We start from the raw sequence: 72,089 nt of genomic DNA on the forward strand, positions 1-72,089 counted from the left end.
AAATGATTTATTATCATATATGCTGCTTGAGAGAACTACTTGAAAGATTTATGTGGCAATTCTAGGTGATTTGACTTAGTATTATAGTATGCCGATTCAACAATTTTTTAAATTTAAATATAATTAGGTCTATTTAATTTTATGTCATAATTATGGGCTTATCAGCTATTATAGATAAGTTATTTAACTAATTCTGATTATTTAAAACTTAGAAATTCGAAGTATTGAAAACTAGTAGCTGAGGTGTTAAATATTTCAGAATTGTATCATTTGCTTTTTGCGCACTTTTTATGAAATTTAGCAAGTAGAACATCTTGTCAGGATTCTGATTTCCTTTCAAAACAATATAATTGATGGCAAAATTTCATATTTTTGTTTGGATTTTTATTATCTATTTATGTAGTATCAAAGATATTAGTATATAGTATTAGTAGTATTTAGTAAGTTATTTTAAAATATTTATTTTTTTAGAGGTTTCTATTTTCCAAATTGGAATATCAAGCACAGTTTGGTTGTGAAATTGTAACAGAACATGATTTAATGAATGAATGGTTAACTCTTCTCACTCATCCCAAAAGTGCTGGATTAAGAGGTATAATATAGATTCTTGTGAATAATTTATATTAAAATGTAATTGTGATTTGTAAAGTTTTTATATAACAATAAATATTAAATTGTTTAGTTAGAACTGATGTTGCAACATCAAATGTTCTATTAACTGAAGAATTAACTTTGGAAAAATTGCAGCGTTTGACAGAAAAATTTCAGTAAGTATAAAATTTATAAATTTTATTTATGAAATATTTGATTACTTATATTTGGAAAAACCATTCATATTGTTTTGATTTATATTAGTAGGCAGATAAAATACCAGTATTAATTTTTTGATTTATATCATTCTTGCCTCTAAATTTTTAAGGAAATCAAGGCAATCATTTCCTCCTCCTTGATGATGCAATAAATGTGTTAAGCTTATTAATAATTACATAGATTGATAATCAGATGTCAGTTGATGTGGCACTCTTCTGCATGATGGCACATGCTAAATCAAACAAAATGTTCAATGTTTTGGCAACACTGCTTACCAAAATTTGATGGGTTTCCCTTATCAGTTCATTCATCCTTGCAATGTTCTGGATAGTCATTACTATGATAGGTTATCACTTCCACATGCATAAGTTACTGATTCTTTCAGAAAAGTGTCTTTACCATTTTAGTGAAGTGGTGAAGACATTTTGCTACATATTTCTCTAGGCTGTAGATTTTTGTCCAATGAAACCTAATAGTCAAACCTATTCTTGCATCCAGTCTTTCAATTTGTGCATTGCCATATTTAGCAAAAATTGTCAAAATATGAGAAAGCTCACTTTTCACAGGAATGGTCATAACTCTCAACCAGTTCCATTTTACTGTAAGTGTGGTTGGAAGGGTTAGTGCGTGAGACAGCTATGAGAAGGATTATATAACTAGATTTTGGCATAACTGGTGTCAATATTTGCATTATGATAGCCAGGAAAAAAATAGTTGATTTTTTTTGGTTTGATTAAAACCAAACACTGTAAATTGCAATCTATTTAAGTTTACTTTTAAAAGATGAAAAATCTCTGATGTATGATCAATAGAAATGCTACACCATGTTCATATTTTAGTTCTTGTTTACTGTATGTTTGGGAGTGGGTGACTTCATATGCCCAAACCAGAATTCTTAAGTAAATCTTGAGATCACTTTATTTGCAAAATTGTAGCTTATAAGTCAATTTGTTATATAAACATATGCACACATGCTGAAAATGTGATATAAAAGTTCACAAGACTTTGTACCATGTTGATGAATATTATATATTTTTGCAGATAAGATGATAGTTGAATCATAAAAAAAGGCCCCAAAATTTGGGGTCCTCTTATAGGACAGATACAAAAAAAATTAGATTGAAATTTATATAAATTAAAACCATTATAAGAAAAAACGGACAAACCATAATTATTTACTAGTAGAGAGTAGGGTATGTCCACAAAATAGAATAGCCTATACAACGTTTTTGTGAATAGTCAAGATCATTACCCAAATGCCAAATCACTGCCAATGTTTGCAACAATTGCAAGGCAGTGCCACTAGATGCAAGAAAATAAAATTTGTTTATTCGAAAAATTACGAACAGGACATAATTCCATATACACTATACAGTATTATTATCCAGATGATGATCACTGATCTAAACTAAATTCATAGGCTGTTGATAGTTTGGGGTCATCTTATAGGACAGATATATGCTAAAACTATAAAATTTTGATGAAAATTTATACCTCGTCTTATATGAAGGTCATCTTATCTGCTAAAATATACGGTAGTTAAATAAACCAAATAACTGTTAGTTTATATAGCAACAGTTTTAATAAAAAGTATTTTTAATTAAATATTATCGGTTTAGAGAGAGAATATTGCTTTACTGGAGCTTAAACAATAATTGTAATTTAAGCACTTTTGGATCAGACTCTCTCATTTTTACAATTCAGTGTATCTAAAGATAGGGATCTTTAGATACACTGAATTGTAAAAGTGAGAAAAAGAATACAAACTGTAAAATCACATGGCAATTTGAAAAATGGAGGTGTTTAAAAAAAATTAATTTTGTAACAACAGTTTTGTTAAAAAATGAAATTAACAAATTAATGAAGTCAAAGCAATACTTTAACTTCTAAAGATATTAGTTTATTAAAAGTTTTTTCAAGATTATGAATTAATAAATTTTAATGAATCAATAAACTTTATGGAAGCAGTTTTATACAAGGATTGTTCTTTTTTTAAGCTTCAGTAAAGCAGGGTTTTTTTCCTCTCTATGTATTTTTTTGGACTTTTCATTTTATTCTCAGCTTACAGTTCAGTTAACACTAACTTATTCATAATTTCAAGTTTGTTTTGCATCATTTTAATATGTTAACTGATTTCTTATAAGCTGAGAATGATCAAATGATTGAAACAAAATATTTTTTAATTTATTTTCCTTATTAACAAGAATATTTTAAATCATTAAATGGAATCATTAAATCATTAAATTTTACCTCTGCTGATATGTCAATGTTCAGGATTCAAAATTTGATTAGAATTGAATCAAATAACATCTGGGAATGTTAATCGAATATCTGTCTAGGAACGGTTAAGAACCTGATGCAGAGCCCAGAAGGGGTTCGAAAATGTTCGTTTTTTCTAATATTTTTTCAATGTTTCATTATCACACCATAACTGGTTCCATCTACTTAGTTTTTTTAAGTAATTTCGGTGTGGTGAGTAGTTATTTGATTGGAATCATTAAAATTATATTTTTGTTAGATATGATCTCTCTCAAAAGTAATAAATGCCAATTAAAAATTGAAAAAACTTTTCAGAACCAAATTCTTAAATTCAATGGAATTATTTAATAGAGCAAGCATCTTCAATTTCTTAAATCATTTTCAGATTACAAAACTAAAAGTAAATAGACAAATTAAAAATATGTTGGGTTTTTTTTTTTTTAATATTGTTTGGTGTGTATTTTTTTGGTGATAATATTGACTTTTTTGGTTTAAATTGACTTTTAAAAGTCAATATTAAACAAAAAAAGGCCAAAAATGTGCATTGTGTTAACCAAACTTTTAAATCTATAGAATTATTTTTCTCTCTACTTTAACTGAATTTTAGTTTATTAAATTTTAAGACTTACAATTTTTATTATTTTAGAAATTATTGCAACTTTTTATTGTAACAGTCTTCTTAGAAATACTGGAGTGAGAAATAAACAATCACAAACAAAACCTTTTTAACCAGTAATTGAACTTAAACGTAACTTCCAAATGTTTTTGGCCTTCACCAAGGCCTGCTTCAGGTAATGAACTAAACTGACTTCCAAATTGGATTGTTAGAACAATGATGTTCGACTTTAAACTTTGTATATATCATTTGTAATAAAGAAAGTTATTTCTTTAGTAGACAATACATACAAGATGTGTTTTTTATACAATTTGTCCTTTCTTATGCAGATGAGGGATAAGACAATTCCACAGAGGAATTGACCTTTTATTTGAGGCTTCTCGTCCGCTAGGGGGAAATATTGGACTGTTTTGCATTTAGAGATGGATGAGAAGCGTCAAATAAAAGGTTGACTCTACTGTGGAATTGTCTTATCTCTCATCTGCGTGAGAAAGGACAAATTGTATAAAAGACACATCTTGTATGTATTGTCTACTAAAGAAATAACTTTCTTTATTACAAATTAAATTGTCCTGTCTTAATTTTAAAAATTTGTATATATCAAATTCACGTGGCTGATTGACTCCGTTCGAATTTCTCGAACAGGTATTTCCATGAATGTGCCACAGTCTTGTCGTCTTTAAAGTTAATACAGTTGCCTTTCAAGTTGGCTTTATAAATTTTCAAGGCCTACAGGTGACAAATGTGATCTATTTGAAAAGCCTGCCTAATTCATCACCTGGAGGCCTTGGAAATTTATAAAGCCAACTTGAAAGGCAACTGTATTAAATTTAAAGACAGCGAGACTGCATGGAAATACCTGTTTGAGAAATTCAAAAGAAGTCAATCGGCTGCATGAATTTGATATATACAAAGTTTAAAGTCGAATACCATCATTCTAACGGTCAGTTTAGTTCATTACCTGAAGCAAGCCTTGGTGAAGGCTGAAAACATTCAGAAGTTATGTTTAAGTTCAATTACTCGTTAAAAACGTTTTGTTTGCAATTGTTTAACTTTTTATTGCTTAAAATTTATTATAACTTACATAATATTGTGAAATAAACTTATCATTTACATGAATTAAAATATAATGTTTTAAAATTTAATTATATGTGATAGTTAATAAATATTTGTATTTATTTTTTTAATAGTCCAGAAAGATATTTATGCTGGCTGAAAAATTTATTTAATACTTTAAAAGAGTAAGTAACATTCATAACATTCATAAATTTATATTTTTTAAATCTTGAGCAATTAATTTATGATGATTTTACTTGCTTTATTATATTTTGCTTCTTTTGCTCTATCCTCATTACTTACACTTTATTATTGAATTTTTCTATAGTATAATGCTTGACTTTTATTCTTGTTTACAATTATATATTAGAATCACAGTGGAAACTCAATTATTTGAACTTGATTGCACCAAAGGGTCTTTCAGATAAATAAAATTTTGGATAATCCGAAAACTTGTTGTTGTGTTTTGGATACAACATTCGACACTGTGCATTTAAAGTTTTATGAATAAGTAGCTTGTTACACCTGGTAATGCCAGGTTTATAAAAGTAAATGTTGCAGTAATTGTTACACCTGGTGTTATTAATCATAAATTTCAAAAGTGTATGTGGTAAAACCCATTTAAAGAACATTATTAGAATGCCTATGAACTATATGGGAAGTATGTCCTTGTAAATAGTGAGTTTTATAGAAAAATTAACGGAATAAATTCAGAAACTGTTCAGAAATGAAAAATCAGAATTGCTAGATGTTGGAAATCCAAACACTTATATAATTTTTACAGTGTAACTTTTTTGACTGGACACACATGACTGCTGTGTGCTACCTGTTGCAGTAACAATATAGTGCATCTATTTTGTGCTATATTATTATTACAGTTATCAAGTGAATATAATTTTTGTTTTATAAATTATATTCATTTTTGTCTGAATTATATTTATTTATTTATTTTTTAAATTTGCCAATAGATGGCGCTACATATAAGTCAGCAAGTTGGATTTATGTAGACATTTATCAATATATAGAAATTAAATCAATATTTAGATTTGGTATGTATAATGACATATAAGTTAGAAGTATGTTAACATAACTGTCAAGTTTCATGGCAATTGGTCTGATGGCCTAGGAGTGCATAGCAAACAAACAAACATTCCCAACTTATAATATAATTGAGATGGTTTGATAATGATGATAATAATAAGTGCAGAGCCCAAACGGTTAGGAGTTGAAAGTTGAAATTGACAGTTAGGGTAGACTAAAAAGGAATTTTTCGAAATTCCTTTTTGTGGGGAGAGGAAGAGAATTGAGGCTTATCCTGAATAACTCAGCTTCTACTGTACTATTTTAGATGCAGTTTTTTGCGTTATTGACTGTGTTTTGGTAGGGTACATCATGAGAATGCACACTAAGAAGGGATTTTTTTGTAAATTCCATCCCATGAGGAAAGAAAAGAGTTTGTTTTAGTCAGTATAAAGTGTAAATAATAAAGAAGAAAAATAAATAGTGGTACATATAGTATACATTTTGACAATTAATAAATATTTTAATCATTTCCCTCTTTCAGATAACCCAAAAACAATAAATCCAAAATAAACGAATTTGTTTTAAAGTTGAAAAATTCTAAATATTGAAATATAATGTTCCAAACAAATTTTTTTAGATTTTAGAATTTAAAATTAATCATTTAATTCAAGTAAGGTTATCATCAAGTAAGTTAATTCTCCATTATTATGAAAAATTTTCTGATTTTATTTTAATAAATAAATAAGCAGTTACCTATATGTGATGATTATACTGATTTTTTTTTATTTTATAGGTTATTTAATTTTTTATTTTTTAAGTTACTTAAATAAAAAATCTTTTAAAATACTAAATATTTATTCAATAATGATTTTAATCATTTTTTTCTAACCGATATCCTATAAATAAAATAGTGAAAATGAGATTTTTCATAAATTTGATCCTAATCTTATAATATAATTGAGATGGGTGGATAATAATAGTAATAATAATATTAAGTGTAGAGCCTAAATGGAAGTTGAAAGCTGAAATTTGGTACACAGTTAGAGTACATTAAAATGTACACTAGAAAGGGATTTTCTGAAATTTCCCTCCACAGGGAGAGGGAGAAGATTAAGGATTACCTTAAACTTGGATTTTTCTGTACAGGTAGCCCTCGGTTTATGCCGGCTCAATTTACGCTGATTCACAATAACGCCGCTATGCAATTTGCCATTTCGCGGTGTAATTCTCCGATTTTCCCTATGCCAGACTGATTTTCATTTCGGTGTTGATGTATTTACCGAGCCGTGACATTGTACATTTGTTAAAACAAAGATTTTTATTGAATATATTTATTTTTTATGTTTAATATTATTGGGTATGTATACATTTGCATTAAATTAATATTCAAATACTAAACGTTTAGGTACTCATGAGTCAAGTTATTAAACTTAATAGTCCAATAAATGGCATCCGAATCCATAGCTGCCAATGAATGTATCTCATATCAGTTTGTTCAGGAAAACATCTTACGACGCAGTAGAACTTCTGGCGATCACAAACTATCATTAGTGAGACAAATTTACTTCTCGGTGGCTAGACGATATCTACTTCTTGTCAGTCAGACGATATCTATCTCTCCTTAGCCACCTTCAATTTTCTCGCTCAAACTGATCTTATATATGTGCTATGGCAACCAATGGTCAACCAATCATTGTCTCCGCTTGTCTGTAGCTCTATGTTGAGTTAATGTATCCTTTCAACTATGGAATGTTTGACAGATGAATTTTGTGAGTTAGACAATGATTGGGAGCAAAGTGCAAATGTAAAAAGGAGCATCATATTTGACCATATTTCAAAATTCTCAATGAAAGAATACAAAAATGTAAACAATTAAAAATGGATCCTTTTTTCTGAAAAATGTACGAGATCCAAAACTAAAATTTTTTAATAAAACCATTTCATTTTATTTTATGATAAAATATATAAATTTAATTTTTAAAATGTATTTTGTATTATATTGTATTAATTAATGAACAAAATTATTTGCTTATTTTTCACTTATGTAGAACCTAACCCTATACTGTAAATATGGGTTCATTTTACGCCGATTCAATTTGCGCTGGCTTTTGTAGGAATGGAACTGCGCATAAACCGAGGGCTACCTGTATATTTGTCATTCTAAATTCAAATCCATAGATAAAATAGGATATTTTTACTGGGTCTGTTTGTAAAGCTAACTTTAATTTATAGCAATCTTTAAAAGTATTAATGATGATGATACCAGTAGTATGAATATTTTTATTTATAATTGAATATATTTTTTTTATTTTATTTTTATAAAGAAATTTTATTAGGGTAAATTTATTTTAAAATAATATAAACACTTTTCAAATAGGAGAAAACAAGAAAAGAACAATCTCGATTGTGATAAAATATATTTAAAAAAGTTTAGCTTTTAAATAAAGTATACTTTTTTGGAATATAAAGTTTTAATCAATTTATATTGTTAATTATTTTCTAGTGATTTAACAATGCCTAAATTACCACCTCATGGCTATCCACNAAAGACTTGATAAAGAAATTTGAAGAGACAGGATCCTTAGCAGTTCGGCCTGGTAGAGGGCAAAAACCGGTGTCTGCACAGACAGTTAGTGATGTTGCGATTGCACTCGGTGAAGGTTCTAACCCTTGGATCTAACCCCATGTGACTTTTTTCTGTGGGGTTATTTAAAGTCCAAGGTCTATCTTGGTGGTGTCCCCAACTTGATGACCTTGAAGGACAACATTTCTCGAACTGTGATGAACATTCCAGTGGACATGTTACGTTCGGCTGTAGAGAACACGGTGTTCAGGATGCAATGTGTTGTCCAGCAGGACGGTGGTCACATTGAAGGAGGGAGAAGGTTATTTGCTGATTAATTAAACTTTCATTATTGCACTGAAACCTTTTGTCTGATTATTCATTCGTGTGTTTGTTAATTGCAACTGGGTTTTATGCAAATTCTTATGTGTTTTATTACAACAGCACCAAATCCACCCCTACTGGCAAATTTAGATACTACTTTTTTCTTTGTGGAATCTCTTTCCCATGTCATCCTTAGTCATTCTCCCAAATTTGGCAACAGTCCAGCTGTTAGATTGCTCTACAGATGTCTCTGAGTACCATCTGTTTTAAAAAAACAACCTGTACAATGTTCCATTTCACTGAAGACTTTAGCTTGTCTATGACAATATTGTGTATGATCTACAGTTATATTAAATAGAAAGAGGAGATTACTTTTTTATAATCTGGTGATGAGCCAATTTCCTGCATTTTACTCTCAGATTCATTGATTATTCTTTTATGCCAGTACAAGTAGATAGCTGTACTAATGTTGTGTATTTTTCATTTTTCTTTTTTCCATCCTTAATTTCTCTTGTATATTTATTTCTTTGAAATAGTTCATTATTTAACTTTAATTCATTGTATATAGGATGGATATAGAATTTCATATATACAGGATATTTTTCATAATGGAATCTTCTTATTCAATATCATTCTGTTTGTATTTAATGCAAATTTAGTGACAAACTCTGGCAAATGTAGAGATTCTGCAGTGAATGTCAGCATTCACACAGTTGTTTCTTGTATGTACAGAAATATTTGCTAAATATCATTATATCTCACTTACACTGGCAAATGTCGACATTCAGCATTTATTACGTTAAGACAAAAATGCAACTTTTTAATATGTCGAAATAAGAGAAAGCTTAAGTAACAGCACATGTAAATAAACTGTTGAACCTAAAACAAACAGTACATTTTAAATCAGAAAAGAAAAATAATATGCAATAGTAAATTTACACATATATTATGTGATTAATGTTATACAGTCTTATTTATTGCAACAACTTAAACTGTTATGACACTGAATTTCACAAGAGTCCCTTGCTTTTACAACTGCATTTATTTGTGGAACTTTTCTTTTTGCAATGTCAGCGTATATAGCCTTGCCCTCCACTTTTCGAATTATCTGCAGCTGCTTCTCTCAGCGATATTTCTTGAGAAGAAATCTCATCTATGGAAAGTAACTTTTCTTTACAAATTATGAACTGATTGCAGGTATAAAACTGCTTGAGGGTACCTTTTTTGATTGCTAATTTATAAAAGTCGGAGTTTTCTATTCCAACAACAATCACCAACACGTTTTTGGCATCTGTATGGCCATAGTCGACATCAGGGACTTGTATTCGTATGGTATCACCAATTTGATCAGGAGGAAATTTTCTTTTTGAGGTTTGTAACATTTTCATTGCTTGCAGTAGAAAATTCTCTTTCGCGGCCGCTCTTTTTATAGAAATAAATTTGTGTTGTTCAGTCAGGGCTTGACATGAAGACATGGTGGGTTGCAGCTCCTCTTCAATATTTTCCTTTGGAATATGGTATTCATTATGGCCACTGCTCAAATTTCCTTCAAAAGTATTAACAATTTCTTCGAGCTGTTCTTCAGTTTCAATATTTGCGATTTGTTTGCCAGGCAAAGATGACAATGCTATGCCTCTTTTTGGTTTAATGCCAAACATGGCTTCATAAGGACTTTGGCATATTCCTTTGTGATATGTAGTGTTCTTGGCAAATTGTACAAAGAGCAAACCATCTGACCATTTATTTGTATCGTTATCGTTCATCCATGCAGTTAACATATTCTGTATATCCTGATTGGCCCTTTCAACTGAGCCTTGTGTTTGACTATGACGAGGCTTTCCATGAACTATCTTAACATCTTTCCACATAGCGCATAGTTCGGATATGACTTGATTACAGAATTCCCTACCATTATCTGAATGCAATATAGCTGGGGCACCAAATGTTAAAAATATTTGAAGAAGGTGATATGCTACTTCTTCAGCTGTCTTAGTTTTCAAAAGTAGTAGCTGGACAAATTTCGTTAAATGATCTTGATACACCATTATGAACTTATATTCACCATCCTTGTGTGACTACAGGTCTATCAGATCAACTTGATATCTTGAGTTTAACTCTGAACTGACCATTGGTTTCACAACAATATCTTTTTTAGATGCACTATGTTTAATTTGACATTGTTTACATAAATTTAAATACATTACAGCTTCATATGTAATATTTTTGAATTTAAGTTGCAATTCTTTAAGCATATGTGTTCTTCCTCCATGGCCTGTACTGCTGTGAGTTTCAGATAGTATACTGAACAATTTATCATTGGTGACGTAATACTGTATATTTGTTTCTCCTGGTTTTAATGGTACAATTAATTTCTTTTCTTCATTACTTTTGAAAACATCAAAACATTTTAATCGTCTGTAATCCAAAGATGCACTGCACTTAGTTTTAGAAGAAATTACTTCAGAAAGTATTTTAGAGTAATTTTCTTGAGAAAAATAAAAACAATTGTCTTCTCATTTACTTGCAATAATAAATGTAACTTTTCAAAAGAAAAGTTCTTGGTTCATTGCAGTATCCATTCAATATAAATTAGTGTATCAGATAAAAAAATAAAATTTAAGAAAATGTTGCACACACCAGCAAACCTTGCATAAGACTGACAAACAGCAGTGTTCCAGAGTATAACAAATAGACACCACATGATTTCAATCGTGATAGAACAAAGGATTTGGTAACAGACTGTCACCTTTCTGTCGACATTGGCTTCTCGGGTGTCGTTTCAACCTCTACCAAAGCTTATCTGTGCTTGTCAACATACACCGTCAATTGTTTAAATGTATAATAATATAACCAAATATTCGGTCTTTCATCGACATATTTTGTACGTGTGAACATTCACCAGAGAATATCAACATTCTCTAATTTCGGTCTTTTATGGTAACATGTTTATTATATATATATAATAAACATCTTATAGCCCGATGAGTATATAATGAAATAACCAACGATTGCCTGAAAGATTGGACTAGATATTAAGTTTAGATATAACCATGTAATGTTATATCTAAAGTTAATATACCTCTGGAAGCAAAGACTTGCTCAGGATCTGGGTGGCACAACAGGCAAGCAAAGGTTGAAGGTTCAATCCCCACCCCAGATCAGTTCTTTTATTTCAGAAGGTTCTAAATTTATTTAATAAATTATTAAAATTATAATTATTAATTTAATCAAGAGATGGTGCCTAATGCCTCCATCTAGTATCAAATTGCTTTATAATAATTTAATTAGCCAAATTCTAGCCTAATCTTTTGGGCAATCATTGACTATTTCATTATATACTCATCGGGCTACAAGATGTTTATTATTTATATATATTTAATAATAATTGCACCAGTGTAATATTAATATTTTTTTCATACTTTCACATTTTAGCTTTATGGATTGATTAAAGTCATTTTTAAGGACATAATACCAATAAAAATAATCACAATATACCAAAGACATCAAATGTGTGGGACTGTTTTACAGAATGTGCAAATATAAAAAATACTAATAAATACAATAAATGTTCAACAACAATATCCGACAAAGATGGAAATACTTAAGAAATGATTAAACATTTAAAAAACCTTACTTTATAAGCTCAGAAAATATTGCAGCCAAATGATTTAAAACTCTTGACAAATTCATCATTAGTAAATCTTTAGATCAAATTGTTGTGGAAATGCTGCTGTTGATAATATAACAATTAGAGCAATCCCAAAATCTAGCTTTATTTGTGAAAGTTTTACAAAATCAGATTATAAAATTCCTAAAACTGAGAGATGTTATGAGTTTAATCAATAACTTTTAAGAAAAAAAGAACATTGAAATGATAAAGTTTTTAGAAGAAAAATTAAAAGAGGACCAAAGATTTAGCATCATACTTGACAAATGGACAAGTATGAAATGCAAAAATATATCAATATTAATGTCTGTGGAATTGGCAATGAAATGCTTAATCTGTGATTAGTTAGAATTTTTAATTTATGTACAGCTACACAGCTAATAGAAACAGTAGTGCACCATTTAAGCACATTTAATATAAATTTAAAAAAGCATTTAGTTGGAATTACTGACAATGGTGCAAGCATAATGATCAAATCACACTATACACTTAGCCATTTGCAATGTACTCTATAAAAAGAAAAATATTCCTGATATTTGAGATCACGATGATTTTGATTATGTTGAAGATTATTATTTTTCTGACAAGAGCAATGATGAAGCTGAAGAAAATGCAGAAGTTGAATTAACAAATGTCGACAATTTAATAGATAATGTAAAAGTATTCATACTATTGTTAAATATTTTAATTGTATGGTGCAAAATAATCTTTGTTCTAGGAAATGAACTGGAGCTAGTGTTAGACATAAAAACACATTGGAATTCATTGTTCTATATAATTTCAACATTTTTAAGAATATCTGATATCATTAAAGATGTTCTTGAAGATATTAGATGATGCAAATCTTACAACTTCTCAATTAGCAATTAATTTTATGATTACAAAATTAATAGCAATGGAAACTGAAATAAATAATTGCAAGAACAAGAATTAGAAGAGCTGTTAGACACTCTCATAAATGCTACTATACCTTCAAAGAAAATAGTAAATTTTACAACAGATCTAATGAAGACATTGTTTGACAGTGACGAAAATAATGAAGGGTTGCATTTACCTGAATTTGAGCCATACTGCAGATGAATGTACTGTGTTAACAATGGAAGAACTAAATCAAATATTAGAAACAACAAAGGGTAAATGTGATAATGAAAGCATTTTGTGAAATATTTCAAGCCATTGAAGAAGCTTAATACTTATATAGCACAAATATTTCATGTTGGAATTCTGTCTAAAATCATATTAATTATATTATAATTTAATTATACAGTATACTACATCCATTTAAACAGATAATTAATTTTTTCCTGTAGTTTGTGAATAAAATATAGAAAGGTGAAATTTTTATATATTTTTCATTTACAAATTATTTTCTATTTACGACTACTTATTAGTAAATGCAAAATTTAAAGAAATAGCTGGTTGTAAATTCGCGAAACGGTTTAAGCACTTTTAGAGATCTGGCCAAGATTGGCCTTTTAATTGTCTTGTAGATAAAATATGCTCTAAGTAATATTAATTTAAACGAACTTTTTCAACAGAAAAAAAATTTTTTTTCTGTTATAAACGAAAAAAAAATTCAATTTTTTTTTTCGTTTATACATAATATATTTCATTTATATTAATATTATATATCCATGTATATATTAGGCTTAAAGAACGAAAACGCTCATTGAGAGAAAAAAGTCAACAATGCGTTGTGGTCTCTAAATCATTCACAATGCCATATTCGTATTGTGGCACTTGTAAAAACAGCCAAAACGCGTTGTGACTAACTGAAAAAGACCACAAAGCCAAATTTACGTCGCAGCTTTCATATTTGACCATTACGTGTTGCGGTGATTAAGAAAAGCGATAACGCGTTCTGAATGTTAACTGATGCAACCACGATACGACGGACAGGTTGTAATTATGGCTAGTAAAAAGAACATTTGTTATGATAAATTAAGTGAGTGTGAAAATGAAATCTCAGGAGCTCACAAGTGTTCACAGTATCATGAATGTCTGCAGAGTGCGTTATCTGCGGAGAAAGCAACGAGAATGAGGGATTCGTTGCAAATGTTACGTGCAAGCTTTGTTTAAGAAAGAACAGCATCAATTCTGAGAGATTGTGCAAATCCAGCCTAGAGAAACACACACACAAAATGATTTCACTATCCAACTCAAATTTCATGCAGTTGAAATTGATTCGAATGTTTTAGTTTGGGTGCCTGACGTTGATAGGGGACGTGCAGCTCCCAGAAATGTTTTAGCTGTTGTTATGAACATTAACCTTTTTATACCGCAGCCCACCAAATACTTCATAATTTTTTAGTGACCTCCATTTTTTTAATAATAATTTATATTTGTTAAATTATCTATAATAAATTGATTTTTTTATTATTGCTTTATTTTTTTATATAATAAATGTAAAACATAGCTATTATTTCATTATCTATTTAAATAACATTCAAACTTCACAATTAAACATAAAAACTCATTAATTTTTAACAAAAAATAAAAGAAGAAACCTTTAAAAATTCATAGAAAAAACAAAAAAATATTCGGAAATAATTTAATGAGATTTCAGCTGCTGAATATCCTCAACTAATTCCAGGTTCAATTGTATGTAATGCTATCCGCATGCAGACATCTAATCGCAATCGATTGCGTTTTTTTTTTTTTTTTATCCACCATAGTTGAAAACCCTTTTTCACTCAAATATGCATAAATTTTTCATAATTTCGCGGCCCCCGGCAAACTTCTTATGGACCCCCAGGGGGCCGCGGCCCCCCCTGTTAAGAAACACTGGTTTAGAGTACCTCAAGCACCTACAAGTTCATGTAGTTTGACCTTTAGCACTTTTAAACAAAACAAAAATCCAAGTGCGTATTTTTCTCCATACATTTTATTTCTTTGAAAATTTTTCAAGTATGAAAATTAAATTTCTAGAAAAACTTGTAGAACTAACGTTGTTCAGCATTAAAATTTTGTAAATACAAATGTTTCGAGGCTAGAACCCATATCTTAAAGTTATAAACCACTGTGCGTCGTATCGTGGTTGCATCGGCTAACGTTCAGAACGCGTTATGGCTTTTCTTAATCACCGCAACGCGTAGTGGTCAAATATGAAAGCCACGACGCGAATTTGGCTTTGTGGTGTTTTTGAGTTAGTCACAATGCGTTGTGGCAGTTTTTAAAGTGCCACAACACCATTATCGCGTTGTGGATGATTTAAGAGACCACAATGCGTTATGGACTTTTTTCCGCTCAATGAGCATTTTCGTTCTTTGAGCATAACATATACACAGCTTAAACTTCCAAATCGCGAAATTTAATGAGAAAAAGTTTTTAGATGTGACACTTCGATTATTCGGTGCTTAGCTACAATCGAAAATTAAGTTTTGAAATGCATAGAATGTAATATTTTATAAATTACAAAATGTCTGAAAAATTATAAAACTATTTGTTTTAAGTTTTAAATTTGGGGAAGGAAGATGTTTCGTTGTGTTAGAACAAATGAAAAGTTAAATTTTTATTATTTTAGATAGACTATTTGGAATATTCTGAAAATGTTTAAGGTTTGAAAAATTGATAGATTTGTTTAAGAATAGGTGTAAGAAGTCATATTGATGAATTCTTGTAATGCTTTATTTATCTTTATAATTTGAAACCGTGTTTTGTAATTTCTTTGTTGCTCAAACACTATTAAGTGTGACAAATTTAAACGCTTGGCGTTTTTTCCATCTTTATTTAGTTGATCAAACTAAATCAAATAAATAAAAGATGGTGTTTAAATTTGTCACACTTAATAGTGTGTGAGCAACAAAAAAACTTTATTTAATTGTCAAAAGATGGCGCACGATTCCGTTGTGTGACTGTGCTTTTACAATTAATTCTTTCAGATATTAGCGTATGTTGTCTAATTCGATTATAATATTGCAATAATATAATGATGATATAATATTTAAATTGTGCTTATTATTATATATTAAATATCAAAATTTACTATTATAAAAAATTCAAATTAAGCTCATATCTCTGCCCACTTAATAGTAATAATAATAAACACTTATTTATAAGTTTATTATTTCTGTAACGATAAAACTTGAAATATAATTGTGCTATTAATATTATAAAACTGTTCTGGAAATATTTCTTGTAACGGATTTAAATTTAATTTAAAAATAAATTAGCATAATTCGAATTAGCTATTTAATTCGAAAAATATATTGCTCAAAATAGGAAATATTTCAATATCAATTTACATATTGCAACATATTTGATAATTTTCTTTTATATAAAATTTTATATATTTATATATATATTATTATGACTGTATATAAACATTACATTTTATATAAAATATAAAATTTAATGTTTTGATAAATAATGAAAGGAAAAACTTTATGAAACATATTATGTGTTAAATGTTATATGGATTCGTTAAACAGCTCTAATGGAACGTATAGAAATCAACATTAATTAAAACAATAGTATGTCCTTATTTGGCATAGCAAGAATAAAGTTATTCGGAATAACATTTTATGAAGAATCACACGTTGATCCTAATGATTAAATAACAATACGTAGGCACAAGAAACTGATAGGGTGATTAAATGGGATTGAAAACAATAGATAAATCCTTGAAGAAATTGGGAGATCGTGTAAGAGATATATCTGAGTGTTTAGTCTGAAGTTATTCATGTAGCAATACGAAGGTGTTGGGTGTTACATGGTACGAACTCATTTAGTGAATGGTCTCACTGAGTTTGTACCAGGGTCGAACAAGACATGCTATTTAACGACAACAAAATGCTACAAATCAGATTTGACGGTATTGATTGATGTTAATATATGATACTGTGTTTCTGTTTGTGAATGAACAAAACATTACAATACAAATGCACATTAGCAATGATAGCCCATATTAACAATAACAGAAATGTACAAATAATAATATTATTATTAAATAAGTTTTCTTTGTAATATTTACCAGTAACATTTATCAATTAGTAACAAAAAACTTCGTTTTATCAAAGAATTAATTAAATATAAAATATCTCTTAAAGCTTCAAAATGGTACAATATACGTTCGGAAAATTATTTGTATTTTTAATAATTTTTAAGATTTCGCCGTAAAAACGTACTTACATATTTTAATGGTTAGGTGAAGATCATTATAGAAGAGATTAGTAAATACTTGAAATATTAGACGAAAAAATAAAATGTGCGTGTTTTTAATTTAAGAACCATTTACGTAATTTTTCTAATTGTAAAAATGTTACATTGGCCGTTAAAATCGCGAAACTAAACAAATTAATTCTTAATTTGAACGATGCTCTTTACGTTATTCAGAACACACTATACACAAAAATGCGCGTATGAGTCATACGTGCGTTTCCTGGTATTCCAGTTTCATCAACATGATACAGATAATTGTTTTTATGCAGATATTTAACATTTTGTAACCTAACTTACAAATTTTTAAAAAATACCTTTCATTTTCACAACTCAATTTTCTTAGTAATGATTATTTTTTGTTTATGTATTAAAATATAGAACTTTTCGTTGATCTAAAATGCATTTGATGGATTACAAATCAGCAAAACTCGGAAAGCTTGCTTTTCAAGTTTCATTACAGATCAAGCAGATGACAGCTTCTCTAAGAAAAATTTAATTTTGAAAGTTATTACCATACTGGAAATTTGTCGCTGTAAATGCTGAAGCCTCATCATAATGATCTTGATGTGCTTCACAATATAAGCTTATTTTGCAAAATTGAACTGCATTGTACAAAAGAATACAAAACACTTAAATTTAGTAATTTTGTTATATAGCGTTTTATTATTAAGCAAGTCCAAAATCAAATCTTAAATAGAACAAGCAGCGTAAAATTGTGTATTAGTTTCACATTCTTGAAACTGAAACTGTCATGCTATTAAGCGATTATTATTTCCACTTTAACGAGTAATAGAACATTCATTCCTTCATAACAATATAGCCAATTTGTCAGTTGATATTATCTTTGATTTTTGATTGTGATGCTAGTGGTAAAACATCGTCTTGAGTATGCAATTCTGAAGGATAGCGCAGAAACAGTTATGAACATTCTTACATTCTGCTGTTGGACATGCCATTTGTGATTTCAGTTTCTTGTCCATGAGTCGCAATTACATTGAATACAGTCAAAGATATTAGTACGAGATGATTTTGTTGCAATTAGAGATACATGTTAAAATTTTATATAAATTCTCATGATTTATTTCGTTATTTGAGTGAGGAGTTTTGTCCAGCAATAGCTTATTATATACGAGTAAGGAGTCAGATCCCTGTGTGGTAGATAAAATTTAAATGTGATATGTCACATAATAAAATGTGTAGAGTTGTGTATATATACTTGTATGTATATGTACCCGTACATACATGTCACATACATATATATATATATATATCTAAATATGCAACGTTGTTTCAAACGGGCGGATCAATGGAAATTAAAGGGCCTAAGCCTTTCCCATTATGCCAGGGTGTCCAACCCGCAAAAGAGTATAGACTTAATGACATATCACATTTAAATTTTATCTACCACACAGCGATCTGACTCCTTACTCGTATATAATAAGCTATTGCTGGACAAAGCTCCTCACTCAAATAACGACAAGTATATATAATATACTAGTGGCCCAAAACTCCATGACTTTTTCCAATGTGGCCCAGAGAAACAAAAAGGTTGGACACCCCTGTATTACGCCTTCCAAAAGCCTTCCCAATTTATGTATTTTGTGTGAATACACAAATTATATAACTTATATTTAAATTTTTGTTCGAACTTCAAAACGTTGTTAAAAAAAAAAAAAAAATAGAAAATTGTTATGGCAAATATTGTTTATCAGATCATCATGCACGTGTTAATAACAGGTCCTTATAATTATTAAATTTTTACTTTTCCGACTCTATATATAACAGAGGAAAAGTATGGCGATCGGTCAAAAATTGACTTGATCATAAAACATCGAGAAATGCAAAAAAAATTCTGGTATANAAAATTGAGGGATTTGTATGGGGGCAAGATTTTGTTCGAACTGAAGCTTAATAACTCTTGTACTTTTTGTCGAAAAATTCTGAAATTTTGCTTGCAGGTTTGTGTGTTAGGGGTATTGATGCTATTAAATTTTGGCGATTAAAGGTTGACGGGATGGGGAGATAAAGGGGTCGTGTGTAACTCCAGTGGGGTCTGACTTACTGACGATTTTACTCGTTTTTAGCATTTACAATTTTTTATAAAACCCATTCCTACTCTCAAAATTAAGCTTTTTTATGTATTTTTAATTATTATAAAATGGCAAAGTTTTAATAATAAAATATCATAACAGATGGCGCAGTTTTAAATGTTACACGGAAAGTTCAGCAACTCGTTGCTGGATATATATATATATATATATTTTAGTTAGTTCCCATGGGGTTCTTTTAGATCCGTCACTGGTTCCAAATAAAGAATCGTAAAATCATAAATTGAAAATCGCAAAATAAGTGTTTCGTTTTATGTTAAGAATGTTTTACAGTAATCTTTAACCTCTATATTGTTACCGATGAGTTAATGTAACAAGATTCTCATTTACTGTAATTTAAGCGACGAAAACAAAGTATTATTTCTTCTCTGTTTATTGTATCTTGATTTACAACATTCAAAAATTCTTCATTAGTCTAACAATAACATTAATGGCGATAACTGATTGGATATATTCTTGCCAAATTTTCTCATGCTAATTACTTTCGAAATTAATTTTTTCGAGTAAGGACAATTGATCAGTTAATGCGTTGTTCAAAAGTGGACATAGAAATCACAATTGAAAACTATGTAGGAATAAAGAGAATTGCACTAAAAAAATAAAAGTTGAAAATATAAAATCGAAGAAGGTTTGTATGAAATTTGAAAGAAAATCATTACTTAAGGCTAATTGTAATTTTTTTTTTTGTTATGCACACAGTCTCCAACAGATGGCGATCAAAACATCCTTTTTTTCTATGCGAAAATCCTTTAAAAAAATTCTCGAAAACGGAAGCAGATAGAACCAGACAGTTTTTTGCAATAGAATCTTATTTAATTCTTCTAGTAACATACGATTCCAGAACTTTTGAAACTCGAATTCGTTAATTTTTTACGGGTAATAAAATTCATATAAAATTAACGAATTCGATTTCTAAAATTCTGGAATCGTATGTTACTAGAAGAATTAAATAAGATTCTATTGAAAAAACTGTCTGGTTCTATCTGCTTCCGTTTTCGAGAATTTTTTTTTTGGAAAGGGATTTTTTCTATAGTTAAAGTATTACTTTTTAACGCCATCTGCCGGAGAACGCATGCATAACCTAGAGGTTACAGTCTTAAATAATAATTTTATTATTAGTTGAAATATCGTCCGACAGAGGGAGCCATATTTTAGTTTGTGCCAGTTAATCGCTTTTATATCAATGTATTAAATAATAAATTATATTTAATATAAATTTTTTAAAATAGATTAAAACATCGTATTTAATGAACGTATTAATTAAATTTCAATATTTGCCATGTTTTAAAATTAACAAATATTTTAAACATGGCAAATATGCTCTACTTAGAAAAAAGTTCATTATTTTTTGTGTATTTTTATTTTTAAAAAATTCACAAAAATTACATAAAGTCACTTTTTTTGTTGTGATTATTATTTTAAAAATATTTTTAAAATTTTAATATTTTAAAAAATATTTTTGTAAAAATTACTTCTGAAAATGATGTTGGGTTTTCATTACATTTCTTAACAAATTTGTTAACCCAAACTGTACTTACAATGAAAAGCATTCAAAATTTTATTTGAACATTATTGATATGATTTTTGGAGACTCAATTATCCTATTGAGTCACCTAGTTGTATGCAAAAAGTAGATAAATAATTACATCTATTGGGAATAAAAATATTGTATTCTCATGAAAAATTTAAATAATAATTTGTGAAAATGTCATTAATATGCTAGTTGTTTATTAATAAAAATATCAGTTCTTTAATAATTTTAAAAAATTATAAAAAGTGATTTCATTTACACAATCTTGATAAATCATACTTCACTGAAATTGTTTAAATATTAAGAATTAGATTCCAAATTAACAATTTTTTGTATTTAGTTGTTTTTTGTTTTTTTTTTTCTAATCTGACAACCATAAATGACTAGGCATTTGAGAATGGTTGCACATTTTGAGATATATTTGAAAACATATTTGTGTTTTAAAGACTGTATATTTATATATTTATGTTTATGTATATTTAAATGAAGGTTTATATTTCAGAATTTTGGATTTCAGCAAAATTCATCTGTAAATCAAAAATATTTAAGCATATGTTTTTGATTTTCAGAAGGAAAGAATTACTGTCATTATAATATAAGAGTATAAAGTAAGCATAGATAATCTGTTTTACTTTCCCAGCTGCTATACAGACAGAAAGTATGGCGATCAGGCAAAAAATGACTACCCAGAATTTTACATTTTTAGATTTAGGACACCTTGAAATGTTGAGAAATGCAAAAAAAAATTATCCCCGAATTTCTGTATGTATGGATGTTAGTATGTGTGTGAGAGGCACAAATTTGTTAACCCTGCTTGAAGCTTAATCACTCCTGTGCTTTTTGTTGAAAATTTCTGAAATTTTGCAGGAAGGTTTGTTTATTAGAGGGATTGCTGCTATTAAATTTTGGTGGTTAATGGTTGATGGGGTGGAAAGATAAAGGGGTCTTGTGTCATATCTTGATTAGGATCAGACTTAATGATGATTTTACTTCTTATTATCATTTACAATTTTTTTATAAAACTCATCCCTACTCTCAAAATTAAGCTTTTTGGCATTTTATAATAGTTAAAAATATAAAAAGATTTTAAAATAAAATACGATAACAAATGGCACCACCAAAATTTTAAATGTTGCCTGAAAAGTTGAGCAACTCGTTGCTGGTTTATTTTGAAATGTTTATTCCGTTTATTTGGAATATTTCTGCATGTTATTTATATGTGCATAATCTTTTTGTGATGGTATAGTATTTCTTCACCTATTTGTTAAATTGTAACAATGATATTAAATTGAATGTGATTCTATTTCCAAATTATTTAACATAAACTGCTGATTTTAACTGAAATAAATAAATTAGATGTAATAAGTTTTCATTGGATTATATTGGCAGTTAGAAAACATTCTCAATAATTGAAATATTTATTTTGTGCTAAAATCAAAATTAGATAATTAGCTGGTGTCATAGTATTTAAATTCTTACTGTTACAGCTTCCAATTAATGATTTAAATTTTTTTAAGTATTTGAATTATTATAAATGTATAATATGAATTATTCAAAGGTATAAAGCTGAAAATAAATACACTACACTCTTGATGTTTTTGGACTTAAATGTTTGAGAATTTGATTATTTGTGATTGGAAATTTATGCACCAAAATTTCAAATTTTGTGAAAGGTTTTGATATTTTGGGAAATGGGAGATTAAGTGCTACTTTAAACTAGAGTTGGTTTTATCAGAATTGCAATAATAATAAATATTAGAAGTAAGAAATAAGTATTTGATTACATACAAAATCATTGCAACATACTAAAATGGTAAATAGTGCTTTTTTTTTTTATTTGTTATAAATAATTTTAAATATATACTGTAAACGAAAAATAAGAGAGGTCTAGTGGATAGAATTTATAACCATGATTGTGATCTAGAGAAGAAAAATGATTCATACCAACTGTTTGAGACCATTCTACTTTAGTACAGGATGATGACAACATACATAATATATAGTAAAATTGCATGGATGGTTAATTTTAGTAGATGGAAAGTAGTTGAGTCAAGAAACAACACTAATAAAACATTACTCAAAAACAAAAATTATGTGTTTTAAACAATGCTCAGACTAATCAATTATGAAATTTCTAAGAACATAAAAGTGCTAAGAGAATTTTTCTAGTGAATGTACAGCCATACATTGTTGCCTGACCAAAGAACATAAACTATTACAAGACTTCCTCAGATATCTACCTCAAGTAGTTTTTTAATATAAAGGAGCTTAAGACTATTAATTTTATTATTTATTGCTTAGAAGAAATAAATAAAAATGATTTATCCTCTTTAATTCGGACTACCAAATCATATTTTCAAAGTTATTTTAAATAACTTCATTTATTAATATAAATTTGATAGCTTTATGAAATTATATAATAAATTATTTCAAATAATGCTTAGATAATTTAAATAAATCAAAATATTATGCTCATAAATCATTGTGAACAATATTAAAAAATTATTTTTTATTTGAGATATCTTAGCCATTTTATTGGAGTAATTATCTTTGATAATTATGAGATAGATACTTTGAATGATATAATACAGACATTTAGTAATGAGTAGATGACATGAACAGATGGGGAAAATGATTACTAATGTATTTACAAAAGTTAAATAAAAATAAAGCATTTTTACATAAATATTCTGACAAGGAGAAATTTTAAAAGTAAAACATAAAACAGCAACAAAATATTATTTATTTTAACAAGAGTGTTGTAATCATTTTATCTTTCTCTATAAAATAATTAATATATTAAATGATACATATGTCTCATTTTTATGTTAATTAGTTCTGCTAAATTATAATCAAAGCAAATAAAATTTTTCACTATATATTATTTGTAAATATATTAATTATCAATAAAAATATTCTACTTATCATATTTATATCTAATTGTTTATTCAGTATATTCATGTACTGTATTTGTTGTTGCTATATTTGTAAAGCTAATACATTGTTAAGCATTATACAAATTTATTTTTAATGTTGATGCAATTTTTTTACATTTATATTAGAAACAAATTGAGATCAAGACCTTGAATTAAAATATCATGCTTACATGATTCTTAATAGCATTGAAATTGATGTGAAACAAAGCAGAATAATGCCAATTATTTTGATTTTAAAACTCAGTTGGTCAACTTTTTAAAAATTTCAGATATTTAAGTCTGAAAATAGTTAAATTTTAAAGAATAAAAATATTTTTACATTATACAATAGAATATAAAATTTATAGTTTTAGATTTTGTATATAGTAAAAAACATGAGAATTGCAGATTTGAAAAAATATATAAGTAGAAAATAAAATTTTGCACTAGAAATCTTAGTTTTAATTTCAATTATTACTGTACTGTATTACCTGAAGACAATGTTTGTAAAATGTTGAAAGTACTTGCATGCATTTAGTTTTAACTGAATTAAGGCCAAAAGACAGTATGTATTTATTAATTATATTTATTAATAGTTTAATTTCTTTTGAAATTTTTATAAATTTAGATAAACATAGATTCAGGCATAAAGATAGACTAAATGATTAATTATTTTTTACTTTTAGAATTTGATTTGATTAATAATGTATTTTTATTGTTTAATTTTTAAGTTACTTGTATTTTATGTCAAAAAATTTTCCAATGATGATTATCTACATTTTTATTTATTTCTATGATTATGTGATAACTAGAAATTAAGATAAGTCTGTGTGTAAATATCCTATTACAGATTTATTAAGTTTACTGTAATAATCATTTATATGTACTTTATTTATTATCTGAAGATAAAAGTAATTTTTTTTTTTAATAGAGCAAAATATTTTAAAAAAATTAACCTGTAAACATTCTATTTAAAAAGCAAAACAAATGTTACTCAACTATTAATGATCATTCTAAACATAAAACTATAAATTAGAATATTGCAGATATAAAATATAGATTGTTTGTAAATTTTAAACATTGTATTTTTATATTTTGTGTTTTATAAAAAAATATTCTATATGAGTAAAAGTGAAAATACTTAACAAAGATTTACTCTAAAGTTAATAAATTCCATTTGCAAAACTTTCAAACTTCTTTTCAAAATATTAAGAAAAAAAGATTAGAAAATGAAACTTTTTAATTATGGAGTATAATTTAAAAATATAAAGAAACAATGATAGAAATTAAAACAATACTTAGATATCACAATAATATATCTTTTTTCAACTCAGTTTTGATAAATATTTGTATGATTTGATCAATTCAAAATGAGATTTTGAGATCAATATCTAAATTTTAGTAATTTAGAAAATATCATTTTAGAAAAGTTTTGGTTAAAAATGATATGAAAGAAAAGTTACTGTGTAAACATTATGATCATACGAAGTAATTTTCATGTGTAAATATGCACAATATTCTGTTGCCTTCATTTACCTAATAATTGCCAAAGAAAAATTTTTTTTTAGTTTCAGTTCTGATAGCTAGTAATTCTGCAATATTTTATGTACTGTACATAGTTCAGTATCAGTGTTAAATTTTTAGTGTAATTCGGTTAACAGAAATAGAGGATGTATTTGTATTAAAGTTAAACCAACTATAAATTTATAAAAACTGACATTGTTTTCACTGATATTGAATTAAGGTTCAATTAATAAAAGTGTTAATATACACAAAAAATTTCATTTTTCATTAAAACATTTATTTTATATTATAAAATTTTTATTGGTGATATGTAAATAATAATTTATTAGAAAAGATAAATTAAAGAAATTTGAACTGGTTTAAATGAGTATATTGAGTATTGTTTTAAATATTATTTAAGAACTATAATATAACTCAAATATAAACCTTGTTTGTTACAGTATAATATAGTAGTCTCTCATTATTTTGTGCATGTCAGGAGACAGACCAATCAGTATATATGAGCAATATTTCAGATATCATGATACAACTGATGTATCTATGTTTTGCCTATTTTCAATTTCCATGACAACTTGCATTTTTGTGGGTTGTATTTCATACAATGGTAGTTTCAAGGTCAATTATTGGATTTCAGTAGAAATTCAATGGAAACAGATTTTTTAAAAATTATTGCCTAAAGCACTTTTATATTTGAGACACAAAAAAGTGTGATATGTCCAGATAAGATGTAATGAGATGCACAATATGATAAAGGACTACTGTTTATTGATATTTTACATTATCTGAGATATATTTGATTCTAAATAAAATTATTTTTATTTAGAAATGATTTTGATCTTCACATGGCTATTACACAAAGGCTTATGGCATTGGATGATGGATTAGAAGCTGAAAATATAATCAGAATACCTTTGTTACCAATTGATACAGATATTATTACATCATTCAATATTCAGAATGGTAGAATCCCTGCCACATTTCCTCCTAAGAAAAGTAAGTATTGTGTAGTTGATTGTTAATATAGGCTATACTAATGTTAGTACCGCCTATAAGTAAACAGATCAGTACTTTAAAAGAGTTGTAATAAAAATTAATTTTTAATACCTGAGATGATATTGAAGAGACACTTTTGTTTTTTTTTTTTTGCCAAATATTTATACTTGTATCCATTCTTATTTTCTGCATAAAAAATTTTCTTGTGAATGAAAAGTATTTTATAATACTATTTTATAAAATTTAAAAATATGAGCTATAGGAATGTAATGACACACAACAATTATATTCTTAAATATTGTTGATGAGAGTGATTTGTCATATAATGAACAATTTTATAATTAAGATGAAAATAGTGCATTGTATTGAACCAAATGAATTAGATCATTATTTTGATAGCTTCATTGTAAATGGAAGTAATTATAATTAGATTGGACTTATTTTCAGTTGAATGCTATATATATGGAATTAATGTAATATTTCTTTTTTTTAAAATAATTTGTAATCCAATATATTATTTCATGATAGAGGATTTGAAAAATCCTGGTTTTATAAATGACAATAGATACTTTTGTAATAAATGACATTATGCTATTTCAATAAATTCAAATAATAATTTTTTTTATCCTTAGAGTTAAGGATAAGAAATAAATATAAAATTTAATTAATTCACACATCAAAAATAAAGATAGGATTTTAAATATATATATATAAAACAATTTGATTAGTTAATAAATTGTCAATGCCTAGCCATATTTTGTCATATTTGTATACACAATGTAAAAATGACAGTGTCGTTCATGTCAGTTGTATTAAAATGCTAATTTACTAAATATAATGTAAATACACTTTACAAAAAAACAAAATATAATCAATCTTTTTTATATATTTTGTTAAATTTTTACAAACACAAGTACACAAGTTTCTTTTCTTTAATATATTTAAAATTACAAACTAACCATTTAATCTAAATACATTACAGTTATTTTTTTTTATCTTTAAATCAGTTTGAATTAATTAGAATGAAATTCTGAGAATAGATCAATGTTGACTCAAAAATATTAGTTAATAAAATAAAAACTTTTAAGAGCTTTTATTTTATTACTATTGAAGTTTTGAAGCATAATTAAAAAGCAATTTGTATTTCTCCTGATAATTATGAAGAAGAGAACAAATATGTAAGAAATTTAATGGATTTATCATAAGCTTCTTATGTCTTATCACAATATTTATGGAGATGCAAATTTTAAATTCTATATTTGAAAGCTTTACATTGTATACTTTAGAAAGATTGAAATTTTTAATAAGTTACAATATTGATTTTCATTATTGAAAATTTAAGACTAAACAAACAATGTTTGAGTCCTTTTTCCTATTCATATCCTTTTTAATTCTGACCCAGGAACCACAAACAGCAGGCGACTTGAAGTAAAACTTATAAAAAGAGACAAATACTATAAAAAATTTTCACACACAATTAAAAATGATCTCGACATCGACCCTGTTTCTTTTTGTAGGCTATGACACCTACAAACATTAAAAATCATTAAAAATTTATCACGACAGTATCCATGTTATATAATCATATTTAAGCTGAGAGTCCTCTGGCAGATTTTGGGTGGATTTATGTAAAATTATAATATTAAATTATAATCTAATTGAAATTTAATAATTTTATCATGCATTTTATTCATTCTATTAATATTAAACATTTATATATATTAAACTTTTACTTTATTTAATGTATGTTAGTATCTAAAAGACAATTTCTAAATATCTGAAAATGCTTGGTTTTTTGATTAATGAACTAAAAGGAAAATTCGTATTGCATACTAAGTTTTTTTTTTCCTTACTTTTATATTAGAATATAAAATACTGTATCTTCAGTGACAAATAATATAGAAGAAAATTATCAAACAATTATTTATTGTGACATTGCCACAATTTCAGGCTGCAAATTTTTAATCATATTTTTTAATGTATTTAAGTTAAAATATATGCTCTCCACCTCAAATTAGTAGTGGCTTACCTGTGTACATTATACTTTTCCTTTAACAATAGAGTCATGCTGGTTATGTATCTAACACCTTTCAGGGGGAAATTTTTTAATTGAAATAACATGACTTCCGGTATGCATTGGAAGTTTGTATATGGTTAATCAGGTTTTCTGCCCCTAAGGTTTCCATATCTGGTCTCATCTATCTAACTCTGTTCACAAGATTAAGGAAAGATGGACAGACGACGACTGTGGGAATTTATAGGTCTACAATTTTTTCAAATTGCAGCTCAACAAGGCAATAAAGTAATTAATACATTAAAATTATAAAAATTAGTTATGTAAATTTGTTTTTATTGATGATAAAATTCTTTTAATAATTGCTTGTTTTCTTAATTGAAATTTAAGTATCTGTAATCAGAGTACTCATCGTAGACTGCATTTCTTACTAACTAAACACACTCAAGAAAACCTTTTAAATATGCAGCCATATTTATTACATTCTAACATTTTCGGTCATATTCAAGAATAAATATATTCTTGATAAATTTATTATCAAGAATAAATATTCGATTTTTCCTTTTATCCATTTATTCTTGATAAAGGTCATTGTATATGACCGAAAATGTTAGAATGTAATAAATACGGCTGCATATTTAAAAGGTTTTCTTGAGTGTGTTTAGTTAGTAATCAGAGTAGTTAATGTTTGTCTTGTTATTAACATAACAGTGTTTAAATAAACATTATTTTATTCATTTGCAGAAAATATAACTGTTAATTGTTCATTGATTTGTTTGATCTTGTATTTTAAAATGAAATTATAAGAAAATTTAACAAAAATGAATATACAATGATTTTCTGGTATGAAATAACTGAGTGATTAAAATTGCTAATAGTAAAATAGCTTCCAATAAATAAGCTATTATATATAAATTAAGTTTAAACTAAAAAAAAAGAAAAAAAAAGATACAGAAAAGATTTCAAATTTAATGAAAGGTTTATTAAGAAACAAAACAAGAATGTTTTTTTTATTTTAGATTGCTACAGTACTTAATAACCTTTAAAAAAAATTAGCACTGAGCTAAACAAATTTTTTATTTTTTCTATCACTGAGCCTGTAATTTATACTCAGATTTATAATTTCAATGTTATTCTTTATTACATAGTGAACTTATTAAACATTAATAACACTGAAAAGGTAATACCTTAATTAATTAATTAATTTAATTAATTGATATCAAACTGCCTGGAAAACTAATGTAATTAATATATTAACAATCAGTAAAATTGAAAATTTATATTAAAGCTTAAAATATATCTAAAATCATTTGAAAAATTCTAGGGGGAAAAAATTATTTCCAGAAATTCTGGTTTAAAAATTATTCATATCTTGACTTTTTTGTATTTTATTTATATGAAAACTTGTTTTAAGACTTTTGCTTATCTGCAAATCAAATATCTCAATGTAAACATTCAGTTTCATAGAATTTTCTAAGAATTGAATATTAACATTCAAATATTGTCATCAAATAAATATTTTACGCTAATTGCAAATGTAATTATGCAGATTATAAAGATTGCTATAAGTAATTAACCTTCTTTTTGGAAATTATAAATAACAAAGTGAACTACTCAAGAGAAAAGACCTTTTTTTTTTTTTTAATGTGTATACTGGAACTGTCAATTTAGTACATTATTGTATTATACTTTTTTTTATCGTAATTACAATTATTCATTTATGTTTTACGTTCGTTAAAATGCAAACATAAAAGAATATATCAAATAAAATCATTAATTTAGATTTGTAAAACAAAATATTGAACCCAGTAATTTTCCATTCTGGTAGCAATATTATTATATTATTGTTGCTAGATGAATTACTCTTTTAATAATCATTATTAGGAAAATACATTAAGCAAGTGATGATACAATGTCACAATAATATAGCATTAGTTATAACCTTTGGTTATAAGCTAATTGAAATTGTTAGACAAGAATCATATAATTTCACTAATCTTTAAGTGAATTTTCATAAATGTAATAAATTATTTTATTAGTTTAAAAGAAACATGATTTCTTAAGTTTACTAATGGAGTTTAATATATTTATAAATATGATATATGCAATATATTTGACATTTATATTTATGTCAATAAGTTTTAGTCAATTTGATAGCTACCTGATATAAAAAATCCCAAATATTTTTTAAACTATAGTCCTATCTTCAGAAAATTGCTTGAAAATAAAACATTTCAAACTTTGAAAGGTTAGTTTAACCTATGAGAAATTTTATTTTTTGACTGTTCTCCCCTTAATGGATATATAGGTTTAAAAACATTTAAAATTTATTGTCTGTCAGCTCTGATAAAGCAGAATTTTATACTTGTTTATATTAAACAAAATTACAATGGCATCTACTGTATATTGGTGTCATCTGTCTTTCATTAATATGTTAAAAACATTATTTGTTATATTTTTTTAACTCTATATTTTTCAAGAGCATTTTTAATTTAAAGTTTTATTTTTGTATTTATAATTTTTTATTTTATTAAAAAAACAGAACATTTTTTTAACTTCAAAATTATAATAAAAAATAACAAAGTCTGAAAGATCATTGTTTAATCTAAAAAGAACCTCCTGCAAATATTTAAACCAATATTTAGGAAAAAATTCTGGAAACAAATTTATATATACAATGATATAATGTCTGTTTATTTATCACTGTTCAGTTTATAATTATTAACATTATCCATTTTCATTTAAGCTAGACAATTTTCAATTGGCTATTTCAACAACATGTAATTTATTATGTAATTTAAAATATTAATTTGATAGTGAGTGTCAATGTTTGGCTATTATAATTTAAATTTTAATTATTTTATTTACCAGAAAAAATATTTTGAAAAATTTTGCACAATACAGTGTGATTCAAAAATAACTTTAAAACTTTGAAAGCATATAGAATTTTAATCAGATGACTTATAAAATCGGTTGAAATGTTTATTTATAGCAGAATGCGCCGAGTTTTATCTCAAGCAGTCATTTTGGTTCGATGCGAGCGCAATTGATGAAATGGCAGACATCTCAAATGAATTCAATATTACTAAATTCGAAGAAGTATTCTGTTGTTACTTCTGCAACTACGATGATGATTCAAATTTTGAGCTCAGTGAGATTTTCACGCAAGAAACACTAGATCTTAATGAAACCCTAGAAGAAAAAATCAAGGTGCCATATCTGGAAACGAGATGGTCATGCTATCGACCCTGCTAGAGAAAGCTCGACCGATTCATCGACCTGGGAAACGTTTATTGTACGGTAGTGGGTGGATGTGCAGTCTTGTTGAAAGGGCATGCGTCTGTGTCATCGTCGTTTCACTGTGGAAGGAGAATTTATTCTAGCATTTCCAGATACACAATACCATTGACCCTTCTTTCGTTGAAAAACGGGGGCCATACGTTTTATCTTTGTTAAGATCCCAAACGCATTCTCTTTTTGTGACTATCAAACGAACGTGTTCCACAGTTACTTGAGATTTTTTAAACCCAAACTTCTATGTCTCATCTTCAATTATCTGCAACATTTTATCCACTACGTGAGACAAATTTGATGTACAGTATACTCATTTCCATAAAAATTAGCGCGCCAAGGAGTTGTCACCTGCATGCCAAGTTTCGTATCGCTACGAAACTTGGCATGCAGATAAGTCTCAAGCAGATATGGAAATGATTAGAAATGGTAGCTCATTGCGTACTGCCAGCAGAGAGCGTTAAAATGCATCCCCTTTTTCCTGTAAAAAGGGCGCGAAGGCATCCTGTCTGTAGTTTACCTGTTTTAAAGGGGCGCTGTATTACTCGAGATATCTTTACGTCACAATTGAAGACCATATGAACAACTATCCGAATTTGAGAGAGAAAAGATCATCGGGTTGAGAGAAGCCAGATGGTCATTTCGCCGAATGGGCCTCCATCTAGGCCGTTCGAACAACATGAGGAGGTATTGGGACCAGTGGATGAGAGAGAACTCGTACATGGTGCCCAGGCTTAGGACGTCCTTGGCAGACCATTTGCCTGAGAGAACCACTGATACTTCGACAAGTACACACACAGCCGACTGTACCGTTGTCCGCCATCGGACACTGATGATGCAATCCTTACAGGTCCTTGTGTCTGTATGTATTATTTTGCGGTGCCTGGATGAGGAACATTTGATATTGCCATGGCCATTATATGTGCTACCATTGATCGCCACCCACCGTCACCTTCGTTTGAAGTGGCGTCGCTCCTGCCGGGATTGGACCTCAAAGGAATGGAACCAGGCCATCTACATCGACGAATCTAGATTCAGTTGGGGCACTGACGACGGCCGTGTTCGTGTCTGGAGGCACCGTGATGAACGCCTCAATCCTGCTTACACTTTGGAGCGTCACACCACCCCCACAGTTGGTGTGGTAGTCTGGATGCCATTACACACGACAACTCTAGTAGTGATCCAAAGGACCATGACAGCCCAGCGGTGTTAGTGGCATCCTGCAGCCACAACTGTTGTCTCTCATGTCAGAGCTCCCAAGAGCCATTTTTCAACAGGACAATCTTGACCACACATAGCAAGGGTGTCACAGGACTGCCTCTGTCACATTGCCACACTATCGGTTCCCTGATTTGTCACCGATCGAATATGTCTGGTATCATCTGGGACGCCAAGCTGGACAGCCTAGGAGTTTGGCCAAACTAAAGGACTGCTTGCAGCAACTGTAGAATGAGATTCCGCAGGACACCTTACCGCACCTGTATACTTCTATGCCTGCCCGTATCACATCGTGTATTCACGCTAGAAGTGGCCCAATAGGGTACTAGAACCTCCTTTCATTTGTAGTTTTTCCTGCAATAAATGATCTTTTTGTTTTCATTTTGTAATCACCAGGGCTGTGGAGTCGGAGTCGGAGTCGTGGAGTTTTGGTGTTTTAGCCGGAGTCGGATGGTAAGGAAAAGTCGGAGTTGGAGTCGGTAGATTTTTACGCGACTCTACAGCCCTGGCAGGGCTGTGGAGTCGGAGTCGTGGAGTTTTGGTGTTTTAGTCGGAGTCGGATTGGTAAGGAAAAGTCAGAGTCGGAGTTGGAGTCGGTAGATTTTTACGCGACTCCACAGCCCTGGTAATCACTTACTTATATCGCCGTTACACTCATACCTGTACAATTTCATTGGATTCTGACAACTACTACTTGGTGCGCTAATTTTTATGGCAATGAGTGTATTTTGCTTTAAAATGTCTTAACTGATTCTGTAAGTCTTGTGATTAAAATCCGATATTCTTTCAAAGTTCTTTTTAAATTATCCTGTGTGTTTTTATTTTTAGAATTTGTATTTTAAACAAATTAATTAATTTTCTTTTTTGAAATCTGGAAATTTTTTCGTAATTAAAATATAATTATCATTCTTTGATAAAGTAATATATAATTTAAAGATTTTTGATAAATTTAAGGTAATACTTTTAATATAGTAAATAACAGGCAGATTTAATTTTAAAATTTTAGTTGTAACTAATTAGATTTCCTATATTCTAATGAAATTTTATTTGTACATAATTAATTATCTGTTTTGAAATATTTTTGATTCTTGAATTTCCATTAACATGACTTATTACTTTTCTTTAGGTCATTTATAAAGGATAATATTTTATATTGAATTAGGTTAATTAGATAAGAAAATAACTTAGTCTTTAAAAAATAAAATGATATTTTCTGTGATTCCAGTTTATTAAAATGTTTTGTGCATTTCTAATATTAACAGTATATTTATATTTTGTAGATTTTATTTGAGAATTTAAAGATGAGGTAAATGAATAATAATCGATGATACGTCTTACTATTGTTAAAACTCTAGTAAAGACAAATTAAAAGTTTTCTTAGAATTACATTACAGATTTTATTAGTTAGATTTTAGATTGTTCTACAACAGTTGATGTCGATGATGGATTATTAGAATTAATAACAAGGTCATCGACATTAATGAAAAATGCATTACTGTATATTAACGATTTTACGTTTATATTGATAGTTCATATTATTTAAATAATAATATAAAAATTAGTTAGAATCAATATTACACTTGTAATTGACACTTTAGTTATGGAAGGAAAATTTGGACGTTAAGATGAATATCCAGTCATTTGTGTGATTTATAAGTTTGGATCTGTTTTTTAATATGAATTCGTGCTGTTTTTTCGCTCCATGAAAGAAAAAAAAGAAAAGAATCCGATCTATATGAGCCAGATTATGAAAATTTTCGAGAATCTGGTCCAGAACCAAACTTGGATTCTTCATTGCAACAGGTAACATCATAATCGTTTCAACTATCTGGCAAGTCTGAATTTTCAGTTAGAAAATAATTACTCGTATTTGCATATTGAACTGAAGGAAGAGCTTACTTTTAATATTATACAGTGAGTGATCGGTTAACGAACACTTTCGCGAAAGATTTTTATGTTCGGACTCACACAGAACAAACACAAGAAGAAGCGACGTAAAATAACTGGTCTTCCCTTGTCTTCAGGCAACAATTCAAAATTTTCGGAGCGCAGGAGACGTCGACATCGACGCTCAACCCGGTATATACCGATCGGATAGTATTCCTCCGAACTTTGAAACTCTCCCTTGTAATTCCGGCCTTTTATTTTTCTGACAGAAACAATTCTTTTATTGTATTCGCGAGACTGTCGGGCAGGCATTCGTTAAGTTTTGTGTGGCTTTTTATTTTTGAAAGGTGAGAGTATAATAGCAAAGGTAGGGAGTGAGCATAAGATATCTGATGTTGCTGGCAGTATGGCTTGAACAGGTCTACAGTAGGCCACAGTTCAGTTTTATCTAAGAAAGATATAGTATAATCAAGAAGACTCAAGTAGCAAAGGAGTAACAAAAATATCTGAGAAATAAAGAACATTGAAGAGATCATAATGGAATCTGAAACAGACTGACGACAGAAGAACACCAAGAAACTCAGCGAGATATGTTTTCTTCTGAAAAAGAGGAATAATGCCGATATCTGCTATTAAACATCTTTTGAAAAAAATGGGAGGATGTCAGAACAACGGTCTTAGAATGGCATCCAAACCAGGTTGAGGTTAATAGGCTTGGTGATCTCTACCATTACAACGCTATTAATTAATTCTGATAAATTCTGAAGAAGAGAGAAAAGCAATCGACATTAGACAGGTTCTTTAACCCCACAAACGGAAAAAACATGACTAATAAAAATTGTATTTTTATTATTACATATAAATAAACATAGATAGAAAATATATATTTTTTAATTTTTTTGGATCTCCGGAACGAATTAAATTTCCATAAAAACTTTGGTAAATCGATAATCAGTTAACGAACAATTCGGATTGCGAACAAAGTCTTGGAACGGATTATGTTCGTTAACTTTGAAGGCGAATTTCTAGTTCCAGTTTCTACAATGCCTATTTTAAGTGTTTCCAATTATCACAATTAGTTAAATTTTGATTATTTTTAAGAAAGTGATAGATGTATGATAGAACTTAATGAGGATTTACTGGAATCGACTATTTAAAGCTAATTTGAATAACGCATTCGTCTTCCAGCCCATTAGGATAATATTGTCTAAAATAGAAATTTAAGTATAAATTCTGATATTTTAAAATTAGAATTTATTCTGTGTATATTAATTCTATGAGTGCTTTTCATGCGTGTACCAGAAAACCCAAGACAACTTCGGATATGGATGATGATGATCCCTGTTTTTAAGCGTCGTCGCTATTTATCATTCATCTGTCAAATAGTAATAAGTTGAAAATGATCTATTTATATAACTTTTCTATTGGAATCTAATGTTGAATAGAGTGGAACAATTTCATTTGATCAAGCATAGATAACGTAACGCAACATGTGTGATCGCCCACATTATTGCGTTGCCCTATCTGCTAAGAGAAGGTGCCTCCCAGGAAACTTTTTATTGGAAGCTGGCTTCTATTTAGGGATTAGACACACGAAGAAAATCTAGAAAATTACACGTGCCACCCCTTTGGTGAGGCGCGAACCCAAGATTTACTATAAATGTTCAGTGGTTTAATCCACTTGGCCATTTGTGAACTAGGGTGGCTGTGCTTGAACTACTATGATATTCGTGATATATCAATATTTATAATACTTTCATAACATTGAATACTATATTTAGGAAAAGTTTTTTAAATTGAATAGAAAGAAATGCAGCACGCACAGTAAGCTTTACTGACAAAACACCTTTAACAAATATATAGCCTATATGCTGTATTTTATCCTGTGAGAAATACTTAAATTCTATTATAAATATCTATATTATAAGATAAATTTTGATCTAAAAGAGGACCATTACAATAATACTTTATTTAAAATTCCGTATTTATCAAATAATGATCAGAATTCTCCCGGTTTTAAAGATATATGTCTAATATCTAGCCACGTGTAAATTTGGGGTGACGTAAATTTGTAATTACTATTCACAATAATGATGCTTATTAGGGAAAAAGATTAAGTAACAAATTACTCACAAATAATCTTCTATAGTAATTATTAAAAATATATACAGTATATAATTTGTGCAATATATCCTTCTGGAATTTGAAATTAAATGCTAAGCAGATAACCATTTTCTATTTAAAACATATTATGCTATAAAACGAACGTCGAAAACATATAAATATTTTATAAATTTTTAATAAAATTACAACTACTAATAGAATTTAATACAGCATTGTGTTTGAAATTAAATTTATCGGATGTATTTTCACATTTTAAAATATAGTGAAAATTCGAATGAAAAATTAAAATGTTAAAACGTAATTAATTTGTTATAGAATAATAACTACCAAAAATAAAATTTATAACAGATATTCCTAAAAGAATCTGATAAAGATTATTTTATTGATGGTAATAATCAATGTTTGTAACATAATTTTAAAATAGCAAATTATTTAAAATAATTTGTTATATGTGTATATAATAATGGTATGAAAAATTTTATATATTTCGTCAAGAAGGGAAAATTTACGCTTTGGTATCTTTTATAAGTAAATTTTCTACAGCAAAAACGTAAATTGCAGATTAACTAGTATCATTTGGCTTATGACTTTACAAGTAAATGACTATGGATTCCAAATGGAAAATTAAGCAGAGAAGCAGCAACGCGCTTATTTCCTGAAAGGTAGTTGAGATGAAACAACTGTGAAGTATTTAATTGATAATTAAATATTAATTAAAAATTAGTTAAATTTTTCAATGTCGGAAAATATAAATCGAAAATTCATATCCAGTTTCCAATGTTCACGTTAAAGTTCTGATACTGATGAGTATTTATTTTCTGGATGGGACATTGCATTAATTGCTCGTTTTTGAATAGGTTTCGTTTATGATCAGTTCCGTAGTAAATAAACCATTCTTAGATTTTTCTGTTTATACTCAGGTGTTGTATCTTTTAGTCTTCAGAGAATTGCACTTTATTTCTTTTCCTAGGTATAAATATATATAAAATTATTAAAGCGGTGTTAAGTATATATTGGTTGAATAATATATTGCAAAGTTTTCTTTTTCTATGAAGGAATTAAAGTATATATTAATATAAACTACGTCCAGTAATTAGCCAAGTTGTAATGAACGCATCATGATACAATTTGAGTGATAAATTGATCTTCATATACAGTACTGTAGATTTGCGATGATAAGATACACAAGACACACACGTTTTTTAGAATTTTGAAAAGAAGTTAAATCAGTAAAAAGCAAAGAGCTAGGGTAAGAATGACAGACTGTATACGGGATTTATTTTTCAAAATGTGGATATTTTGTTTAAAAAAATCGATTATCTAAATATTTAAAGACTAAAAATGGCCTTTTAAGAAATAAAGTAAATTATTATTAGAATAAATTTTAAAAAGGCAGTAAAAATAGTGTCCTTAAAACCATTTACATAATAAAATATGCATGTTTTTAATTTAATTCTTCTACTTCAGTTGTGAGTTTTCTTAAAATATTGACGTACTCGCGCGTAGTAACATCATGCAGTGGCATTCAAATTAAGATATTTTTATTTTCATTACTTTCACTAATCTTTCTTTATATTTTTATTGTTAGCCTATTTATTATTTAAACTTCATTGCTTAGTTTTTAAAAATAACACTCGATTATGATAATACGTAGATCTTTTAAGTTTGAAGATCACTGTTACAATATAAAAAGATTCTTTCTGTATACTTGAAACATAAATGAAGTAAATTTATCATCTTTTCACGTGTATAAAATTAGCTGCAATGTATAACGAATATTAAAACGAATCAAAAATGAAATTTGTAAAAAATACGGAAAAATATTAGGAAAAAAGGGAATAATTTATAAAGGGAATAGCAGTAGAAACAATGGAAAAGTATCTAAATTTTTTTTCCTCCGAAGTTTAACGTTTTTAATAAATTTTAATTGGAAATATTTTGAACACATTGCACAAGAAAATAAATTTTATTGTCATAAACGTGCGTGCTATTTGAATATATTTCAATATATAGAAATCGATATAATTTTCAGTGCAATTTTCTTCTCATAAAAATGGTTACTAAATTAATCTTTGACATATATTTGTTTGAACTTCATATTAATTGATTCTTGACATCTAATACATTTTTAAAATTTTAATCTTTAGAAGCGAGAAAAACAAAAACTGTATTTTTTTGAAAGTTTTCTTATTTGTTTTTAAATTTCCAATCACTCATTTCTTGATTGAACAAAAATAGCTCTGATACAAAATTTATGAATTCTTTGAATATTTATATTTAATTATAATAAACATAATATGTTTATGTTTAATTAGACGTTATGCTCTTGAACACAATGTATAGATTTAATTATGTTTTAAACACATTTATTTTGCTTTTTTTACTCATAACTTTACTTATATAATTAAGCATAAACATAAAAATTAACTTTAATGATACTGTCATTAATTTCTATTCTACTGCATAAAGTTCTATGTTAATACAATATAAATGTATTAATATTTACATAAAATAATTAAGTTACGGCTAGCATTTGTTTTTCTAACAGTCTATATAGATTTATTCATTGCTTCATCTAAAAATTTATTAAAAATGTTTAGATTTTAAAATAAAATAAAAATTATTGTTTTATATTGTTTGGATTCTATAGAGTCTTTTCTTTTTGTTTTTGAACGTACTGAGAAAAACACGCAAGTAAATTCGAAAACATTGCTCAACGGAATTCGATAACCAAGAAGAATTTGAAGAACTAATTTCTGGAGACTTCCATATCCGGAAATTAGTGACTTGTAGTCAGAGCCTATTGCAAATAAATATATATTTTTTGTTTTAATAATTTTTTAAATCGTAAAATAACCTGTTGTTGTTCGCAACCGAAGAAAGTCCCCCGAAAGAACGTAGTGCAATTTAAAAATACTGTATATCATCTTAAATTATTTATGATTAATTAATTAATTCTAACATGTTAAAAATAAATAAATAAATACAGTACATGATAAAGAAATGAATCTAATAAATATTTTTCATATTCGCATTATTTTTCATAGAATGATGTCACTTAACTTCATATGCTTTTTATTTTTCTTTTTAAGTTTATGCAAAAAAAAAAATGCCCTAGAATGTTCTCTTCAGAACCAGATCTAGTTTTTGAAATTATCGTAATAAAATATAGATATCAATACTAATTAGATTATGTTGCATGTAATAAAATGGGTATTATTATTTTTAATAGTAGATTATTCATTTAACATTGGTTTATTCATTTACTACTGTAAAATTCAAGTAATAAAATTGTTGATATTTAATTATATGTCAAATTTTCGGCATGATAATTTTTTATTTTTGTTTTATCTCATTGCTTTATGAATGATTTAGTTGGATGAAAATTCAATTTAAGTAATTTATGAATCTATAGATTACAAAATAGTCTTTATAAGAATACTTTTAATACAATTTTAGAATTAACAAGGAGGCAAAAAATGACATAAATTTTCCCAATAACGTTTTGAATATAAATTAGAATTATATATTCTGAATAAACTTTTCTATGCTTTGTACTTTCAGTGTACATCTAATTGCTAACAAATTAAGCTAAGGGGAAATACAATACTTAATCATTTTTACCTAAATAAATTTGCATAGGATGATATTCGCAGCTGAATATTTTAGGATCCAAATATAATTTAAAAGTAATCAAAAAACTAATAACTTTACACATTTTGATTCGTTTCTAATACATTCTTCATAGTGACATATAGTGAATCTATAAATACAGTACTGTACATGATAAAGAAATAAACCTAATAAATATTTTTCATATTCGCATTATTTTTCATAGAATGATATCACTTAACTTCACATACTTTTCATTTTTCTTTTTAAGTTTATTCAAAAAAATGTATATAAGTTACTGCACATAGTGCACATTTATATAATAATGTAGCCTATATTTGTATAAAATGTTTGATGTTAAATAAAAATATTAATCCATTAGTAGTAATATTGTAAACTATGAGAAGAGAGAATTATATAATTTTTGAAGTTTAAAAAAATGTACAATTCTGTCTGAGAGTAATGCATATAGAAACAATTACATTTTCAATTTAGCTCACCAGTGGCGTAGTGAATAAAACCGCTGAAAACTGGTCGAGGTTTAGCGCCTGACCACAGGCTGACCACGCAGTTTTCCAGATTTTCTTCACGTGTCTAATGTCTAACATCTAAATAGAGACCAGTTTCCCATAGAAAATTCTTCCGGGTGGCTTCCTCTTGGCTGATCGCCCATGTGTTACGTTGTCTTATGTCATCAAACCAAACCTTTTTTTTTTTTTAATATGCTGTTTACAGTAGTAATGTACTGTACATAAAATTAAACATTAGAAAAATAATAAATATATTCCACATTACAGAAATAATAAATTATAAGTTTATCCTTTCTATAATTTTAAATGAATTTTCATATTTTAAAAAGCCTCTTTACATTAATTATGCTCTTTTCTGGTATAAAATGGTATTTTAGTCTTTTGCTTTTTGTTTAAATTCTAGTTTTATGTGATTTCCTTATGTAAAAACGCTGCTTAAGGCATAAATTATATAACAATTAAAATTGAAAAGGCTTTTATTTTATTACTTTATTAATTTTTTAACCTAAATAAATGACTAAAAAATAAATAGGTTGAATTACGTATGTAAACTTCAATTTAAATTTATGTCATTGTTTAATCAATTATAGTATATTGATATTAAGTAGTGATTTGAAATTTAAATTATAAATAAATTTGCAAAAAATCTATTATTTATTAATTTCCTTTTTCTTATAAATTATAGTTAGCAGCGTAATTATACAGTAATGATTGACGAGTAATTATCATAAATTTTTGGAAGAGCAGGAATTGTCAGTATTGACAAGGAGGAGTAATATCAGTACAGAACAATGTTTTAATTATAGCACCATGATTAAATAATGAGTTTGATGATCGACAGTGCTAATTTTCAATAGTTTTTCCTGAATAATTGTACTAACTTCGTTTGGGATAATTAGAAACAGTTTGAAGGATATATTAGAAAAAAAATCATTAAAAGCTTTATAATAATTTGCTGTAAACGCTATCCTTGATTGTTTCTTTTGTCCATTTGTTGACACGACCTTGAAGTAATGGGAATGATTTCCTGATCTGTCTTTCACACGTTTTAAACTAGTAGTTAAGTATTTGTTTGAGGAAATTATTTTAATATGTACACGTGAACTTGATATAGGAATTGATAAATGATTGGCATGAAATTAAGACAAAAAATACAATTGAATACTGTATATTATATAGGCCTAAATAATCATGATTATTAAAAATACTTATTACTTTGTTGGTCAGATCGACTTTTAATAATGTACTGTAGACAATACGGAACAATTCTTAATTCGAGAAACTGCAAAAAATAAATCATAAACTTTTGAAATGCTATCGCATGCTGCAAAATTTTGTTCATTCATGTACATTTGTTGAATTAATGACATTAAGCAAAACAAATGCTGCTGAAATGTTTCTAATATTAAGAATTTATTCATATTTGATTTTTCGTATTTTTAATATTTTATGTGGATTACGCATTACTTTAAAATGTTAGAAAAGATTTATCGTGAGCAAAAATAAAAGAAAACAATGTAAAATATTGAAATAAATAAATATAATATATTAAAAAAAAATTGTTCGCATTAAAAATAGTAATTGAACATGTTTGCTTTGTTAGCTCCATTTTTACTCTAACGGCTTAATATTGAAACGAGGTTTTATATATATATATTTATAAATTTAAGTATAAAATCTTGATATTTTGTTGAAGTTAGTTATTTTATTTCTCTTAAGATAAATGAAGTTGTATTTTCTACAATGATAAATTCAACAGTGTCGTGATTACATAATTGTAAGCATTTAACTAACATTTATGTTATACCGGATTTAAAAACTCACGAAAGGAATTATTTTCTAGTTATTAATGAGAATTTAAATGAATTAATGCTAAATCACATCTCTATTTGCATATAAGATTAAATATTAATACAAATTCTTCATCTTATTTGATTAATTTGTTAAGTTAGATAGATTTTTTTTAATATTTAAATATATTAATGCATTTAGACAGAATTGCAGAATTATCATACGACACAAATTTTCATAGGAAATTTATTTTGATGTTTTCATAGAATTACGAAATTTATTTCAATGTTTTAAACAGGTTTGTAAAATTTATTTGAAATTTTTTTAATGGGATGATAAAGCTGTTTACACATCTATTTTTCTGTAATCGCATTAAGTTTTATTTTTAAATTTAGTTTAAAAATATATATTGATATTTTCAACATTTTGTCAAGAATATAGCCTATACGAGTTTATTTTTATATTTAAATTTCATTATTTTGTATTTTATTTCATATTAAATAATATAATAACAATGCAATATATTTTGCATTTATAATAATAATTTTGGCATATTTATTTAAATTATAATATTTAAACATTATTTTATTTTTAAGTAATTATCTCTCATATTCTGTGATATTTTTTAAAATTACTCGATATCTCAATACACGACAAATAATATTGAATCAGGCATTAATGTGTTATACAAAAATAATTATTTTATTATCGTCCGTGAAAATGTAAAAAAAAAAATCTGATTCTGTGAGAGATCGATTATTTGAATATGAATCGACTTTTTAATGATATAACTACTAAATAATTTGTACCCACCAGTGCCCGAGTGGATAAAACCATTGAACACTGGTAGTTGGTCGCGGGTTCGCGTTTCTAACCAACGGGCTGATCACCTGGAGTTTTCCGAATGTTTTTAACATGTAACATCTGAATAGGAGTCCATTTCCCATAAAAGGCCTTCCAGGGAGAAAACTCCCTTCTTGGCAGATCACTTACGTGTTGCGTTTCTTTGTCCCATTTCATTGAGACCTACTAAGTTCTTCATTTTCTTCGAGTTAAAGAAATATTCGACTTACAGACGTTTGAGAAGTTTTACTTTATTTTTCCTGCCTCCCTTATATGTAGGGAGCCCGTACAGCGGCAGAGTGGATGAAATCTCTAAATCGGGTCGCAAACTCAAATGCAGGAAAGGACCAGTCAAATAGATAGATATAAGTGAGCCGTTATCGACGTTATTCGGTAAACCAAAATATATTGTAATTTTAAAAAAGGCTCTAACAAAGGTCCTTTTGTTGCCAGTCCTTTGAGACTTACATAAACAGTTAGACGTTTGAATTTTTTCTGTTTTAATCCCCGCAAGATGTTAGAAATATTGATTTTTACAGAAGAAATCATCAAGGCTGCAGGCCGTATCCAGCCCGCGGGCCTCCGGTTTACGATCCCTGCTCTAAACGTTGGTAGTTGGTTGCGTGTTCACCCTGATCAACGAAAGGGTAGCCGCGTGGCGTTTTTCGAGTTTATTCACGTGACTAATACCTAAATAGGGATCAGTTTCCAAAAGACAGTGCTTCCTGGAAGCACCTCCCCTTAGCAAATCGCCCATCTATTTCTTTGCCTTATTGTTCAGACTTTTTCTAATAATGGCTCCCAACTTGGTAAATTTTTCTTGCGGCATCTCTACTTCTCTATCAATGTAGAGTTACTGCGCTTTTCGTACTTTTAGTAACACACGTAAGAAGTGTTATTCCTTCAACTTCGAGTTATCTAGAGTCTATTGTTATAAGGAAATAAACTATAATGTGGCATCTATAGGCTACTAGAAAATTACAGCTTTCAACAAAAACTCTAATTCTATTTCCTCAAATGTATTTCGAGTGTTAGATCATTATAACAATTATAAACGGAATATTTTTATTTTTAGTTTAAACAATTTTTTCTCACTTTTCCTTTCTCAGGATAATTCTGATTAAATAAACTTGATAAGAAATTTTCGTTGATTTTTATATGATAATAAGTATGGTATGTGTTATAAATATAACAATTTAATACTTTTATTAATATATAATTAAATTGCAATTGAGATAAATTAAGATATACAGTATAATTAGCGCTATTGTTAAAAATAGCTTATATCATTTATGCAACGAAAAATGACTCCAGGGGATTATTAGAATAAAACTTCTGAATTAAATAACATGTATGTGTGTGGTAATATTGCTAACCACATGGAAAAGAAATATGAAAAATTATAACTTTTCTTTACAAATTCTTATATAGTTTTCTCAATTTTCTAAAATTATTTTAGAAATTCAAGAAAAAGTGTTAAAAGAAAACTTCATGTTATCTGCCTCCGCTTAAAAACAAATCCTGCTTCCCATTCATACAATATCGTCTCTTCCATTCATGGAAGAGTCTGTAATAATTAAGAATTTTTTGCGTTACGTAAGACTTACAAAATAAAAATTAAATTATACAATTATTTTATATTTATGTTTATAAATCTGTAATGAAACATCGCGAGTAGAAAACTAAAAACTATTATTTAGAAATTAGATGCGTGCTAAAAAAAATTGTCAAGGTAATGTCATCATGCAATACAGACTTACACTATTTGAAGTAGGCGACAGTAGTTAAAAATAAAAATGTTAGTTGCGTGCAACTGTTTTTGAAATATATAATTATCGCAACCGCTTTTAAGAAATTCTTAGTTGAAAAAAAATATTCACTGTTTAATTGTTGAAAAATTCAAATAATAAAAAAAAATATTCGTTAAGTGGACGAAACTCGTTAAGGAAAACTGCTATTGTACTTGTTTTGATATCATTATTTATCATTCTGTAAGGATAGACTAAAAATATAAACATTAATTAAATCACAATTAAAAGTTTATTAAAAGATTGTAGTTTATCTATTAAAGATTTCTATGAACTGCTTGACAAGAGGTCAAAGAAGGTTATTTCTACTGGAGATTATCTTATTCCTCGTATTTAACTGTTTTTTTTTTTAAAATCTCATGGACTATTTATTGGGCTTCATAGGTGGAATTATTTAATTTTCCGTATAGAAACACTTTAGAAAACAACTACACATTAATAATGAAAATTATAAAAAAAAAAATATGTTATAATACATTTTTGTGTTACTTTGTTATATAACTACTAAATGTCATAGAAGAACTGAATGCTGAGTTGTGACTAATGCAAATTAAAGTATAAACCATGATATATTAACCAGACATTTGTTCAAAAAGATAGAGATAAAAATTTAGAAAAATATATATGACTCGAGTAGAAAGTAAATTCACTTCTTTTCTAGCCCTACTCATGCTGAATATTAATTCGATTACTAATATACATATTTATTCTTCTTTACTGTGTTCGTGAAACAAGTTAGCCGTTTGATTATTTCATAACGTATGATGTGTTTAAAACGAAATGCTTCCAGAGTAAAATCGTACCATGAGAAGAAAACGTATATTTCGGCAATTTAACTTATATCACTCGTAGATGAACCAAATATATTTATTTGGCCTTCATCTCATATTTTAAGCTCAATGATTAACAATATATCAGGTTTTTTTAAAATAAAGCAACAGTAGTTTTATTTATTGCTGATGCGTTAAATTTTATTTTTGTGTTACTGAATTATCAATTAAGAGAAAAAATGTCAGCAAAAATATTTGATTAAATGCAACTAATACAAATACACTGTACAGACTCTATAGAGTATGACATTTGGACAAGTTTAAATGTATATAATTAATCAGCTCTTATATAATTGTTGAATAATGAAAACGAGAAACTTTATCAGACTTTCAAAATGCTCTTATAAATAGTTGGAGGTTGTTGTTGCTATAGAATTAGAATATTAGAATATACAAAACTGGCTTTGTTCAGAGGAGGATGGAATAAGTTCGAATATGCATGTTAGAACTAGAAGATATGAGAGTATCTTAAGAATTTCTGTATCTTAAGGAAATGTAAAGTTTATTTTCGGTTATATCGTGCTCGGATTACAAAGAATCGTCCTTGTTTATAGAAATGTTTTAATTTGCCTTAGAATCAAGAAACTTCCTTATCTCGAAATAAAGGCTCCAACTAGGGCAACTATTCGATCTGTATTCGTGTATAGAATTCGTTAGATCCTGAAATTAAGAGATGCAAATAAATTCGAGACAGTTCGTAATATTTATACAAAGGAAAATGATTTAGCTGTAATTTAGTGATCCTCTTAACCTTGTTCTTATTTCTACCACTCTCGTTGTTCCATTTTATTTCTTTTGTTTGTCTATACCCGAAAGGGGCCTTTGTGGTAATAGTATCTTATTAGCCGTAATTTATATTACGTTGGTATTCGCGTGGCTTTGGTATTTTATCTGTTGCAACTTACGAAGAGATTTATATGTATTTGATATTCGCTCACTCCCATATCTTATTTAATAGACAGTTTTAAAAATTGAAACACTTTTGAAGGAATTAATTAACAACACGTGTTAAATTATTAAGATTTCTAAAATTGTTTATTTTATAAAATATAAAAATATACTCGTTCAGAATATGCTGATGTATTCCAGTCTGTGGTAGATTAACCATTAGGCTAGTAGACTAGTAGAAGTCTAGGGCCCGGAAGGAAGGAGGAAGAGAAGAAATGGTTTTAATTGATGTATATTATTATTAAGATATGTCACTTTATTCTATTCACCAAGGGGTGGACGGAGGGAGCCCTACTAAAGCTCAACGATAGTTAATCCGCCATTGATTCCAGGTCTTGAATTACGATCTGAAATTATATAAAACTATAAGCAGAATTTTTAGCCGAAACGGATGTTGCCAGGTGTTCTGAATCGAATGGTTTTTCCTGTTTCAAGAGATTACTAACATTTACCAACATTCCATTGTTGTAATGATAGTTGCCTTCGCATGTATGACCTTTCGACCTACGCATAAACCGAATGATTGATGTATGATTTGGTAGCATTTTACATAAGGAAAATGTTTGAAGTTAATTAAAATTTTTATAAATTTCTTGTTTTGAAGGTTAGACTTTTATTTCTCGACAATTATCTTTTCTTTGTCCAAAATTTATTTCGTAATGTTTTATCCATTGAAAGTTTTAATATCCGAGAAAAGGAACATTACGCTATACATTTATAAATATTTTAAATATGTATAAAGTATATATATATANTGTTAATAATTACAATAAACTTTTTATAGCTTTTATTTTTTAAATTAAGAATTAAATTTATACAATTTTAAACTCCGTTTATATAGGCTTATGTACATTGGAATTCATAATTTTTATTTAAAAAATGTAAGAATTCGGTAAAATTTAGAAAATTATCTTGATATTTATTATTACATTATATATCATAAGATGTCAGATAAGCTTTTTGAAAAATTACATAATTTTTTTTATCATCAAGAATAAAAATAGGCCTGTTTAAATACTAATTAAATGCCAGTTAAATGCAAATGTAGAGTAATATTGTCTCAATTATGAATTATTGCTATTTAATTCAGTTGTAAGGATTGATTTACAACACTAAGATGTCTAGATAAATAATAAATTCCGTTAAAGGTGACAAAAAGAAAAGTAGTAAAAGTATTTGACATGTAAAATACATTTCAAATTTAAAGCTCAAAAAGACCTCCTGGTTATCGTCATCTTAATTACCAATAATCATTGACGATTACAATTGGTTAAACTGATCATTACAGTTATTAACCGAATTTTTTTTGTAAACTGATTATGACAATTTGGTAAATGTTAACCACATTCCATTATTTGATTGAAAGATTCATTCCTCAAACATTTTTGATCAGGTAAAGGCTATAAAACGTAAGCAAAAGTATTATTTTAACTTCTGAATTTTATCCGAAATAAAAGTGAAAACTATTATCATCAATTCAAGTTTTACTATCGGCGTTAAACGATATAGACAGTGATTATCTCGTTTTTAAGTAAATATTTTTGGCATGATGAACGTAGTCTTTATTCTTATAATTCAAGTTTTATTATTAACTTTTAAAATTAATAATAAACGAGTCTACGTAGGATTTATTTGTTATTAGAGAAATTATTGTTGATTTAAAAAAAAATTAATGCTAATAATAAATAAATAGCTGATTTGAAGAAATATTTATTCCAATTTTTTTTCTCTTATGAGACGGATAGAATGCATCATTTCTTTTGAAAATACGTTTAAGTTTTGAATAATCTGGATAAACAATGAAGTCTATTTCGCATGCGAAATTACGTAATCTACCACTTTGCTTTTCTCGTTAAGGTAGCAGTCACGAAAGTTGAAGGAAATCATCGTATGAATAAGCGTTTCGAATAATCAAAACCGTACACGAAGAGCGTTTAGTTGTTCCTAATGGAAGTAATTATCTTTAATCGAAATATCTCCGATATAATGGCTTGTACTGCTTTAATGTTCTACAATACAATAAAAATGATACGAATGTAGTTATGTTTCGTAGCTTTTAAGTCAACTGAATGCGTTTTGTATGTTAAAGAAATGAAAGTTAGTAATTATTTTATAACTTTTCAAACTTGTCTCAACCAGATCAGTTCTTATTGTATTGAAAGCGTTTTTAAATACAATATACGTCGAATCATCATTTAACGTCGTTTCGTTATAATGCCGACGAGGAAATGTACAGTACAAATAAACAATAAAATACATTCTCTGAGGTGAGAAATAAATGCTGGAAGTTGCAAACAGAATAATATAAACCAAATTATATCTTGTTTATATTATTTAGTCTATAATATTTTATTTATTTAGCACAAGGTTTTCCACCCCTTGTACGGGAAACAAAGTAAGAAAAATACATCAGAAATTTTACAAAACATTCAGAATATTACATCTATACAATATACGGTTATTAATATACAATATTTATTATATCACAATTAAAAATCCGTAATTAAACTGCGACGACTTAATGCCATAATATAGTCTATAGTAAAATTGGTTTAGTTATACGTAGCACATTCCAAGAACCTACCGACGACGTTAAGTGAGGACTTGCTGTAAATCTGTTGTAACAAGCGCACGAGTATGACACTAATATAACGAAATTATCGTTTATCATCAATTTAAAAATGTATGCCAACTGTACAATATTGTATCGTTTTTAAAATTCTTGTTTTTTACAAGCCGAAAAATATTTTCAAATTTTATTATTATCCAGCGTAACAAAAAAAAAACACATTGAAATTGAATAAATTTAATTTTTTTTCAAGCTGAAAGAAATGATTAGAATTTTATAAATAGAAAAATATAGTTTCTAGTTTAAAAAAATTGTAAATACCGGAAGATAAATCCGTAACCGGAACCGATATTTGTAATCTGATACTTGTGATAATTGAAACTGTTAATAACTATATTCTGTATTTTTGTAGTTGATTCCGAATACTAGAATCAACCGGAAAAATGTTTTTTTTTTATTAAAAATCTTTGATTAATTTTTGTAATTATTAAATTCATTTTCTTAATTGAATCATAGTTAAACTGTAGTTTATTATAAGTGCCACATACTAGAAACTACCAACAAAATATATATCTATATAAACTTATAATTATCTATTGTTTAAGATATAATTAATTTTAATTTAATATTTTAAAATTATAATAATTTATCGATAATTTTATTCTGTTTTATTTTTAGTTTAACAAAAACAAGTTGTGGTCTACAATACAGATTTATTTTTTACAGAATTTAAACCTGTTTCCATTCAGAATAAGAAGAAAAATAAAAAGAAAGGACGAAAAAATTTGAAAAAGAAACAGAAAAATTAATCATTTGTTTGTACTGTATATAAATTTATAATAAAATAATTATTTAAAGTTATTAATTTTATTAATTTAAAATCGTGCGGTTCACTTTAATAACGAAAAAAAGTTCCTAGTTACTTTGATTAATTGACTAGTGTAGACACTGATTAGGTTATTTTAATACCGAACAATTATATTGATCTACATAATTTGTATCAACAGAACCGTAGCATCGTCGACTAACTGTTTAATGACATAAAATTATACTAATCTAGAAGATAATTAACGGTAATAATCGTAGAGTAAATTAGATAACGAGTTAAAATATGTATTAAGGTTGCTTAGAAAAGTGACAGTAATTTGGAGGTCGAAAGAGATTTGTAAAGATGCTTCGTTAATGCTTAACATTTAGCATTAATCATCTCGAATTGCTCGCTGACGGTCACGTTAAGGAATTAAAGGGGGGTTACGATGGCCGTCCCATTTAATTCCACAGCAGAATCACCCACGAAACGTCCTTCACCCGCGAACATCTGACCAACCAAAATAATGTTTTGGCGGCAATTCCAATGATTCCATCTTAACCTACAGCCGCGGGCCGCGCCAGTGAAAGCAAAACTTCGATAGTTATGTAGGTCGAATGACGCAAGTGTTACTTCGTAGCTTTATCTTCCGACGCACTCCATCTTACACGACCGTGACATCGTCTGGAGGGCACAAGGACATTCTGGGTTGGATCACTCGGAATACTCTTCCAACCGTCTCCTTATCTGTACAGATGTAGGTTGACGTTTCAAACTGATCGAGAAAAAGTACTGTACACCACTGTTACTACTGCTTTTGCCGTTACTGACTATCGTTTATCATATTTGCTCCTGGCAATTGTGGCACGAAAAAGAAATCTGGTAGAGCCGCATTCTATTATAATATCGTAAATTTACTCAGATCGTAAGAATGATACTTTATGATCATTTGGAACGATCTACCAAACAATTTGGAACAATCTGCATAACGGTTTTCAACAATTGAAATGTGTATCATTATTTGTTTTAACTCGTGTCGATTTGAATGTAACGCGGTTTCGAAATACGAATATTTGGTAATATGCAATCGTAATATATATAATAAAGAGAAAATTCAGTTTTTTATACTGTTCTTTGTGTGTCTTTTTGATTCTCTGGTGTGTGGGCGTGTATGTTCGTGTTACGTGAATTCTTGTGTTTTTCCTTTGATTGTTTATGTATATATGTGTTTATTTTCTTTATTTATGTGTCTCTTTGTTCATTTGCACACAAAGAAAATATAAATTTTTGTATATGTATGTGTTTATTTGTAAATTTGTTTGCTTTCGTAAGTGGGCAAATGTTCTTCGTTCTTGTATTATTTAGCTTGTTGTTTATGTACTGTAAGTATTTGTTAGAGAATTCTATGACTTTTATTCATTCAAAAACGGTTAAAGTAGGCCTAATATTGCTGTTTTATAATAAAATTTGTAAAGAAATAATTTTGTACTTCACTAATTAAAATTATTTCAATCATAAACTAATATGAATAAATTTTGAAATAAATAATTTATACGTAAGTCAGATTGTTTAAAATTTATTTTTCTGTTATTGAGTGACATAAAATTTAGATAATTTAGAAAACAGTACTATTTATTCTGTTCTCACATATTTATTTTTATCTAGAAATGATTTGATTAAAGGATATCACGAATTACGGCCGTTTATTCATCCGTTACAAATGTAAATTAAGGCTGATTCGTGAGAAAATGTTCGACTTTCATTTTATGTTTGTCAAATTTTCTTATTTTTCCTCTTTAATTGTTTATTTTTAATTAGAAACGATTATTATTTTATCTTTCTTCCAAACTTCCTCAAATGAACGAAATGATAAAGAAGCTAGGACAAGTAATCTCCATTTGTTTTTAATCTTTAATTCCTTTTCTTAAATTTTAACCACGAAGAATTTCTCTCTAATAATACTTTATTATTTTTAATATATTTATATGTAAGATGATCTCGCTTTCTTATATTAATAATTATATTTTATATAAATTGAGCATTAAGTAATCAATAATTTAATGAGGAATTAACGAACCGTGACTTAAGCAGTAAAAAAAATTTTTTTATCTAATAAAAATCTGTGTTAAAAACTACAGTCAAATCTAAAATAATCATTATTTTTCAATCTAATAAATTTTTATTTTCTCGAAATTAAACCATTTATTGTTGAAAATTTAAAATTCTTATTAATTTTTTTTATTTAATCTTAATACAAACAGGATTAAATAGACTTACAGAATATTTTTATACTTCGATACCGAATTCAGACATAGAATATTTCCATATTTCTCTTATATATGACTAATTCAGATACAGAACGGTTACAGAATATTCCCATGCTCTACTTGTATACAAATAACATTCCTAATTAATGCCAAGTTTAAACCCAATTTTTAGAAAGTATGTTTAAAGAAGCGCTATCAGATAATATGTAAATAAAAGCCCATAACAGTCCATTAATTATATAAATCTTCCTTAAGCATGTGTAAAACATTTCGTTTCATAAACACGAATAATAAACTAACGAGTCGATAGGTATAATTAGGTCGACATTTCAATCTCGCCAAGTAGACCATGAAGCTGATAAGTGAGTCAGGAAATAGTGACCAAAAGCTAAAAGAGAATTAATGACAGAACTTTTTCTTTTACTATTATTACCTTCTCGATCGTTTTAAAATTTGATTTTATGTAATTAACAAGATATAAACATTGAAGAAAAGCGTTATTTTTTTCTTTATGGAGTAATTAGATTTGTGTTATCGAGGTGAATTCACACTTGGGTATCGCTTTCTTATGTTGTTTACCACAAAATCTAAGTATATAAATAAATGTAGAGGAAAGAAAATTGAAGCTGTATACAAGAACTAATTTTTTATCATTAGGAATTCAGTTTTTGTTCAGTTTATATTCAAAATTTTGCAAATTTTATGGAAATGAAATATATATTTAAATGATATTAATAAAAGAAAGTTAGGCACAGTCCTATATATAGAACATACAAAAAAGTAGGAGAGTGGGTGGAGAATATTTACGCCCTGGTAAACAGACTACAATATATTTGAGTCATACGGCTCCTGTATAGTTTTGAGGAATAGGCACACGGTGTTACCGAGTAGATTAAATGAAATATTAACACTTAACTATAAGTATAATAATCATAACAATATTTTAAGAATGAGAATATATAATATAAATTGTTTAAGCCGACGCGATAACGAAAATGTTAACGTTATTTATAATTTTCTACCTTATCTTTAGAAATTATTGTATTTTTATTGTTTTCACAAATTCATAACCGAATAATTACTTTATTAAATACTTAAAAAGTCAGGTTTTAAATATATACATAGTTTATTAACAGTTTTGATCACTACAAAAAGTATTTTTAGTGTTTTGAAGTGAAAACTACATAAGTGGATTTTATTTTATTTATAATTTAAAGTCGAAATAATGTTTATTCAGAACAGCAAATGTCATTTCGTTCGTTTTAAAGTGGATTTAAGTTGTAAAAGTAACAAAAAAGATTTTGGTTACGGCAATAAAGTAATTGTTTACAATAGGAAATAAACTAAAATCTTATTTTTTTTTCCTCTCCCCTGGAGACCTGTTTCTTGTATTTTATGCTTCTCAAATAAAATGTTTCTTTCGATTTAGAGTGAGAATGCAATTGTATATTCGCGACTTAATTTGTAATAAATCACTATCACATTCTTGCTTAGTATAACATTTATACGGTGCTTGACATTTACTCCTAAAATATTTATTTTCTGGGTGTATACATGATATATAAAAATCATTTTTTATAATTTAGATTCTTATATTAAGCTACTTAATTCTTAAAATAACTTTTATACATACCATTTATTATAATTAAATCATTTTTAATTTATATGTTTAAATTCATACATTTTTATTTCGAACCGCTTGCAGATATCGAGTTATTTGATACACTTCAAGCATATATTTACATTTATAATGCATAGATGCACTTGAGAAGAATTGTAGCCTCTCATAACTATTATATTTCTATATTAAAATGTAAAATTTATAATACATAAAATAATTAAATCGTTTAATTACGTATTATAATATGATTTACAATACTCCAATTTTATTATATAAAACAATTTTTCTTACTGGTTACAAAGGAAATGATTTATATCTTTCATCTTTTGTTTCCTTTAGAAAACGTTTTTCTTTTAAAAAACTTTAATTTATAATTTTTTCATTATAATAATTTTAATTATGAAATAATTTGTTTAATTTATGAAGTGAAGATATGTATCCGTTCTTTTGAACTCAAATTATGATTTATTAATATTCATATTTAAAATGCTTTGTCAAAGATATACTTGTTTATATACTTGTATAGAGAGATGTAATTTTATGGGCGTAATCTAAACCGCTATCATATGAAAGACCAGAATAAGAAATATTAAGGTTAGAGTAATCTATGGCAGTAGTATGAAGTTGATTCTTCTAAACTCTTTTACAGGTCGTTAACTCTAACTACACATCCTCTCAGCTTAATATCATCAGTAGAAAGATATGCTTTACAGATTATGTTTTCTTTCACAAAAATTTCACCCGAATTTGTTTTTTTAAAGATAAAATCCAAATTTTACAACTTTTGTTTTAGAAATAGATTTCAAAAGCTCGATAATATATACTAATTTGGTATTGAAATCAAGACTTTATATTGATTTTTATACTATAACTCATTGAAAAATTTGCCCACCAGTAGTAGATAACATCACTGAATACTGGTTGTGGGTTCGACGGACTGGCCACATGAGTTTTCCACATTTTCTTTGCGTGTCTCATACCTAAATAGGGGCCCATTTTCGATAGAAAGTCTTCCCAGGAGATGTATTGCGTTACCTTACTCCACAATCCTATCTTCAGGTATATTGTAGAATTATTTTATGATTCTACAATAACTTGGTTTTATAATATAATCTATTAACATTTTAATAATATTCTAATAATATATATAATTTTGTTTACTGATTTCTTATCAAGCTTCAAATCTGTTTTAAAACAAGTTCTATAAAAATTGCTCTTAATTTTTAAAAAGATGTTCCAGTAATTTCTGTAGAATTTTTGAGGGGAGAAAATGTAGAAACAAAATAATGTCTTGTAAATATAATCAAACAGTTTTAATTTAAATTGATTTTATAATAAACAGGAATATAAATTGCTTAAAATAAATAATTTCAAAAAACTGCTTTTAAATATTAAAAAATTATTCAATTCTTTTATTTTAACCCATTTTTCACCTTAACAATGTTGAAACATTTGATAATATAAAAATTTAGTTTTTTAAAAAATTTATTCCTTATGTTTGTGGTCTTTCGTAAGTTCCATAACTTAACTTGTTTTGAATGTCAAAAATATGGATATTTTTTACTGCTTTAACGAAATATCATCTGTAAAATTTGACGAGTGATTCATAAGAATAGGAAAGTAAAAGTCTGAATTTTTCTGATTCATCTAAGTGAACGGTTGAAAAAAGTCTAAAATGATAGAAACAGTGTGTTTAAGGACTTAAAATATTATTTATAGATTCTATTTTTTTTTTTTTTTTTTTTTTTTTTTTTNTTGTATAAAAATATAGAAATTAAATAATCAAACCTGATTATAGCATCCTCCTGAATCACCAATTGTAGGATTTTGCATTGCAAAGGACATTGTTACGACCAAATCGTATGACTTTCGACCTCTCAAACCTCAGATCTCGTTATTTTAAATAATTTTTATTGCATTAGATTCTTCGGTTTAGAGCCACACTCGATTTAGCGTATTCCAAATATACATTCAGATTTATAAAATATATACATTAAAAGTAAATAAAAACGATTTTAAAAATATAGAAACTTGACAAAATGTCAATAAACATAAAGATGTAAAAAGATGCACTAATGTATTGTATACAAAAATAAATATTAAAAATATAAAAAGGCATTTAAATAAGTTTTTTTACACACTTTCTTAAATCGAATATAATAAAAATAATAATGAAAATCTTCCAACTGAAGAGACAAAGAGAAATAACAATAATTCAAATATAGCGGAACCCTCAATAATGGCTATCACTCAATTTCTAAACGGCGACCATTTTTAAGAGCATATCTTTTCAAAATGCATACAAATTAATCTGCAAACAACGGCCACTTTTTATGTTTCCGTCAGTGGTTGCTCTTCAGAGGTTTAATTGTATTATACAAATATATGTGTGTATTTTCAAAATTAATAATTTAACACGGTTATCGATTTTTAATCACTTATTAATATCACAAATAACATATTGCAAGTAATTTATTTATCATTTAAATAAAATTTTAAAACTAAAAAGTATTATTAAACGAAAGTAAAATTTATATAACGTTTTAAATTAATTTAAAATAGGATTTAAATACGAATATAAAAACTTTTATTTGGTTTATATGAAATCGGATGTTTTAATTTAAATAAAAACAAAAAACTTCAAGTGGAGAATTAGTTCATTCCAATTTTCGCAAATTGTTTTCAAATTTAAAGTTTCAAATATACAAAATTTAAATTAGAAGTGTAAATTAGTTAAGTTAGTTAATGTTTATCGAAACGTAAATAATTTTCCTCATGAATACAAATTATTTTTAAAGTTTTTTTTTTCTTTAGTGTTCGAGCCGTTTTAAAATGGACAAAATGTCTATTTTTTAATATTCATGAATATTTTAGTTTGGGAGTGGTACAACAGTCAACCAGCTGTAATTAAGTTTTTTAATAAAAGTTTTAACATTCGCTTATTTGTATTTATTTCTGAAGTTTGACGTCTTAAAAAAGTATTTTCATGTTTAAAAAAATGTGATTTTTTTATCACATTTAAATGCCTGAACACAATAGATTAGTTTTTAAGTGACTGTTTTTGTCTGTAGATTAATTTAAAATATTCATTAATTGGAAAGAATATTTTAATTAAACAATTTATTACTTTTTCTGTTTTTATATCGGGAAGAATGAATATACAAAATTTTTTGTTTACCTCTAAGTCGATTTTTTGTTTATATTTGGAAATTTATGCCTATTTATAATGTGAACTTTGTCTTTCCCTGGGCATTATTATAATTAATGCATTCAGGAAAATTTTGACAGAGAAAACAGCAATGAAGCTGTAAACTGGAAATTCCCGATAGAAATACCAAAAATGTATTTAAACTTCCTATAAAATACAGAAAATCAAATTAAATACAAGCTATTTAATATCTATAAATGCTTGATTTTTCAGGTCGTGTAACATTGTCACGCACTTCGATTCTCTTCCTTGAACCTTTCATTGTTCTTGCAATCTATAATCTATCAATATTGATAGTTTAATGTTACAGTTATGAAAGGAAATTCGGAATTTTTTTTCTGTTTTTTGGATTATTAATATATGGAAATTCACATACACGACATATAAGTTTCTATAAGAACGTTATTTATCAAATTTACGAGTTCAAATCGGAGCCTCCGCTGGGTTAAATATCAATTGATGACAAGTTTTTAAAATATTAAAATAAAAAATGCAATCGAATACTTAAATATGGTAACGCGATATTTTGTAATCCGATCATTTTATAACAGATTTAAAATTGTTTGTGTCATTCCAACATTTGTTACGAATTACGTCACAAAGACGAACTTCTGTTTCGTTTCAAAACTATTGTTTTGCATATATGCCACGAGTCACGTCGAAGAAAAGACCCGCCCGTGTCAAGATTGCGACAACTTTAATAGAAAAGTGAAAAAAGTCGAGTTTATTGAGGAAAATTTGAAAAACAACCAACGACGAAATACAAAATTTCATTCGAGGTCGCTTAGTGATGGTCCTCTATTGTTATTATCCGGTGTTACAAAAACTGGAAGATGGCCATGTTCGTACTGACACGGTAACCCGCATTCGGCAGTTAGCCCACTTTCGTTACGTTCAGCCATCAAATTCATGTTTTAAGAAAGTCGTTTCCGAAATTTGCCAAATATAGATAACATTTTACTCATAATTTTTCCTGTAACTTTTTTCCCCGTAAAAATCCCGTAAAATTCTGTAACTGTAACGTTACAATCGATGTCGCTAAAATCGCTACAGTTTATACTGTTTTTTAGAAGTTTTAAACGCATAAATTCTGTATAAAATCGCTTCCAAGTTAATTTATTCTTATATCTAACTACTACGTTATTGCTACTTAAAACTCTGGTACTGTAAAACACCATCAAATTCTTATATATTGTATAAAAATATAGAAATTAAATAATCAAACCTGATTATAGCATCCTCCTGAATCACCAATTGTAGGATTTTGCATTGCAAAGGACATTGTTACGACCAAATCGTATGACTTTCGACCTCTCAAACCTCAGATCTCGTTATTTTAAATAATTTTTATTGCATTAGATTCTTCGGTTTAGAGCCACACTCGATTTAGCGTCATTTTTAGGGGCAAACAAACAATGGCACTATATAGAAGTTTCGCTGTATATAAAAATATTATTATTTATAATTTTTTAACTAATTCGGTTTTATGCCTGTCTATTTCTAAGAAACTAGAAATTATTAGGATTCTTTAATTTAAATAAGCAATAAATGTTAGTGAATTTTAGAATTTTTAAATAATAATATTGCCTGAAAACACAATTTGTATATAACACCGTATAACACTGAAGTTTGTATATATTTAGAATTAAAAATTAAAAAAATAATAATAATAATAGAGTCGAGCTAAAATTTCAAGTTAATTTAATCTTTATTAAGCATTCACCCGAAATAAAATTTACACGTAAAATGAGAACTTATAAGTTTCTTTTCTTAAAGTAGCTATTGATATTTCACTTCCTTTACTTTATATTAAGAAAATTATAAATAAAAAAACCCAGGCATTTGTAATTTTTAAAATAATTCTTGGTGCATTAAACATTGAATAGTTAAAAAAAATTATATTATTTTAATACGAAACACGAAAAAAAAAATGAAAAATTTTCATCCTTATTAAGGCTAATTATATTAAATTAAAGAGTCAAAATAGTTATACCCTAAATATTACCAAGGCTTTACAAGCTTATAAATCTGTCGTAACTCGGCTTTTATTTTTATTTAATTTTTATTACTTTAGGTAATATTTTTTTTCGGAATAAAAAACAAAAAAATAAGTTTAGGTTTGTTGACCGATGGCAATCAACTAAGCGTAGATAGTATTTTGACAGCCATTCTTTAAACTGTCACGAAAGACGTCGCGTGAGGTCATTAAGCGTGTCATGCATTTGTACGAAAGGTGAAAGTTTAATTCATTCTTTCACTCTCAAATGAAGATCCTCAGATATCAAATTCTTCCAATAATATAGACATAAACGTGTAGCATCATCATATATCAAGGAATTTACTCGGTGATCTAAATTTATCACGTTTTAATAGACGGGTAGATTGTATTATCAACAGAAAATTAATCGATTTTGATTAACTTATAGTAAAAAGTAGCATTGCAACTTTAACTAGAAAACTGTAAATGTTCTTTTACTTCTAAAAAAAGCATTGATAGACTTCATTTCTTCAAGGCTATCGTGCATATTATGCAGATGTTCGACTATACCTAACAATTACTGTTTCGACTTCGTGCAAAGCGTGGGTGGAGGTATTTTTCAAAAGTATGCATTCACGCGTGGATTCGATGACGAGATATCAATTTAAATGTTTCAAATATATATATAAAAAATGTATTTTAAATAAGAAATAAAATAAAACTGTCAAAATTGTAATGTTAATTTTATCTGATTTTAAACGCTCGATGAATCTGTAACGAAATTCAACTTCCTTAATGATAACTACGAACAATTTGAATTGTAGATTTTCGTCTAGAAATTCGTGAATTTTAAGTAATTAAATGTGTTTATTGTCCATTAAGTCTCTTTATTTTAGTTAAGCTTGGTTTATATTCACCACTTTTTATATTTTTGTATCTAAAAGTAATTTAATTCTTAATTTTTGATTGTATTAGTTAATAGAATTTAGCAATAGTTTCGATTGTTCGTAGCGTTAAAATAAAAATAAATATTGGAAAACTTCCAAAGTTTAGAATCGTTTTTATACTTTTAATTTACATTCGTCTCAGGAATTAAGAATTTATTATTATTATTATTTTATTATTCTACTTACATCTTGTATTGTTAGAAGAATAAAATTATCCAAGGTATTGTTTTGAATGAAAGCCATCTGCCCGGAAAAAGAAAGGGGTGGAAAAATGTAAACATTCCTGACTATGACCGAAGAAGAGTGCATTATTCATAAATGTCTTTCGTTTTAATTCATTAAGTATTCTATTCTCTTAACTAGAATTCTTTGTTCTGTAGTAGAAGAGGGAGTGTACTATGATGAATATACGATTCTGCCTGGGGGTCGATGGATGTTGGATAATACTAGGTGATAGCGCGTAGGCGATGAATCTTTTTACATAAGACCTTATAATTTATGAAAAGAATGTTTAATATCCAACAAGAGAATTCATCCTTTAATTTTTATTAAGTAATTTTGGAATTATAATTTCAAGTAATTGATTTATACGGAGGTGGAAAACTGTCTTATTTTCGAGTTATTTTTAAGAAACAAAAAACGAAAATTTTGGTTGTTTAAGAATATGTAATTCATTACATGTTCTCTTAATTTTTTCTTTTGTAATGGAAAAAAGAGCTTGCAATGATGACCTATAACCTAGCTTGAGGCTAACGGATGCTATCTTGGATGCTGTAGCATAGGCATCGAAAGAACTTTCTACAAACTTACTAAGAAAATAATGTTTAAGAATCTAATAAGAAAACATATCGCTATTAATTAACTAGGCAATTTAGCTCAGCAGAAATATAAATAGAAGAAATCGATAAATACAAATGAGGAAGTAGAGTATGAACTATACCTATCGTTTCGCTTATCTATTTATTATACAAAATATAGGGTAGACTATAAACATGACTAACATATTTTATGGTGTTTTTTTTAAATGTCGTATACTAAAGTCATACCCTGGACCGTTCGAGTTTTGTCTAGGTTATTCTTAATATAAACATTGACCTAACATAAATAGAAACACGACAAATTGATTTTAAAAAGTCACTCTCACTTAATATTATTTAACTTAATGGAACTCCCGCGGCAATATTTCAAATTACATAGTTTATAGTATAGAAATAATTCGATTTTTATTTTATGCAAATCCCGTTTTTTGTCTGACTAATTAATATGTATAAAGTTAATTGAAACGTATCAATTTTGGTAACCGCAACCTTCATTCTATGCAAATGTGTTCTTCACCCTCGACTAGACTATCAGATCATCATTGTTTTTTCTATCTAACTTTGATATATAGACGTTTTGTCATTCTAAATGTCATTATATAACGTAATCATGTAAAAAAAAAATGTTTTTCGTGATGGGCGCGTCGATAAACTGTGGGCGTTGCGCATAGATGATTTATGAATAAATTGTTCTAACTCTACGCACGAATAGATGCAGTTTTTGAAAGATGTCTTCTTTAACGTGTTAACTTGCTGAGTTAACACGTTAAAGAAGAAAACATTTACGGGCGTAAAACTCTGTAAATTATCAGTTAGAAGGTATAAGATTGTTTTATTTATAAGTTCGTGGATCCTTAAAGTAATTTTCTTTCTAGGAAAAGTTTATTTCCGTGCTGGATTAGCAAACCTGTGTACTATTATCCTCGACCATTTTCCACATCGCGGGTCATATGCAAATTGTGTTGTGACTGGTATTCGGATGTAAAATATTTTTTATGTAATTCCGCGCCGATTCACACAAATTAAACATTTATCTCTATACCTTTGTAATTCCTATTGTTAAAGTGGCCTTTACTTGCACCGTATCCGGCCCGAGGCTGTATTATACAAGCCTTTCAGCAACAATTTCTCAGAGAAAGGCGATCTTGACCCAAATGCTTTTAACGTCGTCCTTGTGTTGGAGGTCATATTCACACTGCTGTATAGATTATAGCTATCTTGTATTAATAAAATCGAGTTTAATATTGGATTATGGAAATTCTGGAGTTACCAAATCATCTAATTTTGTATTGTAAACGCGCTTGTTTATACTGTTGAACATTAGGATGGAGAACACGAACATCAGTAGCCTTGCATATTGAATCCTTGACTCTTTAATCGATTGATTAATGGAAAAAGTAATGCGTTGGTCATTTTTAACCGTTTTTTGCAAGCGAAATCGATAGGAGATGACGTGAAAAGTTTTTGAAGCAGTTTTGGCAACGAAGAAAACGATATATTAGAATAGAAATTTAGCAGAATTACTCAAATATTAATTATGTAACAACTTACGTGATCTTAGTAATAGGCACATAAATGGAAATGCGATTTTTAGATGTTAGGTAAGAAAGTTCCCGAGTTTTCCTCACACGTTTCAAGCCAAAAGCTATTTCTCCATTAACGCCAAGGACGAGAAAAACGAGCCAAGGACTCTACTTTTCTACATTTATCCTTGGCCGCCTCAGACCACAAGTTGCCACTGACCCGACGGAGTGCCATTGTTCGACTTACATTACGCGGAGGGTTTGGCCAGTTACGAAATTTCGACTCGTGGCTCCTTTCGTCATCTTTCGATGCTACAGAGATGTAATCATCTCTCTTGTAAATTTCATTTTTTTTTCTCGAATTTCTGCTGAATTCTGGAAGATAAAAATTCATATTCGTGCAAATATAAAAGGATATAATTTAGAAACTTTGGGTTTGGTTTTCAAACTTGAGTTAGGAGATTACTTTAAACTGGAGACAGAATGAGGCTAATTGGATAAACCTGGAAATTCTTTATCCTTTAGATAAATTTCACGAAATAAAGTGGCCAAACTATCTGATTCAAATTTATAAATTCTATTTCTTTAATTATTTTTTATTTACATCTCTTTATTATATTAGTGATAAATAAATTTATTTTCAGCTATCGATCATAAGAAAGTTTTCATTTTTTCAGCATAATTTACAAAGTCAATGTTTATGTAGTTTTTTTTTTAGTAAAAATTTGGGTCGTGTTACGATGTCACGGTGTCTGTCCTTGATTCGACCTACGTGTCAGATGATGTAATAGCAAAGCCATCACTTAATTGTCCATCTCTCAGGTAACCGACGTGAAGTGTAATTTTATGGTAAAATTCCGGCAAACACCATTGTAATTGTGAATTACCATTTCAAGTACGAGTTTAAAGTACGAAAATGTAGAATCGATTATTGTAAATCTCCAGTTACGTTTGTAAGATAAAACTTTTTTAATTTTAAATTTTGAAAAGTAACACCGATGTAGACCGACGAATGAATAACAGAGTGAAAAAATATACATTTTCATAGCATTTTTCATTAAATTTATATTTTCTATTATATTTATAACAAATGAAAACATCTATAAGCGATCCGGTTTATCACATTTACGATATATATATATTTTTTATTCGTAAATTGAGTTTGAAATTTCAAACTTTTACTTCATGCGTCATAAATTTTAAACAATCGTCGTGTTTCCTTGCACAAACTATCCTTTCTTTCAGCATAATTCGTCAATAATTTTTCTCTCGTAAATTTTAAAATGCTGATCCTCACGGAAGATTGAAGATAACAAATTGGATTTGATAGTAAGCTCATTGATTCTCGTGAAAGATCTTCACTCGACCATGAATAAAAGATCATCATTATTAATATAAATTAATCGTGGAATTAGAATTTTTAAGTGAATTAACTAAAAGTTAGACTAGATTTATAGACAACTGAAAGTATATTTTGTTTAAACTTATGGTGGATCGCTGATTGAACCATTAAGAAGCTTGCATGATTCATCTCAACCTCATTCTGCAAACTGATTTCACTTGGATTAAAACATCATTCCAAGTTGCATATTTCTATTTATTACGTTACTTAACATGTAAACCCGTACACGATCTCGTTTAGATTGTTAATTATTATTATTTAATGGAATAAATAGAGAATATTTATGACGACATTTTCGTGTTAAAAATCATCAACCAACAAAAAAAAAGTCGGTTTTAATGCCTATTCGCGTTCGAAGAATTTTTAAAATGCTACAAATTAAAGTTAAGAGTATTATTACTGAAAATTTGACAGGTGCTCGAGGGAAAATGAATACCTGAGTTTTTTAAAAGCGAAAAATTAGGTCACTTAACGCTTAATTCGTAAAATGTCGGAGCTTCGTAATCATTTGTCACTTATATTTTGCGTAAGAAATCTTTAATTCCATTTAATTGGAAAAATTTCTGTTTTTTAAAATGAAGTTTTCAATTCAACAAATTGAAATTTACACGAGATCCTTCTTTATTTAACAATTTGTGACGTAAACAATAACAAAACAAATATCATTTTTTTTTTTATTCAACATGGAGAAAGCCCTTTGTATTTTAGTTTGTTTTCTTAATTCGTTTTAGTTTTTTAAAGTCTTAAACAAATGCTGAAAACATTAGATAAAATATAGCATTTGATTGTTCGAATTAAATTTGTATCCATATCTTCGAGTATTTAACAGTTCCTTTTTTTCTTCTTGATGAGCTTAAATCTTTCGCTGACTAGTAATTCCGGAAATTGCTTCAAGATGATAGAACAAGTTAGGAACATGGACGGACGTCTCGTATGGGGCTTCTTGCGCAACTTGAATATATATATTTATATACACGAACATGAAAGTGACGCGTCGAACATGATTCTTTGCGAAAGAATTATAAATAAGAATACTGTCTTTGTAAATTTTATGGCAGTTCTTGAATATATGAAAAATTGAAATTTCAATACTACCACATAGCAGCAGCCTGTAAATCTATATTCACATCCGTGGGTCGAGGACGACTATCGGTAGTGAAACTTGTTAATTTTCTATTTAAAAAAAAAAGTAAAATTATAGAATTTCTTGTAAAATACTCTTATTTGATAGAAAATATACGTACCTCTGCATAGCAGAAAACGTTCCTTTTCTGGCCGCTTCCCTTTGGGCGAATTTTCCAAAATGGTGCAAACTGACCGCTTTTTTACCATTGATGATGGTGCTGATGTCTCCATCATCTTCGAAAGCTTCATTTTCGTAAGCAGCACGAGCCGAAGATGTTGCCCTCTTATCTTCCGATCCCCCCATTAGAGAATCAGGTTTGACAGACGTTCTTTCTAGTCTCTTTCTTTCGGGAGTGGGGCTTGCCGCTCCTTGCCCCACGAAGTATCTGTATGGAGTATCATAATCCACTTCCAGAATAGTGGAAAATTTGTTGGGATACAGAGTGTCCAATATTGTAATAGTGGCACCTACCAAAATTGCTACAACACCTGTAAATATATATCATATAATACGTTAAGCTATATATAAAATATTATAACATTAAATATTTTTCTTGTGATATTTTATTATAATATAATATACGAATGACTATTTTTTAAAGATTTAATTAAATTATAATTCAAAAATTAGGACTTCATCCAATTTGGGAATTCTCTAATCGAATGACGTGGCCCAATTTAGAGACGAGTAGTGATGACGTCAATTATTACGTGGAAGAAAGAGGGACAAGGGCGAGCTCTCTATCTGAGAACATTGACCTATTTGAAAGGAGTCGAATGGGATTTCGAACGCCCACTTGTTCACTCGATTTCTAGTAGTAAACACAGAATTGACTATATTCTCTTCTATTCTATTTTTATCACTGGAAAAACCCTTTTCGTATTTAAAAATCTTGTTTAACCGAATTAGACACACACCCACGGGTCAAAACTTTCCTTCTCTGAGTGAGTATGGTGCGTTAACCTGTGAGGTATAAGCCTACATAAACATCTTGCTAGAGATTGATTTACATTGTAGTTGAACATGTTATTGTTGATTTGATGCGTAGTAAACACTTGTTATTCCTCTGGTGTGTTATCACAATACCTTCATTCATTTTACCATAATTGGACGAGGAATGCATGTCTTGCAGCTCAAGAAAACGAGCAAAAATTAGTACCGTACAAAATTTTCGATAAAATATTTTTGTTAGATACATAAGAATTTAATTGTAATATTTTGAATTTCAAAATAGATATTATTTGCTGCGGGATGCAGATTATTATTTTTTCCTAGACCTTTCAGGCATATAATTTCTAAAATAAATACCCGGAATGAAGTTCATTTTCCTATTTCGTCTCGTCATTTTGCGTTGTTTCGACAGAAAAATACTTCATTAAATTAATTTCTGTAATTAAATTTAAAACCTCTTCACTAAGATATATCATACGATATTTAAATTTACAGATTGATCCGAATTTGATAACAATTATGCGAAATTAGAACGAGTCGAAAGGAAACGCATCTGTATTCAAGATGGCGCCGGTCTCAGATGCGGTATGCGAATATGTTTTGATTTTCTTATATTATTTTTTAATAAGAAAAGTGACTCACCTGCTACTAACACCAACCAATAACACCATCCGTATCGAAATGTTAACTTCGTATCTTCGAATGGTATAACTAAAGGTTTCTTTGGCAACAAAAGAGCATAAATGGCGTTTGTGAAGAGCATAATAGCGCCTACTAATTGCAAGGTATAAGCTCCATACCTTGGAACGGCACACAATAGAATATTCATCACTAACCACATGGAAAAGGCAGCCCTAAATGTAAAGAAAAATTTAGAAAATAAAACTCTTCCGTTAACAAGAATTTAACATTTTTTTTAATATAAACAAATCACGAAATTTCCGTATAATTTTTTTTCGCGTTGATCAGGATTTAAAAGCATCAGAAAAGCAAGAAGCGTAAATATTTTTAGATGATCGATTTTCTAGGTCCTTTTTTATGCAATTCAGGAAGAGAAAGAGTAATTATTATTAACAGATTTCAAGGTCGCACGCCAAGAAAGAAATGGAAAGCAAACTCACCAAAGTAAAATGTAGGAATAGTAACCAGCTTCTCTATACCTTCTTCCCCAACAAAAACCTTCTAAATCTTGACTTAAATATTCAGCTATTGTTAATATAGGATATGGCAATCCTTTCACTAGAGCTTTCTTATATTCCATCTTCAATTCTGTGGCTGAAATCGGTTAAATTTCATGTAAACATGAAGTAACTTAAAACATTACAAAACAATAGAATCTAAAGAGAAATTCAGATCGGTTAGTTATTATGGGGCTTAGATAACATTGTTCGATATGGGAGGAGGTGAAGCGGCCTTCTTTATCACACTTAATCTAGGCTGCCTTAGATAGGCTCTGTGACCAAAACCGAGTCGAATAGACCCAGCCTTGATCTAATTACAGTATTAAGAAGTGTCGAAATCGTTCATAATAACCCATTAAAATTTTAAGAGATAATAAATATCCAGCTTACGTTACGATTACAATTAACACGCTCGACTTAAGACGAAAAACCGGATTTAAAAAAATCAAAAGTAAAGAAAATCTTTGGCTCCTTTCACTACCTTCTCCTAAGCAGAGTTGCACGCTTCGACACGTGTTGCTGATGCGTGCAACGATGTTCGAAAACTTACTTTCATCGAAATTTGTCACAGGTACAGAGTTTCTCGTCGCTCTATTTGCCTCTATTGTTTACAATTTTAACCACACCTCCTCCTTTGGTTAGGTGACAGGGAGCGACATTTGTCATAACCATAATCGCGTTTTACTGACTAATTTAAATAACCATACACCCGTGGGAAAATATGTCGTTACCTCCTATCCAGTAGAACCTTTCGTTGTAGTTAATCTCTTCGTTACGACGGTGAATAGACGTGGCTAAATCAAAATATATATGCATGCAAATTAATACGAATAAGTATAGATATAAGATAATTAATTTATTAATATCTTACCTTGTAGAGTGACATTGACGCTATTGAGTCCGATTCTGACTCCCAAATTGGCAACTATTAATTCTCTGGAGAATGCACGATACGGACTAGATATTGTTGTTTGTGCCACGTGCCAATCCGTGCCGTAATTTGATACTGAAAATAATCAATATACACTCAATCAATCGTGGTTAAAATATATACGAACGCGACTTTCCCTTCTGATCACGTGGAGATTTTTTCCCGGATAAGGTGTGATCTACGCACGTGAAGAGGTTACTGTCCCTACTGCGGAATAAACAGGTCAGATGATGGACTAACAATTCAGAAGAAAGTGAAGTGCTTTCGTTAACTTCCTCTTGTCATACCAGTTTCGTATAATTATATAAATGTACCCGTTAACTACACATTTTTAAATATAAAATAACAGGGGGTTGAACTTGTTAAAGTATTTCAACTTGCACCTCTGTTAATAAAATTTATCAATTGTAAATGCGATAATTAATATATAAATAGACAGCTTTCTATTAATTTATGCTGAGGATAAAATTATTGACACATTGGCAACTTGATTCTTTAAATAACCAATAAATAATAATAATAATAATAATAATAAACAACTTAATCGACGTTGAAGCGGAAAAGTTCAAAAGCATTTAAATAATTTCTTTAAAAAAAAACAAGAAACAAAAACAGAAAAAAACAATCGTTCCAGAGCCGGAAATGGCTTTTGTACTTTCTTTAGAAGTTTACTAGGAATATAGGACTCAGATATAAAGGCCAAAATTAGTGACTAGGAAGCGGTTATCAGGGCACGGTTTTGCATTCTACATTTTTATAAATGCTTAGAAACAGTTTTTACAATTCTTAATTACTTTAAAAATTGAAAATATCAACATTTAACGACAGTAAAATTTAAAGAGACGATCAAACTGGCATTTTTGGCGGAAGTTGCAAAACAGGAAGTCGATTATAGAGTGAGCGAGCGACCCGGGCCAGCGAAAGTTTGACCGGCAGAAAAATCGGGTCAAGAATTAATCGTTATTCTATATCTGGGTGCGCCCAGTAACCGGAAACAAACCGACTTCTAGCTCGATTTTCGATACTAAATAATCATTAATTCAATCACGAAAACAACAAAAAAACAAAATTAATAAATAAATTTGAAGTAATTGAACAGGTCGTACTTACTTAGAATAACAGCTCCAACAAACAGACTGGTAGTTACCGAAATAAAAGTAGAGAGCCTCTGGAAAAGAAAAAAAAATATGTGTATNATATATATATAAGACGAAAATTCGTGTATAACGCGCACTTTATTATTTTTAAAAATAGCGTAAGTTTTTGTAGTAAATTAGTAGAGCTACATTAATTTCACTTTCATTGTAGTTAAGAACTACATCCGTTTGACGAGGTGGACTTTAGAACGAGTCGTTTATCATAAACGAAAAGAATCCGAAGAACAATAGGTAGATAGGGTCAAATCGGACAATAACAAGATAATAACAACGGTCAGTGGCCTTTAATAAACAGTATGACAAGTTGGAGATTGGAAGAATTGAAATTTAAAGTTTTTGAAATCAAATATTTACTGAGTCAAAATGGCGATGCTAGTGGATATTTATAGCATAGGGTAAAAAAGGAAAAGTGGTGAAAAGCTTTTTATAGGGAAAGTGACCCCAAACAGCTGATTTAACAGACAGGTAAATAAGCGTTCAAAAATTCCAGACTCCTCGAAATTATTACAAATTTTGACAATTTTATGCTCCAAGTCATTTACATAAAAATACTTTTTTAATAGCTATATAGCTCTTGTATAATACTTATAAGGAGCGTGTAAGTGGTAAAACCTTGGCCTATTTTTATAAAACAGCCTTCGGGGTGCCACAAATCGGACTTTAAAATCTCTTTATAAGATGTACGAATAGTTTTCCTCTCTGGCGTCGAAAATTACATATTATTTGAGACAAATGGGGGCTAGTCATATGTACAAAAACGTTTATCGATGACGGGATAAATAAGAGCTTAGTAACGTGTTTTGTAAGCATATCGCTTGAGTTGACGAGGAAATAGGTCATAAGAAATGCCTCGTAAGACTACGTGAAGGACCCCCCGGAAGTCTGTCTACGCATTTTCTTATATGAATTTTATCTCCTCTCCAAACCAATAAATAACCTTTAACCTCTTATTGTCAACCGTTTATATAGCTTTTCCAATAAACTAATTGCAGAACGTAGAAATTAATTAGCACTTGTTACGTAAGAGTCGAAATTTATGTCATCAATTATAAGTGTGATTACAAATTTCATTTCGTACAATAGGATTATTGGAAACGTACCCAGTACCCAGCACCAATAAGAGATAAGAATAAAACAATATCTCTCTGAGACAGCTACAAATTGCAATTTATATTAAATTTCTTGAGAAACCTACAATTTATGTAGATAATAAGTACACGGTCATAAACACACTTTCTCTCCATCGATCGGAAGCAATAAGCTCGACACGATTTTTTTGCATATTTCTAATATCTGCAGAATAATGAATATTAAAATTACAGAAAACGAATAACATGGAATCGTGGGTTCGAACTCTCACTAAAGAAAATAGAAAAATGGATATAATTTTTTTTATTTATTTACATGCGACAACATGATTATTAAACTGGCGAGAGACAAGGTAAACCGAGAGGTCAAGGTCCTCGAATTTAACCCACGTTCGCACCAAATGGGGCAACATAATCGAGTCGGGTGTGGGAATTCCCGAAATTGTACTTCAACTGTAAGGGTTATAACCTCGATTTTCAAAGTTTAAAATAATAATTATTATAATTGAGATACTTACTTCTTTTCTAATTCCAGGGAAGACGATCAAAAATGCCAAGAAGAGGGTAGAAAAGCTGACATAGATGATGATGTTGCGAATATCTTCTACGACAGGAGTCCTATTTGAAAAACTATAGAGTGTGGGTCCACCGTTCGTCCGAAAAGCGTCGAACCAACCTTTCAGCATGGTGTGAACTGGTATACGGGATAACAACTAAACACATAAAGAAAAGCGATACCGTAATGACACATTCGACGGTACGGAACGTCTGGCAGATATTCGAACATGGGCCGCCGTCGGTCGACTGTCGAACACCTCGAGTGTCAAACTTTTAATGTAAGCCGACTCGGGCACCGATTGAGAAACCGAAAAAAAGCCACCGAAAGTGGCCCACATAATTCCGAGCCCCGTAGACGTCACCACCGGAAACGGTGTCAAGGGCCACGGGTGACGACGGTCCAATCGGAAACGGATTATCCAACACGCCTGCGCGATAGTTGCAAAATGAAAGAGCCAAGATATCGGCAGTAGATAGACAGACAGATCTTTTTCTAAAGACCTGCAGTTCT

The 72,089-nt window shown here is 28.3% G+C and overlaps 3 protein-coding genes and 1 long non-coding RNA gene across 5 annotated transcripts in view; 2 read left to right on the forward strand and 2 right to left on the reverse strand.

Moving 5' to 3' along the window:
• The window catches only part of LOC111640690 (uncharacterized protein PFB0765w-like), a 49,725-nt gene extending 43,441 nt beyond the window's left edge, over positions 1 to 6,284 (forward strand). Inside the window, exons 13-15 of the mRNA XM_023386724.1 lie at positions 472 to 592; positions 683 to 767; positions 4,876 to 6,284. Of these exons, the coding sequence (XP_023242492.1) occupies positions 472 to 592; positions 683 to 767; positions 4,876 to 4,930 (261 nt within the window). The 3' untranslated portion in view covers positions 4,931 to 6,284. The remainder of the gene's footprint in view (positions 1 to 471; positions 593 to 682; positions 768 to 4,875) is intronic.
• Positions 6,285 to 8,797: 2,513 nt separating this feature from the next.
• LOC111640689 (KRAB-A domain-containing protein 2-like) lies at positions 8,798 to 11,352 on the reverse strand. The gene is made up of 2 exons (XM_023386722.1): positions 9,819 to 11,352; positions 8,798 to 8,912 (listed from the first exon to the last, which is right to left on the reverse strand). Exons 1-2 carry the CDS (start codon positions 10,694 to 10,696, stop codon positions 8,798 to 8,800), a joined length of 993 nt encoding a protein of 330 aa, XP_023242490.1. The 5' UTR covers positions 10,697 to 11,352.
• A 9,186-nt stretch (positions 11,353 to 20,538) lies between these two features.
• Positions 20,539 to 51,911, forward strand: LOC111640692. 2 transcript variants are annotated; one of them, XR_002759306.1, is made up of 3 exons: positions 20,539 to 20,673; positions 26,380 to 26,549; positions 50,693 to 51,911. It is a non-coding gene; the product is annotated as an uncharacterized LOC111640692 (long non-coding RNA). The 2 variants fall into 2 exon arrangements; XR_002759307.1 differs by having other exon boundaries at positions 20,540 to 20,673; positions 50,741 to 50,799.
• Positions 51,912 to 65,269: 13,358 nt separating this feature from the next.
• Positions 65,270 to 72,089, reverse strand: part of LOC111640691 (dual oxidase maturation factor 1-like) — an 8,607-nt gene continuing 1,787 nt past the window's right edge. The window contains exons 1-8 of the mRNA XM_023386725.1: positions 71,539 to 72,089; positions 69,886 to 69,943; positions 68,716 to 68,850; positions 68,576 to 68,638; positions 67,785 to 67,938; positions 67,306 to 67,517; positions 65,831 to 66,200; positions 65,270 to 65,759 (exon numbers count right to left, since the gene is read on the reverse strand). The exon at positions 71,539 to 72,089 is cut by the window's right edge and continues 1,787 nt beyond it. Of these exons, the coding sequence (XP_023242493.1) occupies positions 65,678 to 65,759; positions 65,831 to 66,200; positions 67,306 to 67,517; positions 67,785 to 67,938; positions 68,576 to 68,638; positions 68,716 to 68,850; positions 69,886 to 69,943; positions 71,539 to 71,706 (1,242 nt within the window). The 5' untranslated portion in view covers positions 71,707 to 72,089 and the 3' untranslated portion in view covers positions 65,270 to 65,677. The remainder of the gene's footprint in view (positions 65,760 to 65,830; positions 66,201 to 67,305; positions 67,518 to 67,784; positions 67,939 to 68,575; positions 68,639 to 68,715; positions 68,851 to 69,885; positions 69,944 to 71,538) is intronic.

The sequence above is a fragment of the Centruroides sculpturatus genome, unplaced genomic scaffold, assembly GCF_000671375.1.
Source record: "Centruroides sculpturatus isolate CEXI.00-Female unplaced genomic scaffold, Cexi_2.0 scaffold1470, whole genome shotgun sequence".
Taxonomy (NCBI): Eukaryota; Metazoa; Arthropoda; class Arachnida; order Scorpiones; family Buthidae; genus Centruroides; species Centruroides sculpturatus.

What these genes read in the sequence shown, in the direction of transcription:
- LOC111640689 (XM_023386722.1), bottom strand. Translation starts at nt 10,696, where the DNA reads ATGGTGTATCAAGATCATTTAACGAAATTTGTCCAGCTACTACTTTTG. An exon ending in TTCATAATTTGTAAAGAAAA is followed by an intron (nt 8,913 to 9,818) that starts GTTACTTTCCAT and finishes TTTTTAAAACAG; the next exon opens with ATGGTACTCAGAGACATCTG.